At 37.6% G+C, this 72,089-nt stretch overlaps 4 protein-coding genes, 2 long non-coding RNA genes and 1 pseudogene across 11 annotated transcripts; 4 read left to right on the top strand and 3 right to left on the bottom strand.

The window, feature by feature from the left end:
• Window positions 1-4,208: 4,208 nt before the first annotated feature.
• Window positions 4,209-49,119, top strand: LOC145822682 (transcription factor bHLH35-like). 2 transcript variants are annotated; one of them, XM_082920418.1, is made up of 3 exons: window positions 4,209-4,397; window positions 4,743-4,973; window positions 48,816-49,119. In XM_082920418.1, exons 1-3 carry the CDS (start codon window positions 4,362-4,364, stop codon window positions 48,843-48,845), a joined length of 297 nt encoding a protein of 98 aa, XP_082776544.1. In that variant the 5' UTR covers window positions 4,209-4,361; the 3' UTR covers window positions 48,846-49,119. The 2 variants fall into 2 exon arrangements, with proteins under 2 accessions (XP_082776544.1, XP_082776543.1); XM_082920417.1 differs by lacking the exon at window positions 48,816-49,119 and adding an exon at window positions 6,754-8,317.
• On the top strand, window positions 8,481-11,668 carry LOC114318138 (U-box domain-containing protein 52-like). The gene is made up of 5 exons (XM_082920419.1): window positions 8,481-9,092; window positions 9,257-9,413; window positions 9,821-9,984; window positions 10,085-10,135; window positions 11,211-11,668. Exons 1-3 carry the CDS (start codon window positions 8,994-8,996, stop codon window positions 9,841-9,843), a joined length of 279 nt encoding a protein of 92 aa, XP_082776545.1. The 5' UTR covers window positions 8,481-8,993; the 3' UTR covers window positions 9,844-9,984; window positions 10,085-10,135; window positions 11,211-11,668.
• Window positions 33,051-35,774, top strand: LOC145822681 (chaperone protein dnaJ 8, chloroplastic-like). 5 transcript variants are annotated; one of them, XM_082920414.1, is made up of 6 exons: window positions 33,056-33,534; window positions 33,979-34,047; window positions 34,251-34,312; window positions 34,412-34,486; window positions 34,700-34,785; window positions 35,644-35,774. In XM_082920414.1, exons 3-6 carry the CDS (start codon window positions 34,289-34,291, stop codon window positions 35,741-35,743), a joined length of 285 nt encoding a protein of 94 aa, XP_082776540.1. In that variant the 5' UTR covers window positions 33,056-33,534; window positions 33,979-34,047; window positions 34,251-34,288; the 3' UTR covers window positions 35,744-35,774. The 5 variants fall into 5 exon arrangements, 4 of the variants coding, with proteins under 4 accessions (XP_082776542.1, XP_082776540.1, XP_082776541.1 ...); XM_082920415.1 differs by having other exon boundaries at window positions 33,057-33,534; window positions 33,999-34,047; XM_082920416.1 differs by having other exon boundaries at window positions 33,051-33,534; window positions 33,979-34,312.
• Window positions 35,877-37,124, top strand: LOC145822686 (uncharacterized). Its single transcript, XR_014364333.1, has 3 exons — window positions 35,877-35,970; window positions 36,407-36,441; window positions 36,820-37,124. It is a non-coding gene; the product is annotated as an uncharacterized LOC145822686 (long non-coding RNA).
• A 392-nt stretch (window positions 49,120-49,511) lies between the features above and the next one.
• Window positions 49,512-52,336, bottom strand: LOC145821703 (acid phosphatase 1-like). Its single transcript, XM_082918253.1, has 3 exons — window positions 52,309-52,336; window positions 51,983-52,217; window positions 49,512-49,785 (listed from the first exon to the last, which is right to left on the bottom strand). Exons 1-3 carry the CDS (start codon window positions 52,334-52,336, stop codon window positions 49,608-49,610), a joined length of 441 nt encoding a protein of 146 aa, XP_082774379.1. The 3' UTR covers window positions 49,512-49,607.
• A 4,398-nt stretch (window positions 52,337-56,734) lies between these two features.
• Window positions 56,735-59,373, bottom strand: LOC114287855 (uncharacterized). Its single transcript, XR_014364330.1, has 3 exons — window positions 59,076-59,373; window positions 58,086-58,295; window positions 56,735-57,977 (listed from the first exon to the last, which is right to left on the bottom strand). It is a non-coding gene; the product is annotated as an uncharacterized LOC114287855 (long non-coding RNA).
• Window positions 59,374-62,493: 3,120 nt separating this feature from the next.
• LOC114322751 (uncharacterized) lies at window positions 62,494-66,684 on the bottom strand (annotated as a pseudogene).
• Between the last annotated feature and the right edge of the window lie 5,405 nt (window positions 66,685-72,089).

Raw genomic sequence — 72,089 nt, forward strand, 5'->3', positions numbered from 1 at the left:
AATAAAGGTATCTGTCACCTTTGACAACCCACATTCTGCAAATTAATCTGCCAACTCTCTTCTTCAGCTAAGAAAAATTGTTCCCGGTGCACAAAGCTCATGTTGAGGGCTGGAACTAGGAGAGGTAGTATGTAAACAAGCTAACCCTATTTTTTGTGGATGTGACTCAAAGCTGTATTGTGGGGAGGATCATATGCACACAGTTTTACTCCTGCGCTGGGAGAGGTTGTTTACCTATTCTTCAAAAAGTATACAAAATAAGGGAAAGTCTATAGTACATTTTGTTTAAAAAATGTATGGTACATCGAAAATCAATGGCTCAGATTGAGTCACATCATTAAAAGTGACCTGGTAAGCAGGTCACTTTTTATAGTTATGAGCTAAAATCATATTTGTTCATAATTACAATCAAATTAATCATAACTTAGTTATAAGCTCTCATCACTTATCTCATAACCATATCTCATAACCAGCACCATTTTGTTGATAACCAATATCACATATTTCATAATTACAATCACATATCTCATAACTACATCTGATAACCAATATCCTTTAGCTCATAATCACACCACTCTGATCATAACCACTATCACATATCTCATAATTATTAATCACATATCTCATAACTACTACTCATATAGCTCATAACCACATCTTATAACCAATCCCTATAGCTCACAACCACATCTTATAACCAATCCCCCTTTGACTCATAACCAACATTACATATCACATAACCAACACCCTTTTGCTCATAACCACATCACTTTGATCATAACCAATATCACATATCTTATAACTAATAACCACATATCTCATAACCAAACACCCTTTTGACTCATAACTACATCACTTTGCTCATAACCAAAATCACATATCTCATAATCAATAATCATATATCTCATAACTATTACCCACATATCTCATAACTAACATCACATATATCATAACTACTAATCACATATCCCATAACACCCTTTGGCTCATAGTCACACCACTTTGATCATAATTAACATCACATATCTCATAACCATTAGTCATATATCTCATAATTAATACTCTTTGGCTCATAACCATACCACTTTACTCATAACCACTAATAACATATCTCATAACCGACATTCTTTGGCTCATAACCACACCACTTTACTCATAACCACTAATCACATATCTCATAACCAACATTCTTTGGCTCATAACCACACCACTTTACTCATAACCACTAATCACATATCTCATAACCAACATTCTTTGGCTCATAACCACACCACTTTACTCATAATCACTAATCACATATCTCATAACCAACATTCTTTGACTCATAACCACACCACTTTACTCATAATCACTAATCACATATCTCATAACCAACATTATTTGGCTCATAACCATACCACTTTACTCATAACCACTAATCACATATCTCATAACCAACATTCTTTGGCTCATAACCACACCACTTTACTCATAACCACTAATCACATATCTCATAACCAACATTCTTTGGCTCATAACCACACCACTTTACTCATAACTACTAATCACATATCTCATAACCAACATTCTTTGGCTCATAACCACACCACTTTACTCATAACCACTAATCACATATCTCATAACCAACATTCTTTGGCTCATAACCACACCACTTTACTCATAACCACTAATCACATATCTCATAACCACATCTCATAACCAATACCTTTTGGCTCGTAACCATACCAATTTGATCATAACCACCATCACATATTTCATAACCACATCTTATAACTAACATCATTTTCACCAATAACCCTTAACTTTGATCATAACCAACTCAAAACCACTAACCACATATCTCTATTTTAGATTTACTTACTAAATACAATAAAAAGGGTAATATACAAACAATATACATTTTAAAATATCTATATACACATAGACATACATATAAATAATTTGACTAAATTTTATTAAAAAATGTGTTGAAAATTTTTATCTACGATTCACTACAAGAAAAGTGGGCTTATGAGACGGAACTTTTTTGCGACGGCACAACTTGCCGTCTCAAGCAAAAAATGTGACTTTTTGAGACGACATAACTTGCTGTCGCCAAAAAATGTGACTTTTTGAGACGGCACAACTTGTCGTCGCAAAAAATATAGCATTTGTGACGACAGAAATTGCTGTCGTAAAAAAAAATAGAGTATTTGTGATGGCAGAGATTGCTGTCGCAAAAAAAAAATAAAGTTTTTGCGACGGTACTAGCTGCAGTCGCAAAAAAAAAAGAAGAGTTTTTTGCAATTGTAATACGTATCGTTGCAAAAAAAATAATATATATATATATATTGTGGCTTTGAGACAGCTTCATATATATATATATATAGTCATAAAATTGTTTAAATAAATGCAACGGTATTTTTCTGTTACAAAAAAAAATAAAAACGACGTCGTCTTACTCTTTTGAACATTTCTCTTTTCACCCACTTTTTCATCTTTCTATCTCTCTTCTCTCTCTCTCTCTCTCGCACTTATCACTCTTCTTTGTCTCTCTATGTCTCTGTCTCTCTTCTCTTTCTCTCTCTCACTCATCACTCTTCTCTGTCTGTCTGTCTGTCTCTCTTTCTCTCTGTGTCTTTCGTCCATCTTTCTTTTCTTTATCTCTCTCATCTCTCTTCTCTTTACCTCTCTCACTTATCTCTCTCTGTTTCTCTCTCGTTTATCTCTTTTCACTCTTTTCTCTCTCTCTCTCTCTCTCTTTGTCTATACCTTTTCATCCATTCTTTCATCTCCATCTCTCTTTTCTCTTTCTCTCTCTCTCTCTCTTACTCATCACTCTTCTCTCTCTATTTGTCTGTCTATTTGTCTCTCTCTCTCTCTCTATGTCTCTCACTCATCTATTTCTTCTCTTATTTCTTATCTTTCTGTCTCTTTCGTTCATCTCTTTTCTCTTTATCTCTCTTGCCCATCTCTCTTCTCTTAATCTCTCTCATCTTTCTCTGTCTTTCTCGCTCATCTCTCTATCTTTCTCTCTGTCTCTCTATCTTTCTCATTGTCTCTCTCGTTCATCTCTCTTCTCTCTATCTCTCTTTGTCTCTCTCGTCTATCTCTCTTCTCTCTGTCTCTTTTCTGTCTCTCACTCTCTATCTCTATCTCTATTTCTTTCTCTTTCTCTTTTTCTCCCTCTCTCTTCTCCCACTATGTTTGCGTTGCTCACTCTCTCCCTCCTGTCTTCTCTATTTACTGAGCTCCCTCTCGATTTATCGATCCACTACAAGAAAATGCACTTTTAGCGACCACTTTGTCTCTCTCTCGCTCATCACTCTGTCTCTCTTTCTCTCTCTCTCTCTCTCTCTCTCTCTCTCTCTCCTTTATCTGTCTCTCATTCATCTCTCTCTCACTACCCATCTCCTCTACTACCATCACCACTACTGCAAACGCCATTCCACCACCACCACTACTTCCACTGTCACCACTTCACCTCTACGACTACCATGACTACTACCATTGCCACCACTCCACTACCACCACCACTACTACTACTATTACCTCTCATCCACCGCCGCCACTCCATCTCCCATACCACTACCACAACTTCATCACTAATCTCCTTCGCCATCACCACCACCACCACCACCACCACCACCACCTCTTATCCATCACTTTCACCACTATTGTCGCTCCTTTTCTTCTACTACAAAAAATTTGTTTGGTTATGATTTTTTAATAGAGTGTTGAATTGAGTTTTGAATTGTATGTGGAATTGAGTTTTGAAAGTTTGATGTGACATGTGAAATAAAAAAATTTGTTTGGTGATGAGTTTTCAAAATAGTTTTTAAAACTTAATTCAACATATAATTGATAATCAAATACATAACTCATAACTCGATATCCGTATTTTTGATCAACAGTCATAACCAAACTATTTTTAAAATACTCAAATAAAAAAATATTTTTTTTTCAATTAATTGTTTTTAAGTAATTTTTTTGAATATTTTTTTTTTCAAATCATTTTTTTTTCAAATAACTTTTATGTCAATTATTTTTTGTCAATTAATTTTTTTGTCAATTAATTTTTTAAGCATGTATAAACATTAAAAATATTAAAAATATTTAAAGAATTAAAATATTAAAAATATTTAAAAAATTAAATATTAAGAATATTAAAAATATTCCGAAAATCTAAACATAACAAAACCTCAATTTCCCCCCTGTCTTTTCCCCGTCTTTCCCCCCTTTTTTTCATTTCCTTTTAGGTTTGTAGAGCCCAAGTTTCGGAGCCCTAACCTTCGAAACAACACTGTCTCTCTCTCTCTCTCTCACGGAGGCGACGACGATCGGCGATAGTGGTGGCTAGCGACGATCGGCGATCGGCGACAATGGCGGCTAGCAGCGATCGAATCATCGATTCGAAGGTATTCTTCTCTTCTCTTCTATTCTCTTCTTCTCTGCTCTTCTCTTCTCTTCTCTTCATTGCTCTATGAGATTTGGACCTCTCTCTCTCTGTTTTTGATTTGTACCTCTCTTCTCTTCTCTTCATTGCTCTATGACATTGGGAAGTGAAGGTGAAGAAGATGTGAGATGGCTTGACAGTGGTCAGCAGGAGGCTATGGATAATTTGATCAAGTGTTGTGAAAATTTGAAAACTAAAACAAGAGATGTTATGAAAATCACAGAATCTATTAAAATGTAAATCAAATTAGAAAAATTGATGTTAGTCAATTTAATTTTGATGAAGTGTTGTGGTGATGTTGAATTAGATGGACAAGGCATCCATAATCAAAGATGCAATTGACTACATCCAAGAATTGCATGAGCAAGAGAAGAGGATCCAAGCTGATTTAATACAGCTTGAATCTGGAAAATTGAAGAAAAATGCAGTTTTTGACTTGGATCAAGAGATTCCAACCTTGTCAAGACTCAAGAAAAAGGGAATTGATCATAGTTATGATTCAAGGAGATCAACCACTTCTTCCATTGAAGATCTTGAAGTAAGTCTTTGATTAAGATTTGATTAATAATTGTTTAGTTTGTGGATAATTTTGTTTTGGTTAGTTAATTTGTTCATAATTTATACTATTTTAAAAAAATGAATAGAGGGATAAATTGGAAATATACATATGTATCAGTGATGTGATGTGTAGTTGAAATTCAATATTAAAAATCTTAAAAGTGATTTTTTGTACCTGGCCATTAAATATTAGTTACACAACACACCACTTATTCTAAAATTACTTTAATAAAAAAAAAAATCACTCTAAAGGATCCATACTAAAATTTTATATCAGAACTTATCCAAAAAATTTAGAAATGGGATTGTCTCCAACCAATTAGAGCATCTAGTCTGTCCTACTGTCATCCCATTTTAGATACAATTTGACAATCCGATATCTAATCAAATTAATTTTTAGTATAAATGATATGTTCGAAAGGTTTGATCTCAATCTGAATTTGGATTTCATTAGTTATAGGACGTTTTGATCTGGGCAATTACATGAAGATATTTTGGAAAGGAAAAAAAAAATGTGACATCTACCTCAATTTTGGCCTTCCCTTTTAGATATAGATATGTATATAGAAAGGAAATCGAAATAGAGAAAGACTCAAACAATTGCAAGAGCCATGCACATGTTATTTTAGAATGGTCAGTTGAACCCTAGAAGGTGCAGAGGCTCTGGCACTATGTGCTACCCCATTTTGGTTGAATTTCTTTGATTTATCTGAAATTTGTGAATTGAACTTGACTCTTCTTCTTCTTCTTCTTCTTCTTTCTTTCTTTTTATTTATTTTTTATTTTTTATTATTGAATGAGGATGCATTAAAATTTTTATCAATTGGAAAGTAGTGTTCCTTAATTCAATTTTTATTGACTCAATCGCAATTTTTTTTTTTTAAATTTACACACGCATCGCGTGTGCCTTAACCGCTAGTATTTATTTATTTATTCTTGTGAACTTCTGTTAATTTTCAAGTTTTTCTTGTGAAAATTCTTTGACTGAAATATGAATTTCTTTGTAGTTCAAATTTTATTCTTTGGGTTTGGTTTTATTACAAATCTATGACATAAGAATGGGTTTCTATGAATAGATATGTTATGTTATTATTTGGCTTTATATATTTGGTAGTTTAGCATTATTAGTCCTATTTTGTTCTTAGTTAGTTAATTTTAAATTTTAAGTTGTTATGGGATAGTTTTTAAAATTTTCACTATGTGTACATACTTTTAGTCCTATTTTTCATCCTTTTTGGCCTAGCAATAAATAAGTAAATAAAACTTCAATTTACACCTGTCAAATGAATTTCAGTTTATTTATTAGTTGAGTTTTATAGGCATGGCAGCATGGGCTAGATTTACGCTAATTGGTAGGCTCCTGTTGATTGTGATACATGCTGCTGATTGTGATTTTGAGCAAGTCTTCATGAAGGGGGAATTTTTTTCTTACTTCTTATTTTAGCTCATTTTTAGTATTAATAACTGTTTGTTTACTTTTTAACAAACCATTAATAATTGCTTGTTTACTTTGGTTATGAAGTGTCAGTTTTCTCTTGCATAAACCACCTCCTACAAACAAACATGGGCAATTAAGTTATATATATTATACTCTTTTTGTTTTCATTTTCTATGTTTTATCCTCAATATTTGAAATTGCAGAGAAATTTTATGCACTTAATTAGTCTGCTTTTCTAACATCTTGTGCTTTAGTGTTTTCCAAAACTAGCATGGAAGACATTCATAATGTTTACTTGTCGTTTGCATTTTTGGAATGTCAGTATGGGCCACTGATTTTCTTGAAGGTTCTGGGGATCTTTGCTTAGTTGATCACAAGAATTGACGATGTGGCCTGCATACCCGAGGTATATTTTTTTATTTTTTAAAAAATTTGACCGGAAGGAAAAGGCACTGGACTAAATTTCTGAGTGATTTAAAAGAACAAGCTTGATTTTTGGAGTGGGGCTTGTAACCCCCTAGCATATGATGAATCTGCTAGTTCTTTCTGTTGCCAAATGTGATTTTGGGCAAGTCTCCATGACCGTAAGTGTTTTCTGTAGTAGCAACATAATACAGAACATTCTGTTGGATTCATTTGCTGTTGATTATGTTGTTGTCTTCTTTCTCTAGTTTTATTTTGTAGTTAATTCTTAGCTTTAATTAGTAGATTTATAAGCAGTATTTATGTTTCTTGATCACAAGCTTAATTGGAAGATATAGAAGCCCTGTTTTTGTAGGTTAGTCATATAAGTATGTTATGCTGTGTTTGGGACATTGTGTTGCTGAGAAAATATGCAATGAGGGAAAGAAAAGGAGACTGCAAGTCTATTTGGGTTCTTTTGTGTGTGTGTGTGTGTGTGTGTGTGTGTGTGTGTGTGATGTATTTGTGCTTGAAGAAGATAAATAACTGCTAATTGTTGCTTATTTCGTGTAAGTAGTAGATCTATAACCACGTACTATGCTTGGTTGCTGAGAAAATAAGTTCAATGAAAATAAGGAAGAAGGAAACTGAAATGCTAAAATCTTTCCTTAATTTTATTTTTGATTTCCCAAAATTGACAACTTACCATATGCCCTTATGGTTTTGGATAAACTATATTGACAAAGTAGTTTACGATTCTAGTTTTTAGAGGGCAGTTATAGTTGCGCTATGCAATTATGAATTCCTCATTTATTTGTCAACATTCTTGTACACTCACAATGTTGAGTAGAAACAGCCAAAATCCTCATTTGGGATCGTTTTTGTACACTCACAATTTTGAATTGCTTTTTTTTTTTTTTTACAAGAATTGTATTTGAGGGATAGAACAACAAAAAAAGTTTGGTCTATGGAGTTGTGAATTTGTTTTGGTCTTTTTATTTTGTTTAAATATGGGACAATGGTGTTTTAGCCAATCGCCGAAACATCCCCAACTATTCACACCCCCAAAACATCGCATTCAACTCTCTATCTCCCACTCGCTGCTCCTCACCTTGCCGATTACCTCCACCTCTATCACTGTTAGAGTTGCCAATCGCCGCTAGTGGTACCAATCATCACCGCCACCGCCACCGCTAGCCCTACCCTTCTCTTAGATTGCCTCACTGCTCAGCAATTTGGTAAGTTTCTTTTTCTTTCTCTTTGCTTTCTCTCTCTCTCTCTCTCTCTCTCTCTCTCTATGCTTTTTGTTATGCTATCTTTGCTGTTGGCTCTTTCCCTTTGGCTTGGGCTCTCTATCTCATCCTGTTTCTGGTAAGTTTTTTTTTTTTTACTGACATGATTCTATTATTGTGAAATTGTGAGAGGTTGAAAATTTCTTATATTTGATGAGCATTTGTGAAACAAATATAAATGTATTGATTTAACTTAAAATATTTGTAAGCTTTTTGGTTAAAATATAAATGTAGGTTGTTTGGTTAAAATTTTAATGTAGGGTGTTTGGTTGAAAGATTAATATATATATATATATATATATATATATATTTGTAAAAAATATGAAATACAGAAAAAAAAAAAAAAAAAAAAAAAAAGGAAGAAAAAAGTATTGATTTTGCTTAAAATATGAATGTAGGGTGTTTGGTTATATTTGATGAGCATTTGTGAAAAAAATATAAATGTACTAAAGTTTAGGAATGTTGCTTTAGTAGTTACTTTGCTATTTTTTTAGATTTTTCTCTCAAAATATCAAATAAAAAAAATGTTATATATGGTGTTGCTTCAGTAGTAACTTTGCTTTTGTTAGATTGTGGCTTCACAGCATTGGTTTTTAAATGATGGTTTGCAAATCCTTAGCCACTATATTTCATAGTTTTTGAAGCAGATTTAATGCCTTTGTCTTTGGCTTTTCATGATAGTGTTGAGTTCACTGGTTTTTGCTGTTCTAAATAAACAAATTCTTTTGGTAGCCCTTCCTACAGCTAGGAAGGAACCTCTTTAGGCAAGTAAATTCTTCTTTACTTAGTGAATTAAAGCTTGAATTATGGTTATTATAGTTATAACAATTCTTGTGTTTTTTAGATTCTTTGTTATCTTAATTAATTGATGTGTAGCGAAATTTGTAGGTACCAAAAGAGTATTGAGCTCCTGATCTTGAAGCTTCCATTCAAGAGGCTTGTTCATGAAATTGCTCGAGACTTCAAGGTAATTGAATGGTCGCAGTAGATAAACAGTGTCATATTTATCGTAATTGTTTAGGATATTTTTTTTTAAATGTTTTTGATTAGTAATGTTTTTGTTCTAAATAAACAAAATGTTTTTTTTTTCTTTTTCTTTTGATTATGACAATTGATCTATTTCATTTCCAGGATATCATGGAAGAGCCTTGTGTTGCTGCTGATGGGTACACTTACGATCGCAAAGCTATACAGACATGGCTTGAGGAGAATGATAAATCCCCAATGACAAATTTGCCATTGCCAACTAGGAATCTAATTCCAAATTATACACTTCTTTCTGCTATTAGTGAGTGGAAATCTAGAAAACAATGACATTGTTTTGTTTGTACCTTTTTTTTTTTTTTGGTGGGGTGGGGGTAGAATTTCTTAGAAGAATTATTCCTTTTATTTAGTTGGATTTTGTTCCAAATATGAAGGTTTTAAATTAGTAGAAATATGTATATAATCTATATAATAAGGGAAGAAGGTTTTTGAAAATGTATAAAATGTATGTGAGATACATTTTAATCCAATGACTGAGATTAATTCGAAATTTATATCAATGGTTGAGATCAGTTTTTTTCCCGCCCAAACACTCTCTCCTCTCTCTCTCTCCCACATCTGCCAAACACGTCTCTACAACTCCCTCTGTCTCTCTCTCTCGCAACCGTCCCTCTTATCCCTCTCTCACTCTTTGTTCTTCTGCTTTAACAGACCTTCTTCCTCCTCAACGATAGGCGAAAGAGAGAGAGAGCAGCAGCAACAGAGTCCTAGCAAGCAAGAAAGTTGAATCGGAAGCTAATTCGACGGTGAGAAAAGTTTGGTCCCAATCCCAGACGAGAAGCTCTCTCTCTCCAAAACCCTCGCCATACCCGAAAGTAAAACCTCTCCCTCTCTCTCTCTCTCTATTTTGTGGATTGGATTATCATATTATATAACTCTCTCTACAACCGATTAAGTTTTTTGGGTTTGTAACAGAAGATTCAAATCTTGCTACTGAAAAGAAATCAGGCGACCCAACTGGCAAAGGTAATCTCTCCCGCTTAAATTCAATCACTTTCTCCCTCTACTTCTGATTAAGGGCGTATGATGGGTTTCGTAGGTATTGAATCTATGCTTGGATTGTTTATTTATGTTAAGGGTTATGGTTATTGATCTGACGGGAAAAAAATGATTCTTTGTTTGTAATTTTGTTATGTGATCTGTTTTTTTGGAAGGTTGATGCTAGGTTTGTTGGGCATTCATTCTAAATGAGAAATGGTTTTTATTTGGTTTAATTATCATGTTTTATGAGTTCTGAGTTCGTTTATTAGATCCCTATTTTTCTACTATTTTCTGTCACTTTCTCGCGATTTCTTGGGCTGTTCTGCATTCCCTATTTTTCTACTATTTTCTGTCACTTTCTCGCAATTTCTTGGGCTGTTTTGCATTCTCTATATCAGGCTGTGAATAGGTTATTTTACGGTTGTGAACAGGTTATTCAAATGTTGGTTTCAGGTTATTCAAACAATCTGCTCTATTTTTATTTTGTCTCTATGGTTTAAATTGATGTTGGCTGCTATCATATACCTAATGGGTTCTTCCAGATTTGATTGTCCCAATATTGCATTAGTTTTGTTACTCATATTGAAATTTTGGAATCATATGTAATGTAACTCATTCTGATTTCTTTTTATTTCTTCCTTTGATGTATGCATATTCACTCTTTGGTTTATGAAGTTTTAAGGAATGAGGGCCAGCTACCCTATTTTTCTACTATTTTCTGTCACTTTCTCGCGATTTCTTGGGCTGTTCCACGTTCTCTCTATCGGGTTGTGAATAGGTTATTCAAATGTTGGTTTCAGGTTATTCAAACAATCTTTTCTATTTTAACTTCTAACAATTTTATACTCCTATAGTTCACTTGGTCACCAAATTTGTATTACTATTGTTTTAGAATATTATTGTATTTAAATTTGTTTTTTTTATTTTTAATATTTAACATGCCGAATCGTTAAATACTTAACAATCTTGAAGGTGATAGAAGAAAAAATGTCCATGTGAATCCTCCTCAGATAAAACCTACTATGTTTGAAATCATATTGTTAATTTCCTCAAATGTCAGGATGGGGACGAATATGGAAGGAGCGAGTATCTGCAGGAACAAGGGTGCAGAGGAGGGCCGATTTGCCAGTTATGCAGGAGGGGACCCCCATGGAATCTGAGTCTGTAGGACCCAAACCACGGCGCCCATCTAACCGCATGATTCTACCATCTATCAGTGCTCCTGAACATAACATCCTTCAACTGCTTGAAGAATGTAATGCATCTGGCATCTGAAGTCACATGTTGCCAGTTCATAATTGGAAGTTTTTGCTATCATAATTGTTGTATATAGTTGACAATCTTTTTTATTTTTTTACTTTCTTTTTTTTTTTTCAGTTTCTCTTTTCGTCTGCCTTCAATCAGTTGCTTGAGAATATGTATTTCCAAATGGAATTTTTTTGAAATCACACAATATGTATGTATACATTTGACAGATGATTGAAATATGAATTAGCTGGTACAGTGCAATGTTGTCAAGTTTGCTTTTGAAGTTAATAGATGTTACTGTTAGGAGAATTTTTCTAGTTCTCACTAAAGACTTAGACCATGTATAGCATTCTCCCTTTCCCATAGAGAAAGAAGAACATGACATATCTTTATTCGAACTAGCAGTGTTGCTTTCAAAGGCTATTTTAATCCATGGACAGTGGATGTCACCACTCTAAGGCTGTGTTTGGATCTTGGATTAATGTTATCAACGAACATGTCTCAGCTACTTAAGTTTTCCAATCGGAGGCTTTAGTTGTGCACAAAGCTTTTTTGATGGCTAACCAAGTGGCTAATGCTTCTTCTGGAGTTTTCCTTTGTCACTCCTAAGCTCAGGGGTTATTGGATTGGTTTTGTAGACAGGTCAACAAATTTTAAACTACAAGTCAACCTATCCGATCAGCTCAACTTGCTTGCGTCTTCTCAAGCTACTCAGATTGGTTTGAGTTGGCGCAGAATGATGAGAGGATGATTTTTATGCACACCCCTAAATGTAAGCAGGGTCAGGGTATGTTAATGAACCCTAAATGAACCATTTCGTATAACATCCTCTCTTAATTTTTATTTATTTGCACAAAACACAAGTTATAGCGACCCCGGTCTTTTCCCCCTAGATTATTGTATCCGGACTTAGGTTCCGTGGATCCTGTCATTATATATTGGTTGTTGTCGTCCTTTCATCTCTTTGTATTTGAGTTATAGGATGTGTTGGGCAGGTTTGTTACAGGTCGGTTGAGTTTAGATACCAAAACTAGTTGCCCAGATTTTGACTTGTCCGCTCGAGCGGGAGTTTGACGCTCGAGCGGGGATTCTTTTGTTGCTTGTCCGCTCGAGTGGGGGTTTTGGTGCTCGAGCGGGATTATCACCCATCCAGTAATTCCTGTGCAGTGTTGGAAGCTCGAGCATGGGATTGGACGCTCGAGCGGAAATGTGTGAGTGCCGCTCGAGCGGAGAGTTGGTCGCTCGAGCGGGGACCTGGTTCTGCAAAAGTACTGGGAGTGCATATTCGACGCTCGAGCGGGAGTTTGGACGCTCGAGCGGGGAGTCGACTACATGAATCCGAGATTTCACTTTTTGGATCACTTTTTGACCTACTTTTCTTTCTTAACTTTTAAAAAACTGCCTCTTAAGAGTCTCTCTCTCTTTCTCTCTCTCTAAACCTGTCTTCTCTCTAAGAATTGATCTACCTAGGGTGAGTATCTGTCACGCCCTCAAAATAAACCCATAATATATATATCATTGACATGCAAGATTAAAAGAAAGCAATTTATTATCTCAATCATCAGAGTACTACTAAATGAAAACATTACATGTAACATCAAATTAAATGCCCTACAGGCTTACATCTTTCCAAGACAACACTTGGACACAAAAGTATGAGTTCTAACTCATACTACAAATAAAGCCCTAGGCTTGAGTGTTTACATGTACAAACAAATAAAAACAAATAACTGAAAATAGTCTTCATAATCCGAGTCCTTCCAAGCTAAGTTCTTGGAGGTAGCTTATCACCTGAACCTGAAAATGATGATCCCATATAGGGTGAGCCACAGCCCAGTAGAAATATACTAAACCAAATATAAGCAATGAATAAAGCGATAGCATTCAATAGATGATTAACCTAGATAATCAATTATATCATTAAACTGTCTCATGACACTAATGTTTAAGACACGTTTTACTTTCCAACATTAACAATAGGGCTCAGAACCTGGCCAAACTTACAACAGTGAACTATATATATATCATATTCACATTCTTCCAATGTTTACCAACAAATGAGACTCAGGCTCAAATCAAAACACTTCATACTTCCAGTTTGATTCACATTTTAGTGTTGTATCAATAAAAACACTTCAATATAAATAAGCACACATAAAAGTGATGCTAATGGAGTCCATCCCCTATCTCCTCCCAAACAAAATCCGGTTTAGAGGTTCATCCCCTATCTTCCCCTAAACCGTGGAGTACATCCCATATCTCCTCCCACACAAAACAATGTATGTAAACACATAACATATACAACACACAATCAATACACATAATGTCTGTATTAATTCAACAGTCAAAATTGATGACTTAATCAATGATTAGTTTCAGTTATCCCTATTCCACATGCAGTGTCTACAACAATCACGACTATCCTCCACCGATAGCCCAAAACAGTTATTTCTAAACTTGGAAATAAATAACTCAACAATTAAATGGACGAGTGATTTAAATTAACCAACTACCCCATTTAATTAATAGATTGCTCAAACTCATGAATTTAACTAGTTTCCCCAATGTTCCTTAAATTAAATATACAATTCAATTTATTTAAAGAACTAGGGTTTTTCCCAAAATTACCAAAATACCCCCAACTTATTAAAATGCCAGAACTTAGAACAAAACTTATACATTGGAGTAGGAAATCCCTACCTCGAAGAAAATAACCCGAATGGAGAAGACAGAGATGAAGACCCAAATTCCAATGTGCTCCAAATCACCAAACGTTCAGATTAAATGGAAGCCCTCGACTCACTCTATCTTTTTAATAAAGGATCTAAGGTAGAAACTCACTCTAAGTAGATCAATCCTAAGAGAGATGGTGTGTAGAGGGAGAGAGAACTCGTACCTAGGGTTTTGGAATCTGAAAGTGGATCAAAAAACTGATCTGAAACACGCTGCTGCCTATTTAAACCTGACAGACTCGCTCGAGCGAAGACTTGGTCGCTCGAGCGACCAGACACACGAAAACCTCGCTCGAGCAAAGAAAAGCTCGCTCCAGCCAAAAATGCAATGCTTCAGGTCTGCAACCCAGCAGCACGCTCGAGCGACAGAAAGCTCGCTCGAGCGAGGAACTCGAAAACAAACACCTCGCTCGCTCGAGCGAAGAAAATCTCGCTCGAGCGAATAAGCACTGCCCTCAGGTCTATACTAGACGAAAACTCTCGCTCGAGCGAAGCAAAGCTGGATCGAGCCAGAAGACACAAAATACAACCCTCGCTCGAGCGAATAAGCACTGCCCTCAGGTCTATACTAGACGAAAACTCTCGCTCGAGCGAAGCAAAGCTGGATCGAGCCAGAAGACACAAAATACAACCCTCGCTCGAGCGACCAAGCCCTGGCTCGAGCGACCAACCCAAAAACTGGACAGCAACACTTGGTTTACAAACCCAACCAACCTGAAACAAACCTGCCCAACACATCCTATAACTCCAAATGAGAAAATAAAGGACGACGACAACAATTATACAATGACAGAATAAACGGAACCTAAGTCCGGATACAATAACCAAATGGGAAAAGACCGGGGCCGCTATAACCTCCCCCCCTTAAAAGAATTTCGTCCCCGAAATTAAGCATAATTTTTTTTTTAAAAAAAAATGACAATTCAATAGTACACAACTTGACCCAATACTGGTCATTCCATCTCTTTATCAAGAGGCATCTCACAATATATATATAAAACAACATATATTTCAACCTGCATCACTATTATGCATTATTCCTTTCAATGTTAGCAATTCCCATATCAAATTCAATTGCATGATATATACATCATATTCAACACTGTAATCAACATATGCAATGTTACACTAAGCTTCTATAATGAAGCAAGTTTCAAGATACACCCATTTACCAAAACATACTCAATGTTTTACAACTTAAGACATATGTAAAGCTCTTAAGTTCAACAATATTACAAAATCTAAATACAAGATTACAAATCGATAAACATGTCCGGGTATTTTTCGCGGACTTCCAACTCACGTTCCCAAGTGGCTTCCTCCACTTCGTGATGTTTCCACAAAACTTTGACCAAAGGGATGGTTTTGCCTCGCAAAACTTGATCCCGCCTATCCAAGACTCGAATCGGTCTCTCTTCATACGAGACATCCTCATCAACCATTAAATCGGTCCAATCCAACACATGTGATGGATCCGGCTCATACTTCCGAAGCATACTCACATGAAACACGTCATGTACTCCAGACAACTGCGGTGGCAAAGCTAAACGATAGGTAGCCTCGCCAATCCTCTCAAGGATCTCAAAAGGACCAATGAACCGAGGGGACAACTTCCCGCTCTTCCTAAACCTCATCAATCCCCATCTAGGTGATATCTTCAGAAAGACATGATCTCCCATGTCAAACACCAAAGGTCTCCTCCTATGGTCGGCATAAGATTTCTGACGACTCTGTGCTGTAACAAGCCTCTTACGGATCAGCTCAACTTTCTCCGTCGTTTCCCTCACCAACTCCGGGCCCAACAGAGGTGCATCACCCACCTCGGCCCAACAAACAGGAGATCTACACGGTCGGCCATACAAGGCCTCAAACGGTGCCATACCGATACTAGACTGGAAACTGTTATTGTAGGCAAACTCTACCAACGACAAATGCCTCTCCCACGACCCACTAAAGTCTAGAACACAACCCCGAAGCATATCCTCAAGGATCTGAATAGTACGCTCGGACTGCCCGTCAGTCTGAGGATGATAAGCCGTGCTAAAGGTCAACTTAGTGCCTAAGGCACTCTGCAAACTCTGCCACAACCTGGCAGTAAAACGAGGATCTCTATCTGAGACGATCGTCACTGGAACCCCATGTAACCTCACTATGTCCCGAATATATAAATCGGCCAGATGATCGACTGAATCTCTAACACGCATAGGAATAAAGTGCGCCGACTTAGTCAACCGGTCTACAACCACCCAAACAGCATCACTACCCCGCTGAGTCCTCGGAAGACCCACAACGAAGTCCATAGTGACGTGTTCCCACTTCCACTCGGCAATAGGCAAGGGTTGCAACAAACCCGCTGGCCTCTGATGTTCGGCCTTCACTTGCTGACAAATGAGGCACTTAGATACGAAAGCTGCCACATCTTTCTTCATACCCCGCCACCAGAACTGGCGACCCAAATCTCGATACATCTTAGTGCCTCCCGGATGCACCGCAAGGCGTGAATGATGAAACTCTCGGAGTACCTCCTCTCGGCAAGACTCCGGCACAAACAGACGGTCTCGGTATCTCACACTCAGGTCGGAATACACCGTCAAACCCTTCTCAACCTTCCCACCGGAAATCTTCTCACGGAGAGATTCTACCTCAAGGTCACCTCTCTGAGCCTCTAACACTCGAGTCACAAGTGTAGGCTGTGCAACAACAGAACACAAGGCCGCAGCCTCAACGGATTCACCCAAAAGTAAATCAAACTCCCCAAGTGCACCCAACATCTCCCATTCTCGGATGGCTACACTAGCTATGTCACCAACAGGTTTCCTGCTAAGGGCATCGGCCACCACATTGGCCTTTCCCGGATGATAATGCAACTCAAAGTCATAATCCTCTATGAACTCCATCCACCTCCTCTGCCTCAAGTTCAAGTCTTTCTGTGTAAACAAATATCTCAGACTCTTATGATCCGAGAATACCTCGAACCTCTCACCATAAAGATAATGCCTCCAAATCTTCAAGGCAAATATCACAGCTGCTAACTCTAAATCATGTGTAGGATAATTCTTCTCGTGAATTTTCAACTGACGTGAGCCATAGGCAACCACTTTCCCTTCTTGCATCAACACACAACCCAGACCCTCTCGTGAGGCATCACAATAGACTGCATAATCCAACCCTCTCTCCGGAATAATCAAGACTGGAGCAGTGGTCAGTCTAACTTTCAACTCCTGGAACGACTTTTCACAAGTCTCACTCCATACAAACTTAACTCCCTTCCGAGTCAAACTAGTCAAAGGTGAAGCTAACCTGGAGAAATCCTTCACAAACCGGCGATAATACCCAGCTAACCCCAGAAAACTGCGGATCTCAAACACACTCTTAGGCTGTGCCCAATCTTGCACTGCCTCAGTCTTGGATGTATCAACAGACACTCCTTCCCCAGAAACTACATGGCCTAAGAACTTGACCTCTTCTAGCCAGAATTCACACTTCCCAAACTTAGCATAAAGCTTATGGGCTCTAAGTAACTCAAGCACCACTCTCAAGTGTTCCTTGTGCTTCTCCACAGAAGGTGAATAGATAAGGATGTCGTCCACGAAGACGACTACAAAACGATCTAAAAATTCCCGGAATATCCGGTTCATCAAATCCATAAAAACTGCTGGTGCATTGGTGAGCCCAAATGGCATCACCAAAAACTCATAGTGACCATACCGCGTACGGAATGTCGTCTTCGGAATATCCTCCTCCCTGACTCTTAACTGATGATAACCCGATCTCAAGTCTATCTTCGAGAAACAACGGGAACCCTTCAACTGATCGAACAGATCATCTATACGAGGCATAGGGTACTTATTCTTAATCGTAGCCCGATTCAATTTCCGGTAATCTATACAAAGTCTCAAAGCACCACCTTTCTTTTTATCAAAAAGAGCCGGTGCTCCCCATGGCGAAACACTAGGACGTATAAAGCCCTTATCTAGCAACTCCTGGAGTTGGATCTTCAACTCAACTAACTTGGCTGGGGCAAAACGATAGGGTGCCATAGAAATCGGCGCCGTGCCGGGCATTACGTCAATAGAGAACTCAATCTCCCGATGCGGTGGCAAACCAACAAGATCCTCGGGAAAGACGTCCGGGTACTCACAAACCACCCGTGGCAACACAATCTGGGTTTCATCACACTCACTACTTAAAAAGCTAGCAAGTAGACCACTAAGCTCACTCCGCCCTCGCGGATCATACCCCGGTGGCAAAACACTACCAACCCGGTCCCCCAGAAAATGAAAACACTCCCCGCTCACGGTACAACAAGTGACCCTCTGGCGGTAGCAATCAATAACTGCCCGGTATGACGATAACCAGTCCATACCCAAAATAACATCAAAGCCCTTCATGGGCATAACTACAAAAGGAAACGGAAGTCTATGATAGTCGACCTCTATATCACAACCCCTAACACCTTGTTTCAAGATCAATTCACCCCCAAGAGGTGACACTACACAAATAGGAGATGCTAACTATGCTAACTCCAACTCCAAAATAGATGCAAATGCAGCAGACACAAAGGAATGAGATGCACCCGTATCAATCAAAACACTAGCAACCGAGTTGCAAAACAAGAAGGTACCTCTCACAACTGATGGTGCCGGCACAAGATCCTGCGCGGTAACAGCGTACACGCGCCCAGACGACCTCTGATCAACCTGCTCACCCCTAGGAGCATCAGATTGCTGCACCGACTGGGACGATGAAGCCCCCTGATTGGTCCTCGAGGCCTGACCCGACTGAGCTGGCTGCTGACCCTGAATCTGCCTCAAACCAGATGCACCAGGTGTGCCACCCAACTGCGGGCAATACCTCTTCATATGCCCTGGCTGACCACACTGATAACACGAGAGTGGCTGGCCTCTCCCCTGACTCTGGCTCTGAGATCGAGCCGAAGATGATGTTGCTCTCTGCACTCCTCCCCTCTGAGGACAAACTGGAGACTTGTGGCCCAGCTGGCCACACTTGAAACAGGTAACGTCTCCCTGACTGTCTTTCCCCGAACTAGCACTCGGCACAGGAAAAGTCGATCTAGAAAAGCTACCCTGAGACTGCTGAGGATTAAAACCCTTCTGTCTCCTACCATCACTCTGACCATCCTGACTTCTCTTGGAGCCCTTCTGCCCTTCCTCCTCCTCCTGCATCATGATTTCCATGTGGGCCGCAGCATCAACCATACGCCCATAATCCCGAATCATAGTTCCCCCAACTCTCAGCTTGAGGCCACGCCTCAACTTCTTCTCAAACTCGATACAACGGCGTTCCTCAGACGCCACCAACTCAGGTGCAAACCTGGACAAGCTAGTAAATGCAGCCTCAAACTCGGCCACTGAAGAACTTGACTGCTTAAGCTGGCAGAACTGGTCTCTCAGCTTCTCCCTAACTGCTGGAGATAAGAACCTCTCCTGGAAAGCATTCACAAAAGCCTCCCATGTACCTCCTATACGACCCTTAGTGAACTTCCACCACTGACCCGCATCCCCCTTCAGCTGGAAAGATGCCAAGGTCACTTTCAATCTCTCGTCTTCGATGCCAAGCATCTCAAACGTCTTCGTTGTCTGTTCGAGCCATTCATCTGCCTTAAGCGGCTCTTTAGGATCACCCACAAATTCATCCGGATTAGACCGGAAGAACTCCCTCTTCAGAAATGAAGGTCCTGCATCCGCAACAACAACCCGAGCTTGATTCTCAACTCTGAGAATGCCTACTGACTCCCTGAATGCCCCTGCTATCTCTCGGGCTAGAGCACCCATAGCCTGCTGGCCTACTGGCTCGGCCACATTGGCCTGGCCAATTCCCTCCTGAACTGTCGGAATCTCCTCTGGCACAGGCACCTCCTGCCTACCCGGCCTACCACGCCTACCGCGTCCTCGTCCTCGTCCTGACATCCTAATAAAGGAAAACAAAGACGTTAGCACATTAATAAATGTGCCGAAACTAAACACTCGCGTCCTAAAGCATTGGACAACAATAATTCAATCCACGTAAGCACATAATCACATAAACACCTACGAATTTCATTCCTGGATGATGATAGTCCCGAAGCGTTACTATAGTTCCGGTTGGAAGCAGTATTGATCAAGTGCCTTTCCAACAAGACTACTAGAAACTCAAGGGTCCAATCAACATTCTAGGAACTACATTTCATACCCACATAATCACATAAACAAGTTATCATGTAAGCATATAACAGCATATAACATTACACTAAGTCTCTATCAAACGAGACGAACCCATTGTGATGCTAATCACTTCCCACGTACCCAAAGTATTCAAACCCGGTACGCTCTGATACCAAGTTGTCACGCCCTCAAAATAAACCCATAATATATATATCATTGACATGCAAGATTAAAAGAAAGCAATTTATTATCTCAATCATCAGAGTACTACTAAATGAAAACATTACATGTAACATCAAATTAAATGCCCTACAGGCTTACATCTTTCCAAACCAACACTTGGACACAAAAGTATGAGTTCTAACTCATACTACAAATAAAGCCCTAGGCTTGAGTGTTTACATGTACAAACAAATAAAAACAAATAACTGAAAATAGTCTTCATAATCCGAGTCCTTCTAAGCTAAGTTCTTGGAGGTAGCTTATCACCTGAACCTGAAAATGATGATCCCATATAGGGTGAGCCACAGCCCAGTAGAAATATACTAAACCAAATATAAGCAATGAATAAAGCAATAGCATTCAATAGATGATTAACCTAGATAATCAATTATATCATTAAACTGTCTCATGACACTAATGTCTAACACACGTTTTACTTTCCAACATTAACAATAGGGCTCAGAACCTGGCCAAACTTACAACAGTGAACTATATATATATATATATATCATATTCACATTCTTCCAATGTCTACCAACAAATGAGACTCAGGCTCAAATTAAAACACTTCATACTTCCAGTTTGATACACATTTTAGTGTTGTATCAATAAAAACACTTCAATATAAATAAGCACACATAAAAGTGATGCTAATGGCGTCCATCCCCTATCTCCTCGCAAACAAAATCCGGTTTAGAGGTCCATCCCCTATCTTCCCCTAAACCGTGGAGTACATCCCCTATCTCCTCCCACACAAAACAATGTATGTAAACAAATAACATATACAACACACAATCAATACACATAATGTCTGTATTAATGCAACAGTCAAAATTGATGACTTAATCAATGATTAGTTTTAGTTATCCCTATTCCACATGCAGTGTCTACAACAATCACGACTATCCTCCACCGATAGCCCAAAACAGTTATTTCTAGACTTGGAAATAAATAACTCAACAATTAAATGGACGAGTGATTTAAATTAACCAACTACCCCATTTAATTAATAGATTGCTCAAACTCATGAATTTAACTAGTTTCCCCAATGTTCCTTAAATTAAATATACAATTCAATTTATTTAAAGAACTAGGGTTTTTCCCAAAATTACCAAAATACCCCCAACCTATTAAAATGCCAGAACTTAGAACAAAACATATACATTGGAGTAGGAAATCCCTACCTCGAAGAAAATAACCCGAATGGAGAAGACAGAGATGAAGACCCAAATTCCAATGTGCTCCAAATCACCAAACGTTCAGATTAAATAGAAGCCCTCGACTCACTCTATCTTTTTAATAAAGGATCTAAGGTAGAAACTCACTCTAAGTAGATCAATCCTAAGAGAGATGGTGTGTAGAGGGAGAGAGAACTCGTACCTAGGGTTTTGGAATATGAAAGTGGATCAAAAAACTGATCTGAAACACGCTGCTGCCTATTTAAACCTGACAGACTCGCTCGAGCGAAGACTTGGTCGCTCGAGCGACCAGACACACGAAAACCTCGCTCGAGCAAAGAAAAGCTCGCTCGAGCCAAAAATGCAATGCTTCAGGTCTGCAACCCAGTAGCACGCTCGAGCGACAGAAAGCTCGCTCGAGCGAGGAACTTGAAAACAAACACCTCGCTCGCTCGAGCGAAGAAAATCTCGCTCGAGTGAATAAGCACTGCCCTCAGGTCTATACTAGACGCAAACTCTCGCTCGAGCGAAGCAAAGCTGGATCGAGCCAGAAGACACAAAATACAACCCTGGCTCGAGCGACCAAGCCCTGGCTCGAGCGACCAACCCAAAAACTGGACAGCAACACTTGGTTTACAAACCCAACCAACCTGAAACAAACCTGCCCAACACATCCTATAACTCCAAATGAGAAAATAAAGGACGACGACAACAATTATACAATGACAGAATAAACGGAACCTAAGTCCGAATACAATAACCAAATGGGAAAAGACCGGGGTCGCTATAGTATCTAACCTTAGTGCTTTATTAAAAAGATAGAGCGAGTCAAGGGCTTTCATTCAATCTGAACGTTTGGTGGTTTGGAGCACTTTGGAATTTGGGTCTTCATCTTCGTCTTCTCCATTCGGGTTATTTTCTTCGAGGTAGGGATTTCCTACTCCATTTTATAAGTTTTGTTCTAAGTTTTGGTATTTTGATATGTTGGGAGTACTTTGGTAATTTTGGGAAAAACCCTAGTTGTATTAATAAATTAATTTGTTTAATTAATTTAAGGAAATCGGGGAATTTGGTTAAATTCATGAAATTGAGGAATTCATTGATTAAATGGCGTAGTTGGATAATTTAAATCACTCGCCTATTGAATTGTTGATATATTTATTTCCAGTCTAGAAATAACTGTTTTGGGCTATCGGTGGAGGATAGTCGTGTTTGTTGTAGACATTGCATGTGGATTAGGAAAAATTGAAACTAATCTATTTGTTTAAGTAATAAATTTAGACTATTGAATTAATACAGAAAATACATGTATTGATTGAGCATTGCATATGCATATTGTTTGGGAGGAGATAGGGGATGTACTCCACAGTTTAGGGGAAGATAGGGGATGGACCTCTAAACCGGATTTTGTTTGGGAGGAGATAGGGGATGGACTCCATTAGCATCACTATTATGTGTGCTTATTATATTGAAGTGTTTTTTTTTACATGTTATTGATACAACACTACAATGTGTATCAAACGGGAAGTATGAAGTGTTTTGATATGAGCCTGAGTCTCATCTGTGTTGTTGACATTGGAAGTAATGTGAATATGATATATAGTTCACTGTTGTAAGTTTGGCCAGGTTCTGAGCCATATTGATAATAATGGGAATTGAAACATGTCATTGACATTAGTGTCATGAGACTGTATTAAGTTATAATTGATTATCTTGGTTAACCATCTATTGAATGCTATTGCTTTATTCAATGCTTATATTTGGTTTAGTATATTTCTACTGGGCTGTGGCTCACCCTATATGGGAACATCATTTTCAGGTTCAGGTGATAAGCTACTTCCAAGGACTTAGCTTGGAAGGATTTGACTTTTGGATTTTGAAGACTATCTTCAGTTAGTTGTTTAGATTTGATAGTACATGTAAACATTCAAGCCTAGGGCTTTACTTGTATTTGAGTTAGAACTCATATTTTTGTGTCCAAGTGTTGGCTTGGAAAGATGTAAGCCTATAGGGCATTTAATTTGATGTTACATGTAATGCTTTTATTTAGAAATACTCTGATGAATGAGATAATGAATTGTTTTCTTTAAATATTACATGCCAGTGATAAATATGTAATGGGTTTATTTTGAGGGCGTTACAACTTGGTATCAGAGCGTACCGGGTTTGAATACTTTGGGTACGTGGGAAGTGATTAGTATCACAATGGGTTCGTCTCGTTTGATAGAGACTTAGTGAAATGATATATGCTTATATGATAACATGTTTATGTGGTTATGTGTGTATGGGACGTAGTTTCTAGGATGTTAATTGGACCCTTGAGTTTCTAGTAGTCTTGTTGGAAAGGCACTTGATCAATGCTGCTTCCAACCAGAACTATAGTAACGCTTCGGGACTATTATCATCCAGGAATGAAATTCGTAGGTGCTTATGTGATTATGTGCTTATGTGGAATGAATTATAGTTGTCCAATGCATTAAGACGCAAGTGTTTAGCTTCGGCACATTTATTAATGTGCTAACGTCTTTGTTTCCTTTATTAGGATGTCAGGGCGAGGACGTGGATGCGGTAGGCGTGGTAGGCCGGGTAGGCAGGAGGTGCCTGTGCCAGAGGGGATTCCGGCAGTTCAGGAGGGAATTGGCCAGGCCAATGTGGCCGAGCCAGTAGGCCAGCAGGCTATGGGCGCTCTAGCCCGAGAGATAGCAGGGGCATTCAGGGAGTCAGTAGGCATTCTCAGAGCTGAGAATCAAGCGCGGGTTGTTGTTGCGGATGCAGGACTGTAGACACCCCATTTTTGACCGTCCTCAAGACTTGGACGTCACTGTTTGAACACTCGGTGATTATCCTTGTTTGTGTTCGTTTGGAGTTCCCGGAGGCCTCGGCTCGCGCGCCTTGTCTCAGGATCTCCGAACTTGACCGTTTAGTGTCTGGTTTTGCACCAAACACTTGCATCTTGCCTTTGAGAGGCAGGGTGGGGCTTGTAGACCATCCCCACCCATCACCGGCAGTGGCTAGATGCCACCGGCTGGTTTTTGCTGCCACCGGCAATATAGTTTGCCGGTCGGCACTATTTGTTGCCGGTCAGCACTTTTTTGTGCCGGTCGGCACTTTGTTTGGCCAAGATGGCATTTTTTGCCGGCCGATTGCTGTTCATCTGCTTTTGCAGATATTTTTTGGACAGCGTTATAACTTTTGCTCCCCTCCATACACGTGTATGGAGGGATCTCCCTCTTGCAAAGCTTGTCTTGTAAGCTTTACAAGAGGCTTATAGAGAGGACTCTCTCTAAGGAAAAGAAAGAGGGCTTTAGACATTTTTGAGAGAGAAAAGACAGAGGAGAGCTCTGGTTTTCTAGGGTTAGGGTTAGATACACTCACCTATCTCTCTTTCTCTTCCATTTTGTTCACTAGGTGTTTTGTGCCTTACTATTGCACACAAACACCTAGTGTTTCACCTTCCTCTAGGAGCTGAGGTTCTAAAGAGTGTGTTTTGAAGTTTTGGTCTTGGATTCAAGCTCAAGGAGGCCATTGGAGCATCTTTGTTGAAGAAGGCTACAAGGGTGAGAAACTAGTCCCTTTTTCCCCCTTTTTTGCATTGATTTTTCATCTATCTTAGAGCTGTTTTTGTGATTATTGTATAACATAAAAAAGTTCTATTTTTAAGCCCTCTTTATTGTTTATTAAGAGTGTTTTGTTGTTTGAGGGTTGTTGACCACCCTTAGGCCTCAAAAGGCCTCATTTTGAGCCATTTTGTGCTAGCTCCGGGATTTTGGTGTTGAGGTCTCTTCACCACTGAAATCTTGAGGGATTTCAGTGGTGAAGATGATGCTTTGAAGTCCCAAGAAGGAGAGGGCCACCCCCTCTCCTTGTTGTCCTTGAAAAGGGCACATTTTGGCCTCTTAAAGAAGCCTATGCTTGAGTGTGTGTTGAGCATGTTTGGTATGTTTTTCATACTTATATATCCATGATATAACATGATTTCAAGTTGGTTTTGGAACCTCATGCATGCTTAGCATAGTTGCCTTGTAATGCCATATTTGTGCCTTAACATGTCTAGGTTGTTAGCCTTTGTTGGAGCATGTTTTAGGCTTGTATTTGTGAAGATTATATGCTTATTTTGCCATGTTTTAGATCTGTCCATAGTCGTTTGGGTCGATTTTAGCATGCATTTTATGGCTCCTTTGCATTTGGGCTTGTTGGCCTTGAGTATGTGCATGTGTAGCATGCCATCTTTGCATTGTTTTGGTGATTTGGGATCATTCTATATGTCATTTCAGTCCCATTTCCATGCTTGTTTGATTGCCTTGCATGCCTCTTTAATGCTTTGAAAGCATATGTTGCAATGCTCCATGTTTTGGTGCCTTTGCATGCCTTTGTCTTTGAGCCATCTAGACGCCATCTAAGTGGTCTTTTGGGCCTCATGTTATGAGCTAAAAACCTGTTTTAGGTTGTTCAATGCATGCCATGTTTGTTGTGATAAACATGCTTCAAAGCTTCATGACTTGCTTCAAGTGCTTAGACCATGCTTACATGCATTTGCTTGTCTTGCTTAATATGATTTGGCATCATTTTATGACATGATTTCAATGCTTAGGTTGCATGCTAGTTGCTCTCGTTTGTCCCTTTTAAGTGTGCTTGAGGGTTGTTTAAATTGTGCCCAAGTGTAGGCCTTCCATCATGTGTATGTGTGCATGTGTTTTGGCTTCTTGTTTTGGTCATTATGGCCACTGTTTTAGGCCTTATTAGAGCTGCCTAATTCATGTATAAGTCCATCTTGCAATCCATTTGCATTGCCCTATGTATGCTTGCATGATTGCATAAGTGCATTGCCATGTCATGTTGCATTCCTAGCTTGTATGCCTAGGTTGCATTGCATTTTGCATGCATGCCTTGTTCCTTGAATTGGTGATAGGAATTGGGCCTAATTTGTTTGATTGGTTTGCATGCATTTGAAACCAAAGTTGCATACTTGGTTCCTTGGGCCATCATGCATGGAAATGCGTGATTGGTGGTCCGAGAACCGAGGCACATGTCCCTTTGAGTCATCACAATGATAAGAGACATGGTTAGTGCATACATGTCTTGAAGTATGCTGTCATGCCTTGTTTTGCCCTCTGTTGCTGTGAGTTGCAGGTTCTGCAGGAATACTCTGCCGACCGGCAGTGTAATGTGCCGACCGGCACAATTTTCTCTGCCGACAGGCCCTATTTTGTGCCGATGGCCATACTACACTGCCGGTGGAAGTTTCATTCAGCCGGTGATGATCCCCTCTGTCCAAGGATGCAGTCCTGAAGCTTTGACAGCCTCCAGAGGAGGAAAGGAAGGAAAACAGAGGCAGCTTGCGCATGGTGGCACGCTTCCCGAGGCATTTTTCTACTTTAATTAATTAGTTAATTTGTTAATTAGTTAATTTGTAATATTAATTAGCTTGTGTAGTTAATTAATTTGTAATATTTATTTGGTCCCTCCGAGCGAGGGCAAATCTGTAATAAGTGTGCGTGAGTGTGTGTATGTCTTCCAACCTCACGTCTTTCTTCCCTTTTATTTACCTACTTTGATGGTTAGTAATAGGGCACGTCTAATTTAGCATACCTTATGCTGTGCATGTGTGCATCCATGCATTTGTATTGCATGCATTAGGCTCGGTACATCACGCTAATTGCATCAATACTTCAAATTCTCAAACCGAATATGTGATAACTGTGCATTTTCACATGACATGTTTAGGATAGCCGAGCTTATTCTAGTAACATTTTGTATGCGATGCATTAGGCACTTCACATGGACTTGGATCATGCATGTTTGCTAACAAGTTCTCTGTTTTGGCACGGAGTACTAGGTAAGCTTTTATGCTTTAGCATCTCGCATGCGTGTGAATGTTGCCATGACAGTATGCTTGCCATGTGGCTAGATGCTTATGTGTTAAACTGTTTTGAATGCCTGTGGGTGAAGGTTGGATTGTTTGAGTTGGAAGAACTCATTGAAATCCGTATTTTAGCCTACTTGCGAGTAGCAAATTCCAAAGCATTTTTCAAAACAAACGGATATGCAATGTTTATTTCCAAATTAGGCAATCTAGTCTATACTTGTTTGCTGCGCGCATAACATAGTAATTCTAGGCTAATAAATGGAATAAGAACACATAAAGTTTTCAAAAACGAATATCACGGTTAGTAGAGGCCGGTCTTCGGACCGGGCGAAAGGGGGTGCTCATAGCTGACCTTCCCCGATCGTACCCAAGCTCCCGAGCCGAGACAACTCCGGTGATGACGGACATGTGGCCTTCGGCACCGAGTCAGGGTTTCCTAAATTCCCCCATTTCAAAATATTTAGGTGGCGACTCTGTATCTGGCAAAGCAGTCCATGTTTGGCACTACTTTTTGAAAAATCTGTTTTCTCAAACGATTTGCCAGATTTGGACTCTTTGGTTCAGATTAAGAACCGTGACACAAATCGAGTCCGAACTGTAGCGCGAGGCCGACGCGGGCGCCGTCTACAAGGACCTTCCTTTCTGAAGAGGGAGTTCTTCCGGTCTAACCCGGATGAATTTGTGGGTGATCCTAAAGAGCCACTTAAGGCAGATGAATGGCTCGAACAGACAACGAAGACGTTTGAGATGCTTGGCATCGAAGACGAGGGGTTGAAAGTGACCTTGGCATCTTTCCAGCTGAAGGGGGATGCGGGTCAGTGGTGGAAGTTCACTAAGGGCTGTATAGGAGGTACATGGGAGGCTTTTGTGAATGCTTTCCAGGAGAGGTTCTTATCTCCAGCAGTTAGGGAGAAGCTGAGAGACCAGTTCTGCCAGCTTAAGCAGTCGGGTTCTTTAGTGGCCGAGTTTGAGGCTGCATTTACTAGCTTGTCCAGGTTTGCACCTGAGTTGGTGGCATCTGAGGAACGGCGTTGTATCGAGTTTGAGAAGAAGTTGAGGCGTGGCCTCAAGCTGCGAGTTGGGGGAACTATGATTCGGGATTATGGGCGTATGGTTGATGCTGCAGCCCACATGGAAATCATGATGCAGGAGGAGGAGGAAGGACAGAAGGGCTCCAAGAAGAGTCAGGATGGTTAGAGTGATGGTAGGAGACAAAAGGGTCACTACTACAAAAATGGTTAAAGATCACACTTTGACAAAAAAAAAGATCTCACTTTTATTGGAAGTGTGATAAAAAACATTAGATTGATATTTTAATCACACTTAATTTAATTGAGTGTGATAATATTTATTTTTTATGTCACTTTTCAATTAAGTGTGATTATATATATATTTTTTTAATCACACTTTCTAATTAAAGTGTGATTATATATACACTTCTACTTTTTAATCACACTTTTTAAACAAATGTGATTATATTTATATTTTTTAATCACACATTCTAATTAAAGTGTGATTATTTATATATATTTTTAATCACACCTTCTAATTAAAGTGTGATTATATATACACTTTTACTTTTTAATCACACTTTTTAAACAAGTGTGATTATATATATATATATATTTTTAATCACACATTCTAATTAAAGTGTGATTATATATATATTTTTTAATCACACCTTCTAATTAAAGTGTGATTATATATACACTACTACTTTTTAATCACACTTTTTAAATAAGTGTGATTATATATATATTTTTTAATCACACATTCTAATTAAAGTGTGATTATTTATATATTTTTTAATCACACTTTCTAATTAAAGTGTGATTATATATACACTACTACTTTTTAATCACACTTTTTAAATAAGTGTGATTATATATATATTTTTTAATCACACATTCTAATTAAAGTGTGATTATTTATATATTTTTTAATCACACTTTCTAATTAAAGTGTGATTGTATATACACTACTACTTTTTAATCACACTTTTTAAATAAGTGTGATTATATATATATTTTTTAATCACACATTCTAATTAAAGTGTGATTATTTATATACTTTTTAATCACACTTTCTAATTAAAGTGTGATTATATATACACTACTACTTTTTAATCACACTTTTTAAATAAGTGTGATTATATATATATATATATATATATATTTTAATCACACATTCTAATTAAAGTATGATTATTTATATATATATTTTTAATCACACATTCTAATTAAAGTGTGATTATATATACATTATTACTTTTTAATCACACTTTTAAATAAATGTGATTATTTATATATTTTTTAATCACACATTCTAATTAAAGCGTGATTATTTATATATTTTTTAATCACACAATGTAATTAAAATGTGATTATATATAAATTATTACTTTTTAATCTCACTTTTTAAATAAGTGTGATTATATATATATATATATATATTTAATTACACTTCCTAAATAGGTGTGGTTGTATAAAATATTTCAAATTGATTTTTACATAAAATATACAATTCTCAAATTTTTAATCACCCTTAATATGATTGAGTGGGATAATATTTATTTTTTATGTCACTTTCTAATTAAGTGTGATTATATATATATATATATATGGTAAATTACACTGACACCCCCTAAGGTTTATGTTTATTACAGTTCTCCCTTCACGTTTTGGAAATTACATCTCCCTCCCTGAGGTTTAAAGTTTCATTACAGATTCCCCCTTAGCAATTTAATTTTTTTAAATACTAATTTTTTCCTTACTGGGTAAATTACATTGACACCCCTTACATTTTAGAAATTACAATCCCCTCCCTAAGGTTTAAAGTAGCATTACCAATTGCCCCGTCGGTTAGTATTAGTTGGAAAAAAAATTCATTGAAAAAAAATTAATTGGAAAAAAAATTATTTGAAAAAAAATTAATTGAAAAAAAAATTGTTAGTAAAATTTTTAAATTTCCGTTTAAAAACCAACATAAACTTATTTTTTGAATTTACGTTTTTTCCTGAAATTTACAAACTGAGACAACTATTTATAAATCAAAAAAATTATCAAATAAGTTTTTATGACAATTTTTAAAATTTTTGTAAATATAATTGAAAACTGAAAACGAAATGGTTACCAAACAGGCTTCAGATGGTAAAAATGTCGTAAAATGAACAAATAATTAAATAAGTTACCAACATAAGAAACGACTTATCAAAAGATTCTTAGGCTATGTATGGTTTGAATTTTGGAAAAAAAAATTAAAAATTAAAAATTAATTTGGTTAAGAAATAAAAAATAAAAAATAATTATCATTTTTAAATAATTTTTATCTTTCGAGTGGTTAGAAATAATTTTTTACAAATTAAATTGAAACAGCTATACATATGTATATAACCTGCCCAAAAGTTAAAATGATAATTATTTTTTACCCTTAAATGATAATTATTTTTTAGTTTTTATTTCTTAACCAAATTAATTTTTAATTTTTAAATTTTTTTTCTAAAAATCAAACCATATATGGCCTAAGAATCTTTTGATAAGTCAATTCTTACGTTGGTAACTTATTTAATTATTTGTTAATTTTTACAACATTTTTACCATCTAAAGCCTGTTTGCTAAGGTGTCATTTGGTAACACTTACGTTTTCAGTTTTCTGTTTATATTTACAAAAATTTTAAAAACTCAAATAAAAACTTGTTTGGTAAATTTTTGATTTATAAATCAGTGGTCTCAGTTTATAAATTTGGCCAAAATATGTAAACTCAAAAACTGTGTTTTCGTTTTGAGTTTTGAGTTTTTTTTTTTTTTTTTACCACCCAACACTAGCCACCACCCGCCACCATTTTCCACCACCTTCTTCCGCCACCACCACCCATCCCCCTACCACCTGCCACCACCACTCGCCACCACCACCCACCTGCCAGCCACCACCACCCACCTGCCACCAACTCGCCACCACCACCCACCTACCATCTACCCGCCACCCGCCACAACCATCCACTGTCCGGCATCTACCGGTTACCATCACTCAGTACCCATCTACCACCACCATCCACCACCCGCCACCACCAGCCACCCACCACCACCACCCGACCAACCCTAAATAGGTGTGATTGTATAAAATATTTCAATTTGATTTTTATATAAAATATACAATTCCCAAATCCACGCCTCTATTCTACCCGTGAATAATAGAGACGACTCACTACTAGAAAAGGAGGCTTTAGACACGAAACATTTTCACCCATTTTTTCATCTTCCTATTTCTCTGTCTCCGTCTCTCTTCTCTCTCTCTCACTCATCACTCTTCTCTGTCTGTCTGTCTCTCTCTTTCTCTCTGTGTCTCTGTCTCTCTTACTTTTCTCTCTCTCACTCATCACTTTTCTCTGTCTGTCTGTCTCTCTCTTTCTCTCTGTGTCTGTCTCTCTTATTTTTCTCTCTCTCACTCGTCACTCTTCTCTGTCTGTCTGTCTGTCTGTCTGTCTGTCTCTCTTTCTCTCTGTCTCTCGTCCATCTCTCTTCTGTCTATCTCTCTCATCTCTCTTCTTTCTCTGTCTCTCTTCTCTATATCTCTTACTCATCTCTCTCTGTCTCTCTCTCGTTTATCTCTTTTCGTTCTTTTTTTCTCTCTTTCTCTCTTTGTCTATATCTTTTCACCTATTTTTTCATCTTCCTCTCTCTCTTCTCTTTCTCTCTCTCACTTATCACTCTTTTTTTCTGTTTATCTGTCTCTCCCTCTGTCTCTTTCTCTATCTCTCTATCTCTTTTCTCTATTCGTCTCTCACTCATCTCTCTCTCTCACCACCTATCTTCTCTACCACATTTACCACTATTGCAAATGCCATTCAACTACCACCACTCTTCTCTTTCTCTCTTTCACTCATCACTCTTCTTTCTCTATCTGTTTGTCTATCTGTCTGTTTGTCTGTCTGTCTGTCGTTCATCTTTCTTCCCTCTATCTCTCTCATTTGTCTTCTATCCCTGTCTCTCTCGCTCATCTCTCTTCTCTCTATCTTTCTCACCTCTTTTCTCTATGTTTCTCTCGCTCATCTCTTTTTTTCTCTCTCTCTGTCTCTCTCACTCATCTATCTTCTCTCTATCTCTCTATTTTTCTATTCTCTCTCGTTCATCTCTTTTCGATCTCTTTCTCTCTCTTTTTGTATCGCTCATGATCTCTTGTCTCTCTCTCTTTTTCTGTCTCTCTCTCTCTCTATCTGTCTCTCTCTTTGTTTGCCTGTCTCTCTCCGTCTCTCTCTCTCAGTCATCACTCTTAATAGAAAATAATTTTTATTAAAATATTATCCTTACTTCTACCAAATAAAAAATAATAATAATAATTTTTTATTCATTAAAATAAAAATGAAACAAATAAATTATCAACCTTAATAACAAAAAGAAAAAAAAATTATTATTTATTTATTTATTTTTAAATATTCATTTATGATAAAAATTATTATTATTATTATTTTTTTTTTCTCAATCCGGCTCGCTCGGTTTCTCCTCTTTTTTTTCCAATTCCCAGGCCCTCCAAAATCCCCACTCTCTTATAACCAAAATCCCTAATTTCTACCAAATATCTCTCTCTCTCTCTCTCGCGACTGTGGGCGACAACGGCGTCTACCCAAATCCCCCTCTTCTTTTTCTTTTTCGTTTTCCCGCCGTTTCTAATTCCCCCCTTTCTTTCCCCCCTTTTGTTTCCCCCCTTTTGTGATTTGTTGTGAGAGAATCGCGAATCAAGATCGTTGAGAATGGCCAGTGTTGCTGGGATGATTGGCCGAGGTTGTGGATCTTCTTCGTGGATCCAATTGAAGAATTCGAAGAAGAAGAAAGCGATGAGGAAAAATGACAGGGTTAGGGTTTGTACTGCTTCGTATCCTGCTTCTTCTGCTGTCACCGATCCCTATAGGACATTGAGGATTCAACCAGGTGCTTCTGAATCTGAGGTCAAGAAAGCTTTCAGACAACTTGCTCTCGATGTAATTTCTCTTTCCATTTTCTTTTCAAAATGTTGTTTTTTATATTTTCCTTTTTTGATTAATATCTTCTTCTATAAAATCTGGTTCTGATTGGTCTCCTTTCCTATTAATTTTTTATTTTTTATTTTTAAATTCATTTGAAAAATGTTAGAAACTCAGGATTTAGATCTTAAATTCACCTAATATGACAAGGTAGTAAAGTTGACACTTATTGCAAAAAAAAATTAGATTCTCAAACATTTTTGATTATGCTTAGAATGAGTGGTTTGAAAAAATATCGGATAAAAAATAAATAAAAATTTAATTGCAATTGCATTTGATGCATGTTTCATTTAATGTTATTTTTCATTTATTTGATTTGATTTAATTTTTTTTGATTAATTATTAATGTGGAACCCATTTTATTAATTAATAATTATGTTTGTAATATGATCGAATTTTCAGTATCATCCGGATGTTTGCAGAGGAAACAATTGTGGGGTTCAGTTTCACCACATTAATGAAGCTTATGATGTAAGTTCCCTACTCTTTTTGTCTATGGGCCTTTTATTTTATTTATTTTTAATTATGATAGAGAATTCTCATGGTTCATTCAAGTATTTTATTAATAATTTAAGAGTTTATCTTGTAAGATTTTGCCTTTAGTTGTCAAGAATAGTATGAAAACCTTTATTTGGAGTGGTTGCAACTTACATGGGTGTTGCTTTATTTAAAAGTTGTCAGTCTTGCTTCAGTAACATTAGCATTTGTGGAGATGAACACAACACTAAACAACCAGGTGCAACATTTGAAGTTTTGTCTATTGGTCTTTTATAGTTGTGCTTTTTTACTTCTGGGTTTCTAAGCGAAACCTTTTATATGGGCTGATTGCCTCTAGTCAGAGGATAGTTCACAAGGAACACTAGGACCTTCAAACAAGTTTGACCAAGAGGAAACCAAATCTACTGAGAAGGTAAAAGATATTGCATCATTGAGCATTGACTTATCCTTTCTTTTATATGTATATTTTTCCCATTCTGCTTCTCATTCCCTAATATGCCTTTTAGATTTTTTTTTTCCCAGCCTCAATTTAAATCAATGATTAACTGTCGTAGGATTTATATCTCTCTAGATTGGTTGTTAACATTTTTCTGAACTTAATGGATCTTCATACACTACTTTGCAGCTTGCAGTTTTTGCTCCAAGATTGCTTCTCAAGTGTGATTGCTTACGAATTGTAGATGACTGCCTATGTTCTTTCTTATACTTGGTGTCCGTCTTACACTTTGTTATCATTGTATTTGTCTTCTTCATATTTTTCTTCTGTTAAATAGTATTCTACTGTTTTGAACCAAAACATATTTAAATTCTCTTAATCCTATTCCCCAGATCCTCTTCCACCAATTGTGGTGGTGTAGAATTTTAAAAGATCTTGCATCAAGCAAATTTTGAAGCTTATGGGGCTATTAAGTTTATGCTACTCCGTAGAGTGCATAATGATATTATTTTATATATGGAGATCTATTTTTTAGCTATAAGTTATGATATAAGGTCAATGATCATTTCCATTTTTTGTCTTCTGCCCTCTGATTATGCCAGCCAACTTCTATTTGTCCAAACAGAGGGTTAAGACTGTTTTGCGTATCTTGAAATGGAAAGTTGAATTTTGAAAGAAAAAAAAGACTCTGGTTCCCCTGCTTGATGGCCAAACTTAACTTACGTTGAAAGTACATTAGTGATTCCCCCCCAGACCCTGGATAGTAGCGAATGCACTTGGACTTAATGTTTTAAGATTATATAATCATGCAGTTTTTCCTTGTAAAAAGTCTAGTTGGATTTGTTTTAGTCCTGATGTATTATACCGGGCAGTTTCCCTCCGTTGATGACTGGCATGTTGGAACTATTATTACTCCAATAGTTTATTTTCAATTTTGCTTGCTGACAATTTTTGTATGGGATATATGTTTCACGATGTACTATGTAATAACACAACTTATGGCAAATCTAGTTACTACTTACCATTTTTAGAGGCTCTTTTCTGTCATATAATTTCATCGAACAGAACTTTGTTTAGTCCCTGCCCCTGGTATGATTGATTATGATATGAACATATATTTCTTCTTCTTACAGGTACTTAGTGATCCCAAATGTCGAGGGTGATGGTAGAGACGAATGGGAGATCAGATCGTCCATTGGATATTCATTAGTAGCAAAAAGTCAAGAAACCTGATCTCAAGAAACCTGATATCAATTTCTGGTATCAATTTCTTGTTCTTTCTTGGGGTTTATATGATTAGAAACCTGATCTCGAGAACTCAAAGCTTGTTAGGGTTTTCGCTAATTTCTCTTAGAAATACAAGGATCTGATCTCAAAACTTGTATTTCGTGCTCTATTTGCGTTGAATCGATCTCGGTGTTCCCATGGTTGAAGAAGAAGAGGCCTCTTAGAACTAACAGGTTTGATCTCGAAACCTGTGTTCTGATGGTTCGAGAATGAGAGGTCTCTATCTCTCTCTCTCACTCTCTCATAGTTTGCATATTTGATTTGATATAATCGACCAAATTTTTCTGATAGTTCTTCTTCTAGCTGGAATTATTGCTTCTCAATATTTTTTTGATTTGCTATAGTAGCAGGGACTTTCCAGATTTTTTTATTTTTATTTTTTATTTATTTGCAATGAGATTGGTCCCTCCAGACCTGATCTGTTCTTCCAAAAAGAGTCAAATCCACTCAAGCACCACTTCCTCTTCTTCTTCTACTATTTATTTATTTATTATTATTATTTTTGTGATAGTTGTTTTATGCTATTATTTTTCTCTCACTCTGGTTTTCTCTTTTCTTCTTGGATATTCATTAGTGTAAACTGTTTTTTTTTTCTTTCTTCTTTTGCAGATCGATGTGGTACTTTAACTGGTTTTAGTAATGAGGTACTTATTTGGGTTGCAATTCCAAGTTGTTTCCTTATTCATTGTGTGGAAAACATTGAATGTGCTGGATGATTTCTAGTCTCTCTGATTCATTCTCTTCTCTATTCTTTATGATTTCAATGCAATATACAGTGCAGACATATTCACAACTATATATTAATGGGCTTTGAGGTTTTCTCATCTAATCATCTGATGGAGGGTTTGATTGATTCATATTCTCGTGGGAATTTCATAATTTTTATTGGATTTTGGGATTTGAGTTCCTTTCCATTTTGCTTTCCCTCTATCCAAACAGAGTCTTACTATCCAATAGGCCAATTTGAACACGCATTTATTTATTCTAACATAATTCTCTCATCACATTTCTTTCTTTTCTAGGCCTTTGTTTTTGATTTTCAACCTCAAGATCCTGAAAATATATATGTAGCACTTGCAGTTCTATCTGGCAGAAAAATACAAGGTATGCCCCTTGATGTTTTTAAATTTTTTGTTTCATTTTTCGTTTTGGTATTGATTTTTTATTTATTTATTTATATATATATTCATTTTAGTTGCTAACGTTTAATTATATATATTCAACACAAATAATACTAAAAAATTTAAGTGCAAATGGCATGCTTAACTTAGGAAGTTTATTAAAATAATCAATATTATTATTTATCATCTATCAGTATTATATTCACCCAAAAATCTTTTAGTATTATAAAGCCTTGTCTTTTATTGCCAAAAAAAGGTCAATCTTTGTTAGTGTTTTTAGAAAGATAAAGGTTTTGTTTAGTTTGAATTTAAAAAATTATTTTTTGAAACTTTAAAAAAAAAAAAATAAATTATCACCTCTTGATCCAGGTATGAATTGAAGATTATCTACTCTATTTCATATTTCGATGATTTCAAGTTGCTGCCCTTAATCTTTAGAATTTCCAAATATGCATTGTTGTATTACAATAAATAATATATTCATGGTGCTACTGTTGGTACCTAATAATTTATTAAGGATCGATTTAAATGTTGCATTTGAGATTGTTAATGTTAATTGTTTCTCTAATAATGTACTATGTGCTTATGGAAATTATCTTGGCAACATGTTTCACTTTTTTTTTATGGAAATTATCTTGATGATGATATTAGAAATTCTGTTTCTAACGTGGGTAATCATCAGGGATATAGAAATTACTAAAGTCACGAGAAGTTAATAGACGAAACCTATTATAGATTTCTCCCGAGTGGGAACTTACGTAACCCCCTCAAATATCATCTAATGTTGAAGGGTTCTCTACCGTTGATGTCCAATTTATAGGAGGGTAAACCATAGGAAGATTGAGTTTAATAGGAAGGAGACTTGAGTCAATTTAATGGATAATAACCCCTCTTCTTAGACTTAGAAATTGGTAATGTATCCGTATGCAACAGAACTGATGATTGAAGTGTAAAAACCAGTTTGCTTGAAAATAGGAGATGAATCAAATTTTACATGTGATGTGGTTTCATATAATGTTGAAGGGTTCTCTAGCGAATATCTTTTGATTCCATATGTAAGTGATCAAGTTGGATTATCTTCATTAACTTCACCTGATTGGGATTTGATCTAGCAGTAATGGTTCTAAATTTTTCATTTGTGGTGTGCCTTTCACCTGATTCAATGAGGCCTCTTGAATCTGATGAGTAGTTCATGGATAACGTCTTTATAAGTAGTTCCCCATGCTCATTTTTGTGATAAATTAAGAATTTTAGAGGGACATATTTACTCAGCAATTATGCTGGTATGACTTTGATGTTGAAGTGCAAAATCCTCAAGAGCTGTGTTCTTCAGATAGCAGAGGGGCTGCGGAGTGGGACCGGTAAGGTGTGGTAGGGGTTAACCTGAGACAGTGAACTCGGTTGTGGCGTTGACATCCTTCCCTTGTGATTATCCTCGTCGAGAGCGAGTTCAAGCATTACCTTCTCAAACAAATCATGGTTTTTATTGAATTTAGGTAGAGTAATAACAGTCTTGCAAATTTGCAGAGCACCATCAAATATATTTCAATCACTTTTAAGGGTATAAAAGTAATTCCAGCAATTGGATGGAGAAACTAACATTCACTTTAGTCTAGAGTAGGGGGGTTTGTAGTGTTTTAAAGTTGAGGGGGTTGGTATGCATTTTTGAGACAAAATACTGGGGGTAATCAAATTTTCTGGGGGTAATCATATTATGCACCATAATTTGTGCCAATTAAGCTGTGAATGCACCATTAAATATCGGGTGTTTATGTTGTGAATGCACCATACTTAAGCTGTTGTAATTTTTAATCCAAGCACTATTGCCTTGCTATAAAGCCCTTGCTCTCAGGATGGAAATGGGGTGATGGCTGCCTTCCAAATGATGGTAGGCATTTCTCTAGTTGATACTGGTTAGTTATTTTCGTCTATGATTTGTAGTGTTTCAACTTATAACTTTCGAAAACAGCTAAAAAATAATTGAGATTATGCTGATCATGCTAACCTTTTGCACGTATTTACTATAGAATATTCTTTAATATGTAAAATTTCTGAGTACAAAAGCCATATATAAGCTTCATGGACAGCATAACAATGGGATTTGGAATTGGCCTATCTGGTCGTGGTTGCTACCAGCTTATCACTGAGGTCTGGTTGCCTTTTCTAGCACATATATATATATATATATATATATATTTTTAGATAAAAACACTATTTAAGTTATTAATTTTTACTTGTTTGGGTTTCTTTCAGAGGTCTGTGCTTGCTATGCCAGAAAATGGGATTGGCTTGTTTCCAGATGTGGGCGTTTGCATATATAGCAGCACGAACTCCAGGAAGAGGATCAGTTGGTATGTTTTCTGTTATTTAAAAAGTTCAGTTGGGTTCTATGGAGGGAATTTTTTTTATGATGCTATGTTTTCTTTTGTTTGCACATTGAAGCTTTTTGGTATCACCTTTAAGTATATTGAATTTAATGTTTAAATTCATCAATGAGGGGCGTGATGCTCATTATTTTTTTAGCAAAAGTAAGGTGAAAATGTGATAAATCTGCAATGGGTCTTTTATCATCATCATCAAGGCAGTGACCAATCAGACTGATAAGATGGATTGAAGACTCATCAAAATCCAAATTAGATCAAAGACTCATCATCATGGGATATAATACCCTTGGCCTAATGTAAAAGTGGGATAAGCTGTCAATTCTATATGATATTAAATTATAAAATAGCAAAATAAGAACTTTGTTTGATAGTAGAAATAATAATTAACTGGACGGAGAATTAGTAACTTAAAGTTAAATTGTGATTTGTGTATATTACAGGACCGAAGTTCACAAGATAATGTCAGCATCGTCATTGCTGATTAGGGGAATGCACTTGTATGCATTAAGTTAATTTAATCTAATGTTTTCCATTCTAATCTAATGTGTTAATCTATTGTATTGATATTAACCTTTCTAATTTGGTTCTGGCTGTGACTTTTTGCAAGACAGATTGGCAAAGTTTGCCTCGTCAATTTTTTTTTTTTTTGTTTATAAACTACTATCGGTATTGTGTCATTAGGAATATGGATGTCTTCTCTGCTTTCTTTCTGCATGAGTTTTCAAGCCTGCTAACTTTGTAAATAAATCCTCACTGATTTCCAATATATTGTGTCTAGATATATTCTGTAATTGTACCTGTATCACATCTTATTGATATTAATAAGTGTCTCAGAAGAATCTGAAATGATTGTCATTTTTACATTCATTAAAGTACTGTATCAACTATGCTGCAAGGATATATTTACTTACAATTGCTTTTAGAAATCATTTTACTTTTAGAGTGATTTCTTGCTGATTGAAAAGCAATTAAGATTTGAGGATGCCTGCTAAATTTCAACTCTTTCATGTCCATGTTAGGACACTTTATAGAAATTCTAGTGCCAGTTAAATATTAGCGTGGTATATGCAGAAAAATCAGTTTGGAAACTAGGAAGCCAATTTTCTCTAATGTTCTATGAGATGCAGAGATGTGTGGTAAAACTTTTTGTCAATGAAAGGTGAACTGTGCTAGATGGGTACTCTGTTGACAAAGGTTATGGCGGCGTTTTTTAAATGTCACTATATCCCTACCCAATGGCTAGATTTGAAAATGTATAAATGTCTATGACGGCGTTTCTAAAACGTCGCTAAATGTCATAGTTACTTCCAAAAAGATTAAGATCAACCAGAAATGATTAATGTTCCTATTTTGGTTTGCTGAATTAACTTTTTAGTCTATTCATATGCATCAGTGGTTTCTGGATTAATTTGTGTTTTCTTTTTTCAGGTCAGAAATTGTTTGGAGAGATGCAAAATATGGTCCAAGAATTAAAGAACTTATTTTTTTTAAGTTTTTTCATTTTTTAATATATGTAAGCACAGTTAATTTTTTTTTATTTAATTCTTTTGTATATACTTTTGAATATTTAATTTCCATTTATGAAATATATGATGTTATTCTATTCAATACGTGGTTATGATTCAAAATATAGTATATAGTGTGTATTACGTTCTTCAAATGTGCATACAAAAATAATATTGATTATTTTTCAAATATGTCGAATCTTTTTTTTATCACAGATTTTATTAGTTATTAATCACACTTAAAAGATGTGATCTAAATGTTATTAATCACACTTAAAAGATGTGATGTAAATATTTTTAATCACACTTAAAAGGTGTGATCTAAATGTTATTAATCACACTTTTTAAGTGTGATTAAAAATGACATTTTTTAATCACACTTCCAAAGATCACACTTAAAAGGTGTGATCTAAATATTTTTAATCACACTTAAAAAGTGTGATTAAAAATGACTTTTTTTAAACACACTTCCAAAGATCACACTTAAAAGGTGTGATCAAAATATTTTTAATCACACTTAAAAGGTGTGATCTAAATATTTTTAATCACACTTAAAAGATGTGATCTAAATATTTTTAATCACACTTAAAAGGTGTGATCTAGATGTTATTAAGCACACTTAAAAAGTGTGATTAAAAATGACCCCTTTTAATCACACTCCCAAAGATCACACTTTAATAAAACTTAAAAGGTGTGATTAAATAACATACATCACACAAAAAAAGTGTGATCTTTATCTATTTTTGTAGTAGTGGGTTTTAATCCTCAGCAGTCTCAGGGTAGCTTTTCTAGATCGACTTTTCCTGTGCCGAGTGCAAGTTCGGGGAAAGGCAGTCAGGGAGACATTACCTGTTTCAAGTGTGGCCAGCTGGGCCACAAGTCTCCAGTTTGTCCTCAGAGGGGAGGAGTGCAGAGAGCAGCATCATCTTCGGCTCGATCTCAGAGCCAGAGTCAGGGTAGAGGCCAGCCACTCTCGTGTTATCAGTGTGGTCAGCCAGGGCATATGAAGAGGTATTGCCCGCAATTGGGTGGCACACCTGGTGTATCTGGTTTGAGGCAGATTCAGGGTCAGCAGCCAGCTCAGTCGGGTCAGGCCTCGAGGGCCAATCCGGGGGCTTCATCGTCCCAGTCGGTACAACAATCTTATGCACCCAGGGGTGAGCAAGTTGATCAGAGGTCTTCTGGGCGCGTGTACGCTGTTACCGCGCAGGATCTTGTGCCGGCACCATCAGTTGTGAGAGGTACCTTCTTGTTTTGTAACTCGGTTGCTAGTGTTTTGATTGATACGGGTGCATCTCATTCCTTTGTGTCTGCTGCACTTGCATCTGTTTTGGAGTTGGAGTTAGCGCAGTTAGCATCCCCTATTTGTGTAGTGTCACCTCTTGGGGGTGAATTAATCTTGAAACTAGGTGTCAGGGGTTGTGATATAGAGGTTGCCGATCATAGACTTTCGTTTCCTTTTGTAGTTATGCCCATGAAGGGCTTTGATGTTATCTTGGGTATGGACTGGTTATCGTCATACCGGGCAGTAATTGATTGCTACCGCCAGAGGGTCACTTGTTGTACCGTGAGCGGGGAGTGTTTTCATTTTCTGGGGGACCGGGTTGGTAGTGTTTTGCCACCGGGGTATGATTCGCGAGGGCGAAGTGAGCTTAGTGGTCTACTTGCTAGCTTTGAAAGAGGTGAGTGTAATGAGACTCAGACTGTGTTGCCAAGTGTGGTTTGTGAGTACTCGGACGTCTTTCCCGAGGACCTTGTTGGTTTGCCACCTCACAGAGAGATTGAGTTCTCTATTGACTTAGTACCCGGCACGACGCCGATTTCTATGGCACTTTATCGTTTTGCCCCAGCTGAGTTAGTTGAGTTGAAGATCCAACTCCAGGAGTTGCTAGATAAGGGCTTTATACGTCCTAGTGTTTCGCCATGGGGAGCACCGGTCCTCTTTGTTAAAAAGAAAGGTGGTGCTTTGAGACTTTGTATAGATTACCGGAAATTGAATCGGGCTACGGTTAAGAATAAGTACCCTATGCCTCGTATAGATGATCTGTTCGATCAGTTGAAGGGTTCCTATTGTTTCTCGAAGATAGACTTGAGATCGGGTTATCATCAGTTGAGAGTCAGGGAAGAGGATATTCCGAGGACGGCATTCCGTACGAGGTATGGCCACTATGAGTTTTTGGTGATGCCATTTGGGCTCACCAATACACCGGCAGTATTTATGGATTTGATGAACCGGATATTCTGGGAATTTTTAGATCGTTTTGTAGTCGTCTTCGTGGACGACATCCTTATCTATTCACCTTTTGAGGAGAAGCACAAGGAACACTTGAGAGTGGTGCTTGAGTTACTTAGAGCCCATAAGCTTTATGCTAAGTTTGGGAAGTGTGAGTTCTGGCTAGAAGAGGTCAAGTTCTTAGGCCATGTAGTTTCTGGGGAAGGAGTGTCTGTTGATACATCCAAGACTGAGGCAGTGCAAGATTGGGCACAGCCTAAGAGTGTGTTTGAGATTCGCAGTTTTCTGGGGTTAGCTGGGTATTATCGCCGGTTTGTGAAGGATTTCTCCAGGTTAGCTTCACCTTTGACTAGTTTGACTCGGAAGGGAGTCAAGTTTGTATGGAGTGAGACTTGTGAAAAGTCGTTCCAGGAGTTGAAAGTTAGACTGACCACCGCTCCAGTCTTGATTATTCCGGAGAGGGGGTTGGGTTATGCAGTCTATTGTGACGCCTCACGAGAGGGTCTGGGTTGTGTGTTGATGCAAGAAGGGAAAGTCGTTGCCTATGGCTCACGTCAGTTGAAAATTCACGAGAAGAATTACCCTACGCATGATTTAGAGTTAGCAGCTGTGATATTTGCCTTGAAGATTTGGAGGCATTATCTTTATGATGAGAGGTTCGAGGTATTCTTGGATCATAAAAGTCTGAAATATCTGTTTACACAGAAAGACTTGAACTTAAGGCAAAGGAGGTGGATGGAGTTTATTGAGGATTATGACTTCGAGTTGCATTATCATCCAGGGAAGGCCAATGTGGTGGCCGATGCCCTTAGCAGGAAATCTGTTGGTGACATAGCTTGTATAGCCATCCGGGAATGGGAGATGTTGGGTGCACTTGGGGAGTTCGATTTACTTCTGTGCGAATCCGTTGAGGCTGCAGCCTTGTTTTCTGTTGTTGCACAGCCTACACTTGTGACTCGAGTGTTAGAGGCTCAGGGGGGTGACCTTGAGGTAGAATCCCTCCGTGAGAAGATTTCCGGTGGGAAGGTTGAGAAGGGTTTGACGGTGTATCCCGACCTGAGAGTGAGATACCGAGATCGTCTGTTTGTGCCGGAATCTTGTCGAGAGGAGGTACTCCGAGAGTTTCATCATTCACGCCTTGCGGTGCATCCGGGAGGCACTAAGATGTATCGGGATTTGGGTCGCCAGTTTTGGTGGCGGAGTATGAAGAGAGATGTGGCTGCTTTCGTGTCTAAGAGCCTTACTTGTCAGCAAGTGAAGGCCGAGCATCAGAGGCCAGTGGGTTTGTTACAACCCTTGCCTATTGCCGAGTGGAAGTGGGAGCATGTCACTATGGACTTCGTTGTAGGCCTTCCGAGGACTCAGCGGGGTAGTGACGCCATTTGGGTGGTTGTGGACCGGTTGACTAAGTCAGCGCACTTCATTCCTATGCGCATGAGAGATTCGGTAGACCATCTTGCCGACTTGTATATTCGGGACATAGTGAGATTGCACGGGATCCCAGTGACGATCGTCTCGGATAGAGATCCTCGTTTTACTGCTAGGTTGTGGCAGAGTTTGCAGAGTGCCTTGGGCACTAAGTTGACCTTTAGTACGGCTTATCATCCGCAGACTGACGGGCAGTCCGAGTGTACTATTCAGATCCTTGAGGATATGCTTCAGGGTTGTGTTCTTGACTTTAGTGGGTCGTGGGAGAGGCACTTGCCTTTGGTGGAGTTTGCCTACAATAATAGTTTCCAGTCTAGTATCGGTATGGCACCGTTTGAGGCCTTGTACGGCCGACCGTGTAGGTCTCCAGTTTGTTGGGCCGAGGTGGGGATGCACCTTTGTTGGGTCCAGAGTTGGTGAGGGAAACGACGGAGAAAGTTGAACTTATCCGTAGGAGGCTTGTTACAGCCCAGAGTCATCAGAAATCTTATGCTGACCGTAGGAGGAGACCTTTGGTGTTTGAAGTGGGTGATCATGTCTTTCTGAAAATGTCACCTAGGCGGGGGTTGATGAGGTTTGGGAAGAGTGGGAAGTTATCCCCTCGGTTTATTGGTCCTTTTGAGATCCTTGAGAGGATTGGCGAGGTTGCTTATCGGTTGGCTTTACCGCCGTAGCTGTCCGGAGTTCATGATGTGTTTCATGTGAGTATGCTTCGGAAGTATGAGCCAGATCCATCACATGTATTGGATTGGACTGATTTAGAGGTAGATGAGGATGCCTCGTATGAGGAGAGACCGGTCCGGGTCTTGGATAGGCGGGATCAAGTCTTGCGAGGCAAGACCATTCCTTTGGTAAAAGTTTTGTGGAAATATCAAGGGGTGGAGGAAGCCACTTGGGAACGTGAGTTGGAAGTCCGCGAGAAATATCCGGACATGTTTATCGAGTTGTAATCTTGCATTTAGATTTTGTAATATTATTGAACTTTTGAGTTTTATATATGTCTTAAGTTGTAAAACATTGAGAATGTTTTGGTTAATGGAAATATTTTGGAACTTGTCTCGAAATGGAAGTTTAATGGAACATTGCATATGTTGAATATATTGAAAATTGTTGAAATTGAAAGAGAATTGCATAGTGTTAATGCAGGTGGAAATATATGTTATTTTACATATTGTGAAATGCCTCTTGATAAGAGATGAAATGGTCGGTGTTGGGTCAAGTTGTTTATTTTGAGTTATCATATCGTTGGAATTTGAGAAAAACTTGTTTTCAAAACCTTATGCTTAATTTCGGGGACGAAATTCTTTTAAGGAGGGGAGGTTATAGCGACCCTGGTCTTTTCCCCCTAGATTATTGTATCCGGACTTAGGTTCCGTGGATCCTGTCATTATATATTGGTTGTTGTCGTCCTTTCATCTCTTTGTATTTGAGTTATAGGATGTGTTGGGCAGGTTTGTTACAAGTCGGTTGAGTTTAGATACCAAAACTAGTTGCCCAGATTTTGACCTGTCTGCTCGAGCGGGAGTTTGACGCTCGAGCGGGGATTCTTTTGTTGCTTGTCCGCTCGAGCGGGGGTTTTGGTGCTCGAGCGGGATTATCACCCATCCAGTAATTCCTGTGCAGTGTTGGACGCTCGAGCGTAGGATTGGACGCTCGAGCGGAAATGTGTGAGTGCCGCTCGAGCGGGGAGTTGGTCACTCGAGCGGGGACCTGGTTCTGCAAAAGTACTAGGAGTGCGTATTCGACGCTCGAGCGGGAGTGTGGACGCTCGAGCGGGGAGTCGACTGCATCAGTCCGAGATTTCACTTTTTGGATCACTTTTTGACCTACTTTTCTTTCTTAACTTTTAAAAAACCGCCTCTTGAGAGTCTCTCTCTCTTTCTCTCTCTCTAAACCTGTCTTCTCTCTAAGAATTGATCTACCTAGGGTGAGTATCTAACCTTAGTCCTTTATTAAAAAGATAGAGCGAGTCAAGGGCTTTCATTCAATCTGAACGTTTGGTGGTTTGGAGCACTTTGGAATTTGGGTCTTCATCTTCGTCTTCTCCATTCGGGTTATTTTCTTCGAGGTAGGGATTTCCTACTCCATTTTATAAGTTTTGTTCTAAGTTTTGGTATTTTGATATGTTGGGAGTACTTTGGTAATTTTGGGAAAAACCCTAGTTGTATTAATAAATTAATTTGTTTAATTAACTTAAGGAAATTGGGGAATTTGGTTAAATTCATGAAATTGAGAAATTCATTAATTAAATGGCGTAGTTGGATAATTTAAATCACTCGCCTATTGAATTGTTGATATATTTATTTCCAGTCTAGAAATAACTGTTTTGGGCTATCGGTGGAGGATAGTCGTGTTTGTTGTAGACAATGCATGTGGATTAGGAAAAATTGAAACTAATCTATTTGTTTAAGTCATAAATTTAGACTATTGAATTAATACAGAAAATACATGTATTGATTGAGAATTGCATATGCATATTGTTTGGGAGGAGATAGGGAATGTACTCCACGGTTTAGGGGAAGATAGGGGATGGACCTCTAAACCGGATTTTGTTTGGGAGGAGATAGGGGATGGACTCCATTAGCATCACTATTATGTGTGCTTATTATATTGAAGTGTTTTTTTTTTACATGTTATTGATACAGCACTACAATGTGTATCAAACGAGAAGTATGAAGTGTTTTGATATGAGCCTGAGTCTCATCTGTGTTGTTGACATTGGAAGTAATGTGAATATGATATATAGTTCACTGTTGTAAGTTTGGCCAGGTTCTGAGCCATATTGATAATAATGGGAATTGAAACATGTCATTGACATTAGTGTCATGAGACTGTATTAAGTTATAATTGATGATCTTGGTTAACCATCTATTGAATGCTATTGCTTTATTCAATGCTTATATTTGGTTTAGTATATTTCTACTGGGCTGTGGCTCACCCTATATGGGAACATCATTTTCAGGTTCATGTGATAAGCTACCTCCAAGGACTTAGCTTGGAAGGATTTGACTTTTGGATTTTGAAGACTATCTTCAGTTAGTTGTTTTGATTTGATAGTACATGTAAACATTCAAGCCTAGGGCTTTACTTGTATTTGAGTTAGAACTCATATTTTTGTGTCCAAGTGTTGGCTTGGAAATATGTAAGCCCGTAGGGCATTTAATTTGATGTTACATGTAATGCTTTTATTTAGAAATACTCTGATGAATGAGATAATGAATTGTTTTCTTTAAATATTACATGCCAGTGATAAATATGTAATGGGTTTATTTTGAGGGCGTTACACAAGTTCAACTTACCTGTACACACACATATGTATATTTTGTGTTCTGATAGGAAGTGTTTCAATTTGGGAGAAGTGCAATTTATCTTGGGAAGATTTTTTTTTTATTAAAAATATCAAAAATGTTACATATTCTTAAAAAAAATACAACTTTATAACTCTGACTCACCTGTGATTGGTCTAGAAAGGAAAGAAAAAAAATAAAAATATATGATTGGTTTACATCATTTTGAGAGTCATGGATGTTCCTAATTTTGGGGGTTCCTGAAATTTATTTGGGTTTCTAATAATTTGGTGTTTCATTTAAGTTTCATGTCTTCATTTAGGGATTTTTCTTCTTCCCGTGAATTCATTACCTACTCTTTGAAAAGAGAAAAAAACAAAACAAAACAAAACAAAACAAAAAATTTGAATACATCACTCTCTAATTTTGATTTATATTTTAATGTCATCATTAATTGCACCGTGCCTTCAGGCACGGGCATACGCTAGTAATTTGAAATGATAGGATTGTGATAGAACAATATGTACAGGTTGCTGATGAACAATAAAAATGTTTCGTGTGTTGCAAGTAGAGAGAGTGATAGCTATAAGGTGCTTGAATGAGAATACTTGGTGCTTACATGATGCCTGTTGTCAATACATGGGTTGGTGGATGATCATCATGATGATAGTTGCTTCTATTCTTTTCTTTTTCTTTTCTTTTCTTTTTTTTTTCCCTTTTTTTGTGAATTAGAAAGGAAATTACATTGAAGTAAAAAAAAAAAAAAGGTTCATACAAGGAACTATTTTACTAAGAAGGGAACCTAATCTCTCAGATAATAAAAGAAGATACAAACTTGACAATAAAATTAGCTTCTCTACGGGCAAATATGCCCCGGAAATTACTGTTAGTTGTAGGCACTTGTTCAAACAAAATTTGGTTTGTTTAGTTATTGGCTTTTCGCTTGCAAAGATGTGTAGTGTTCTCCATGAATTAGATTCAATAATTAACCATTGGGTGTTAGCTTGAATAGTCCAAATTTCAGCTGTATTGTTACTTGTACCAATGGGATATTCGAAAGCTTAAATGCAGTGACCAGTATTATCTCTGAAGATGCCAACAATGCTTGCTCGACCAGGGTTACCTTGACAAGCACCATCCGTGTTGAGTTTGTTAACCGAGAGTGTGTACTTTAAAAGTGTTCATCAGAATAGAGAGTGCAAACTTAGCAGCATATGATATCTTGTGAAGGTGTAAAGGTTGATTTTCAAGAAGCATTTTATTCCTAGTTGTCCACATTTGCCAAGAGTAAGAAAAGTTTAAGTGAAGCATGATTGGTAAAGTTTAGATTTAGCCGAAATGATAGTGCCATTAGGGAAATAATTGGATTTAAACATCAAAGCCCATAAAGATTCAGAATGTCTCAATAAGTGCCATCCCAACTTCATCATGTAGGGCTGGTTAAGCATTGTTAGGTTTTAATGCCTAATCCTCCATAATTAATAGGGTGACAAACCGTGGACCAAGCTGATGTACTTCGTCGATAATATCCCAAAATGTTGATTTAGAAACTAGTGACCAGTTTCTAGCAATTGATAAATTGAATACATGTATCTACCTAGTTGAAGACAACAATCTAATTCTGCAGAATATGATATAGTTATTTACAGTTAATCTCATGAGCCACTGCCAGAGAGAGAGACAGAGAGAGAGAGAGAGAGATTATGCACAATTTATATATTAATTAAAAACTTAAATCAAGTATAGTTATGCACAATTTATATATTAATTGCAAACTTCAGTCAATGAATCGAATGTACAAATATTTGTTTGACTAGAAGGGATTAGAAAAGCTTAATAGGAACCTGTCCAATTAGGGAATATAATACATGGGATTTGGGAGCTTGAACGAGTGGATGGAAACTGATGAACCCAAAAGATCGCTCCATTGGTCTCTAGAGTTGCCCAAAATCCAGTATCCCTCTTCCACCATCTCATTCCTCTTCTTCGACTTGTATATTGTCGCTAGCTTCCCATGGTCCTCAGTTACTCTGCACGGTTTAAGACACTTGAAATTTAGTAAAAATATGCAACAAAGGAGACCATCTCTAATTTAATATTAAAAATAAAAACCATATTTATATTGGAGGTTTAATTCCCCATCAAAGAAGGCCCATAAAATTTTATTTATTTTATTGATTTTTTTTTTGTTGATAAATCAGAAGGCTCATCATGTTCACCCTTCCATCATTGAAAATTAATCTGTGGCCCAAAAAACACATTAGACAAGATCATAAGGAAATTGAATTCATCCTATGAGAGGGACAAGTTAGTCACTCTTTAAAAAAATTGGCAAAAGTTGCCTTTTAGCATTGAGTAAAATTGAAATAACTTTCTTTATAAAACTAATGCTATTAAAGCAGATGAATATATTCTATAGACCATCACATCAGTGTAACATTTGAGGTACAAATTTCATAATATGAGTAGTGACAATTAACTAGCTCCTAATATCAAATTTTCTAGGAAAAAATTATTACTGTTTGATCACACAAGGTAGGACTGTAAAGGAATTGGCTATGGGCTAGCTTTAGTTGAGCTGAATTCAATTGAAGAAGAAACAAATCAGATTGGAATTTAATTTACATCATTAATTTGCCCGTTAATTCAACAATTGCTGCCACATTCGTGAGTCTAGATTTGGTTTGCAATATATTTTCAATAGGACTTGACAAAATTATCAAGTCACAAGAACCAAAGAACGAAAACAAGGATGTTTGTGTGTAAAAAAAAAAAAAAAATCAAGTATGCATTTTCCCATTTGTACAGTGCATGCATGCACAAGCAGCGATAGATGCATAACTAGATTGAGGTTTTATTCACTGAATTAAAAAAATATCCAATTTAATTCTTTTGTCAATGGACATATTACATCACATATGCCACTAGAAGGAAATATTTCCTGATGTATAATCGTGCAATTATTTATAAGCATTTTAAATAGTAGTAGTTGCACACATGAAAAAAAAAAAAAAAGAAGAAGAAGAAGAATATAGCAAACCATATTTACCGGAAACCTTTTCTTATGATGGAATTTTGTATTCTGTAAACCCTATATATGAGAAAATTCTAATAAAACCTAAGGAACCATTTTCATGTTTATTTCCCAAATTTCTATGTTCCAAACTTACTATTGATTTCTAGTAGCAGACATTAATACCACACATCAGAAAGAAAAAACCCTAAAGCCTATGACTAGTCAAACATCATCATTCCTCATGTGTCAATAAGGCCCTGCATAAATGAGAGGCCAACTCTAAAATTCAATTATGATCTCATTAAAAGCAGTCTATAAAATATGGGCTCTAACCTAAAATAATGACATATAGAAAAAGAAATTACTAGATCATTGTTTTATATACAATCGTTTCAATATGATTCAAAGACCCACATCAGAAAGGCATTGTTAACTAGAACTTCATACCCTAATGTAGTGATGAGGAAAAATTGGAAAGTTTGATTTTGAATCTAAGATTTGAAAATTGGAACACTTCCAATCTAGGTCTAGAAAGTATAGGAACATCGTCTCTGTGATATATTCTTATAAATGTGACATGAAATTTGGGATGCTTTGCAAATTTTCTAAGCTTCTGAGCTATGTAACAATTTTTCATTTTTGTAATTCCCCTGATGTATACTAAAATCCTAGCCAACAAAGACTGATAACAAGTTTGTTCATTTGAATAATTCTACAAGAAGATAAATTCAACTTTGAAAATCAAAGAAGATGTACAGCATCTTAAACAATAAAAATAGAGTTTGCAGTAAAAAATTTAGATATTAATATCTGTAAAATAGAATTGACTAGAACAATAAAATTGCAATGAAACAAAAGTCATTCAAGACAATACTTCTATGATATGTGAGTTTGTTCATTCAAACTAAGATTTCATGAATGTAATGCTGATATTAAACATATGTTGCTTAACAAGAAAAGTTTGTACCAAGTGCACACGTTTTTCTTAATAAAACAAAAATTACATTTTTTTTTTCTTTTTTTCTGGAGAACCCAAAATGTTAGCCACTAGCAATAGTTGATAGTTGAAAGATGTGCAAAGCTAATAAGAAAATTATAATGATCTATCAAGCAAAATAAAAGGCATTACATCAAACAAGTTTATCCTATTAAATCATAAACATAACAAAACCTATCAGCAATCTATGACAAAGAACAGTTTGAAAACTAACCTCAATATGAGCTTGTCCCAATCCTGAAAGCCCGAATTGATCAAATTTGCAACAGCAACACCACTTTGCTGTTCACTGCGCCCGGTAAGCAAGAAAACCTTGAATCCCAACTTCAGAACCTCTTCATAAAGCTTCAGACTGGACTCTATTGGAGGTGCCATAGCCTTGTCAACCCACTTATCAAACTCCACACCATCAAAAACCTCTAACCTACAAAATTCCACCAAGAACCCATCTCAGAATTCATATCCTCAATTTCTAGTATTTTTTTCTATAGATAAGTTGTAGTAAGTTAATAAGTTAGATTATATCGAAATAACAATCACAAAAATTAGCTCTATGAACCGCTGCCATGTTCCTCAATTTCTAGTTATTTATCAGAATATCTAATAAGTATCATAAAATACATATCAAAAGTGTATATGATATACACTATTTGAAATGTATATGTCATAACATGAAAATAAATATGTGTATTATAGCATAACCCTTCCCTTTGTTTTGTGTTATCATTAGAAACACTACAAGAAATTTGAGTTTTAGTGGTGTTTTTTAAAATGTCGCTAAAAGCCTGAAAAATGCTGTAAAATATTACAACAATGTTTAAAATTTTCGTCGTTGATATGATCGCCGCAATAACTTTACAACGTTTGAAAACCGTCATTAAAATTATTAGACGGTGTTTTTTAAAATGCCGCAAAATCTTTTACATCCGCTTCTATTTCCATCACAAACTAACGCATGACGTCATTTAGTGGCGTTCTAAATGACGTTTTTTGAAAAAACGCCACTTTTTTTTTTCTCCTTGATTCTGAAATATGAGAAAAATTACAATCAATATTTTGTCCAAAGCGTAGCATTTCAGAAGATATGCACTGAAAGATTCAACACAATTATGAGGCCCCGTTTGCCAAGATTCTAAAATATAGTACAAGCCAAAGAATTTAACTAAAGAAGGCAGCTTGATGTAATAACAAACAAATCTAAGCCAAATAAGTGCAAAAAAATATTTAAACTAAATAAGTCCAAAAAAACAACAAAAATTTAATGCCTTTTTCACAATTTTAGTAAAGGATTATAAGCAAATGTCTTTCTTTTCCTCAAAGAACTCGCCTTCTCCTTTCTTTTTCTTCTTCTCGACTTGCTTTGCAAAATACTTGTCATCAAACTTTTCAACATTGTCCAGTTCCAAAAAAAAAAAAAAAAGAAACTTTTCAACATTGACGCCAGAGATGTCCACCTTGGTCGAAGTATCAATCAAATAAGGTTGATTTACATGTCTAAGAGGAACACCATTAAGCTTGAAAGGTCCCGTAGAAGCAATGGAGAAAATGAGACAGTAATTCAAAAGCTACTCAACAATATCTTACCAAACCAAGTGAAAAAAACACGCCTAATGGAAAATCGTAGGGCTGCCCTTGGGAGTGCACAATTCCACAATGGTATTCTTTACCAAACGAGCTCGTACTACCAACAAAATCAAGCAATGGTAATGCTATCTATCAAGACCAGATCAAGAATTGCAATCCTTCCAAATCATATATTGCATAAGTCATGAACAAGTAAATTTTCCAAGGACCAACCACGGATCTCATGAGAATATGGCAATCAATACAGCCAAGTCATGTCAAACTAATATTTATGCAACAAAGCAACAGTAATCATACTCTATGATTCCACATACACAATTTTATGTGACTAAGCAACACCATTCATAAGATATCCAACATCAAACTATGCAGCATCACATAAACTAACAGGTATTTGCCATCATCAAACCCAAGAACATAAGAGAGAATAAAAATAAAATAAAAACCCACCTTGCAAAAATTAAAAATTAAAAGATACAAATTTAGTACCTTAGGTAGTGATGACGCAGCTCTTGCTTGGAGAAGACATTTTTTAATCTAAAAGTACTATGTATTTACCAACTTGCCAAGTTTAGAACAAAAGAAAAAAGATGCAAGCCCTCAAATATTCAATTCCCTATAGGTCTTAAAAAAATTCAGAATTCAAACATAAGAACCCAAAACAAACATTTGATCAAGTGGAATCAGCTATGGCAAAATCAAAAGATGGTAGGCACACTACAATATATAAAAGTTTTAGAGACCAAATGTTTTGGTCTCTAAAAGTGAAAATTTTGTTGTAAAAGACATTTAAAGACCAATTTCCATCTTCATGAGGATAGTTGCTAAAAGGTCGTCCGGAAAAGTAAAAAATAAGGCATTTAGCGACAAAATTTTGAAAATGTCACTAATAAATAGACTTTTAGGGACAAAATAATTTGGTCTCAAAATGATTTATTTTTTGAGACAAAAAATTTGATCCCAAAAGGATAATAATTCATCACTAATGTCCAATTTTTGTTGCTAAAATTATAATGACGACACTTTTCCAACAAAATTATTTGGTCTCTAAAAAATAATTTTGTCCCTAAATTTTGGTTTCTAAAACCTTAATTTTTTGTAGTGACAATAACTTGAGAGAAGAAATCAACAGAAGTATCACAAATTTAAAACTAATGAGAAGGTGCATTATGTTCTTGTATACAGCTTGTTATTGAGGTGGTTGTTTGTAAGCAGCATGTCACCTATTTCTTAGTGCGATGGTTGCATGTAGGACACATGTTAATAGGTGGCTACATGCAAAACCATGTCACTTGCCATTGAATGTTTGCATGAACATCATGTGTCGCTAGCTTGTTATGGAGTGGTTGCATTGTATGTCTACCACTAGTCCACTTCTTGTTATTTTGTAGTTTTTCTATTCCAAAGTACTTCATAAGGAAGTAACTTCCTTGGCTACTTATATATAGGGTTGTAATTACTCTTTTTAAGGATGTCTTTGAAGAACTGAAACTTAAGATTTTGAGATTTTATTTTAGCCTTACTTTGTTATTTCTTGTGGCTTGGTTTTGAGACCCACAGCTCGTGGAATTTGACCCTTACTTGCTAGATTTTGCATAAATCAATCCTAAAATTTGATTTTACAAAGTTTGAGAAAACTGCCCCCCACCCCCCAAAAGAGGAGTTTTTTCCAAGTTTGACCCTAGTCAAAGAAGTCAAAACACGCAGCACCAAAAGGGCCATACTTTTGGAGATCATAACTCAGAAATGTGGTTCTAAAAAAGCCTTTTTCATCCCCAACTTAGTTTCTTGGTAACTATGATTGAGACCACCACCATTTATATAAACATGTTTATTGTAATAACTCAACTAACCAATTGTCAAATAAGCCTAGAAATAAAATAGTCTACATAGATATTTTATATTTATTATATACATACCCCATGTATTCTAAGGATCTTTTTTTTTGTCAAAAAACTACAAAAATAACATCTTTCTCCAAGAAAGACAATCCTGATATTGCATCCTTTGCCAGCAGTGGTAACCATAATGATCACATCTTATCCTCAAGAGTTCAAGAATGCCTCCAGCAAAAAACAAAAACAAAAACAAAAAAATTTGGAGGCATTGGATCAAATATACATTCACAATCCACATTACAAACTTCAACACTTTGAATGATACTGCAGTTCAAGAAAAAAGCAAATATCACAATCACAAAGTTAAAAAGCTACATAAAAATATTGTTGTACTAAATGCCCATTATTAGCAAATATGGTGCTATTAACTTTATTTTATTGGCTGCAAATACGGTGCCATTGTTAACAGGCAACAATCTTGTCAGATTTGCTTTTCCTATTTCTAATTAGATAACCAATCAATGTTTCAAATTAGATTTCAAATATAATTCTAAAAAGCTCATCTTTGAGAAAAAAACTAACGTCGATCATTTTTTATTTTTTACTTTTTTAAAAAGGTAAGGAAACAACAATTGCCATGCCATTTGAACTGCTCGTAGGTAGTAATTCAAAGCTGGGACAATGGAGTACATACACTAGTATGATTCCTAAAACAATGGAGTACCTACTACACTACAATGCAGTCAAAAGAAGTCATGACAATAACCAATTAGTGATCCCCAAGACAAAGGTAGCCTTTCTATAGTCACTGCAAAGTCCTTTTCTCTAGTAATAACATGCATTGCAGTAATCAGCTACTTGGTCATATCATGGCAAACAATATGCTGCCAAGACCAGCCATGATATTGCTCCCATTATTTGCACAACTACCGCGCACCTAAATAGTAAATACAGAGTCTCTAACAAGGTAGCCCACTTAAAAGAGTATTTTCTGAACTGATTACAACCATGTCAATTAAAATTCTAAACTAATTCTCTGCAGATTATTGCTCCTATCAAATAAATTAATTGTTACAAACAACTCTGCACTCAGTTCTGATACAAATTAAAGAAGACATACATTCAATATAAAAATTTCAAGTTCTAAACTTTACTTTAACAACGAGATTCTTATTTTATTTTTTATTTTTAGTCTCTGCATTCAAAGAAAAAACAAGAATTAATTTAAAATAGTATAGATTATCATATATGAATGATAAACCTGCATTTGATATTTTAGAACTTAGTTACAACTGGGATCTACCATTTACGTGGAATTTTCCCAAAAAGAACTTCAATGTAGGTAAAGTTTTTAAAAGAATTGATATTCTACATGATTTATCTCTACTAATTACTTCATGCTATAATTTCTTTTAATAATTTATATACATGGTTATAGATGAAGAAAACTAGGTTTGCTCTGAGTTCTAACTGGATCAGAAAAACATTGTGCCAAAGTTTCAACTTGAATCAATCCATGTTTTCTTTTTTCTTCCTCCCCCTTACTCTTCATCTTCCAATCTAATTCAAATAAGAAATGGAAAAGCTCTATCAAAAAAGGTAACCCCCACCCACACATCTTCCCAAAACCGAATATGAAGCCCATTACCCACTTTCATAGACAAGAAAGGAGACACTATAGGATATAAATGAGAGATGGACTTCCAAAGGAGACCGACAATTGCCTCTCCTAACCACATTTGAATCTCTACCATTGTCCTAAACACCATACTTGTTTTTAATGATGGAGCACCATAATGACTCGCTTTCACTAGGGAACCTCCACAACCATTTGCTCAAGAGTCTAATATTCCTCGCAACAATATTCCCGATAGCAAGACCCCCTTTCTCCCTAGGGAGAGAAACCACCTCCCACTTAACTAAGTGATCCTTCTTATCTTCATCACACCCTTCCCAAAGAAAGTCTCGCACCAACTTCCCAACTTTCTTTGCAATCCTTACTAGAATCGTAAACAAAGACGAGTAGATAGGGATGCAACTCAGCAGTGATTGCACCAAAATGTATATCCCCCCTTAGACAACAATGCTCTCTTCCAGCCATCTATTCTTTTCCCAATCTCGACAAGTACAGATTCCAAAAAGAATCCGCTCGAGGATCCCCTCCTAAAGGCAAACTCAGATATTTAAGAGGGAACTCCTCAATGGGGCAACCTAAAAAATGAAATATTGCTCAGTTGACTTTGTTGATCGATTATATATCAATCATTCACCTTGACCAGTAGAAGTTTGGAGTTTTTAACTTCCTCCAATTTCTTTAATTAAAATTCTTACTCAATATATAGATAACACATACACAAAGATGAAAAGTTATTTATTATTATTATTTCAAATATTAAAGATCTCTAATATTCGCAAACTAGTCAGATTGCTTTGAGAAATTTCAATTGAGAATCTTAAAGTTTTGGTAACTATATATACGTTTCACTTTTATTTCTCAGAAAGTTCAAAATGCTCTGTAATTTCAGTGGAAGTACGAACCCATTGGATGGAATGTTGTTGCTCCTGGATGTCATTGCAGTACTCAAGAAGCTTAAAAAATCTTATTCTCAACACTATTTTTTTTCAAAATTTTGTTTGTTGATAAGAAAATAACGGCATGAACAGCACAAATTATCTAATAATTGAAGAAAGTAACAAGTAATATACAAAGAAACTTACGGAGCTATAATCCAAATGCTTAATGGCACAGATAAAATCATCTGGAAGAACATTTTCAGGTAACAATTCCTGTGTTAGAAAAGCATAAGAAATCCAATTAAAACAGAAAGTTGACAATGTCATAGCAAAACCTGAATACGCTTCTACAAGTCAAATAATAGTGGTAGGGAATATTACCATAAAAGTTTTGTAAGGGGTTGCATTTGACAAAACAACTGAAGAATGCACCTTCGTCCCATCAGCCAATATAACCTAAATGATTCCACCCAGGTTCCTAATATCTAAATTACTTTTTCGAAGCTCGAAAATCCATTTCATTGAAGAAATCCAGATAATGAAACTAACCCCATTTACAGCTCCAGAGTCCTCAATCATCAATCTTGAAACCTAAATAACAAAAAACATCCTCATAGGTAGCAAGATAATAGATTAGACACGACCAAACTAGCAAAAAGGTAAATAATTTATTATTTCTTGAAAAAAGAAGAGGAAAAGGTATGATAAGAACTAAGGATGTACGTTTCCTAGCTTATTAATTTCATTGCGAACTACGAAAATGGTTAATCAGATGAACCATATTTCTCTCAAATTTGGCATTTGAACTATTTTTCTGTTTCAATTATAAAATGAAGAGCATTTGAAACAAATACTTCACTCGAGAAATTTCAAAAAACAGAACAAATACAAAAAACAAGTACCAATCTAAATACTAAAGTTTTGTGGAGTTGCATGTGGATCAGAAGCTTAGTGACCATGGATACTACAGAAAACTGTCGCCAAAAGGCAGATGAGCTTTCTCTATGAATCTCATCCAATATAATAGTGCAATCAATCACCAATCTAACAATTGCAAAGCAATCAGACAATAAAATTACTTACAAAAACTCTCTGTATAACATATCAAATCCAACTGTTGATCAGATCAAGAGGACAACAATTCAAATATAACTTTCGATTACAGCACCACAGGAAAATGTACACTTAAGGAGCTTCAAAATCTGAATATAAACTAGTTTACAACTCAAATGAAATCTAACAAATTTGTTTTTTTACAACCACCATATATATATATATATATATATTTTTTCATTTATTAGCAAATGAAATCTAAGAAAAAAATATATGAAAGACAATACATGAATTTTTTTAATTTTCTGAAAAATGTACCTGTGATAAAGAGCAAGATAGATCTGATCTGATTCAAACTCGATTTCGGATTTGCGATTTGCAAACTCAAGATGGGACCTAATAGCGAGAGAGATTGAGTTCGAGTTCGATTAGCCTCGAGATCGATGAAGAACGGAGATCGTTGCGATTGATGAAGAACAACTAGAACAAACCCATGGTGGAGACGTCCAGAGAGTGAGAGCTTGCGAAGAAGATGTCGACATGGCTGAAGCCCGGATCGCCGACGAGGCTGGTGGTCCTTGGAAGCTTCAGCTATGGCGGCAGATAAGAGGGAGGAGAAGAGCCAACAACATGGCCAAACACGACTGATTGAATTTTGTTTCCCCTTCTAACCGGTGTAGCCGGTTGCCTATTTGAGAGTTAAATTATTTAAGTAATTTGGTTATGACCTGGTTATGAGATAATATGGTATAAATAAGTAACTGAATATAACTAAGTTATGACTCAATATGATAGTGATTATGGCTAATATGATGTTGGTTATGACATAAAATCATATAAGTTCATAACTAAATGTATGGTACATCTAAATGTACCATAGCATCACCCTACAAAATAAAATAGTATGAAAAATGGAATGGAACTTGCATGAAAGACACCGCAGCATAGAAAATTTATCTGACTCACACAACATCCAGCACATTAGCAAGCTAAGAATATTTTCACATCAAATAAATCTTTACAGCAACTTAGTTAACTGTCTCCTCGTCAGTAGAACTAATCATTCCGCCATAACAAAAAATTAATTTTCTCTGGTTAGCCCAAAATATGCTACCAACAACATAGAAATTCTTTTAAGGAAACTTAATCTTTAAGCATCATCTATCAAACAACTAGTACTTATCTTGCAAAACATATATAGCATCGCTGTAACGCCCTCAAAAATAATAACATTCATTAACATATGAAATAACCACATTCTTCTATTCATCAGAGTTTGATTTCAAAAGTATTACATGTTAACAACAAAAGCAAAATGCCCTACGGGCTTACAGCTTTCCAAGTTAACACTTGGTTACAACAAAAGAGTACTAACTCATTTACACCTTGAGCCCTTGGCTTGAATTTACATGTAATACATCAAAAGTAAAACGACAAAAGTATGTCCGCCTCTAGCCTCCCAAGCTATGTCCTTGGAGGTGGCATGCTACCTGTACCTGAAAATGATGTTCCCATATAGAGTGAGCCACAGCCCAATAGAAATACACTAAACCAAATATGAACAATGACTAAAAGATTAGCAGTTGATAGTTGGTCCACACTGATTCTTTCCTTTATCACACTTTACATTTTCATGACATACAAGTCCATGGTACAACTCATTTTCCAATTTCTTTAAATTCTCAAATTTCAACCATGGCTCAGAACCTGGCCAAACAACTCACATGAGACAATAACTCATATCAAACACTTCCCATATCATATTAGATAAGCATACGAGCTATATCACACAACAACAGATAAGCATACAAGCTATATCATCACTTCCACAGATATGCATATGAGCACTATCACACTTCCAATGACAAGCATATGAGCTCTGTCAACACAATAATAGATAAGCATATGAGCTCTATCTATGGAGTCCATCCCCTATCTCCTCCCAACACATCCGGTTTAGAGGTCCATCCCCTATCTTCCCCTAAACCGTGGAGTACATCCCCTATCTCCTCCAACACAACACAATGCATATAAACAACAATTATACACATCATCACACAATACATAAATTTAATGTATTCTTTCAATCGTCAATCTCAATGACACATTCGAGTGATTAGTTTCAGTTTGCCTAATCATCATGCATTGTCTACAACAATCACGACTATCCTCCACCGATAGCCCAGAGCAATTATTTCTAAACAGAAAATAAATGCACAAATGGATATTTAATCAACATTTCATTTCGGTGAGTGATAAATGACTCAACTACACCCTTCAACCCCATACTTTCCCAATCTCTACATTTTCACTTCATTTCCTCATTTCTCACAATTAATTATCCCAATTAATCAAACGGTGTAATTAGGTCATTTTCCATAATTACCATTTCAACCCTTAGGTCCCATTTTTATCAATGATTCAACATTTATTTCACTTCTCTACAACAAACATGCATTTAGGTTTATTATAAATAAAACCCCAACTTTTGTAAAAATAACACAAGAGCCCCAAACTTTCACAAAATTACCAAACCAACCCCAACATCTCAAAATACCAAAATTTAAAGACAAAATCCATAGAGAGGAGTAGGATATCCCTACCTCAAATTCGGAGCCTCAAAGGAGAAGATGACAAAACCCAACGTGCTCCAAAACTCGAAATTTTCAGATTAAAATGTAGCCCTCGACGATCAACAACCTTTTTGTAAAGGTCAAAGATGAGCAAATCACTCCTACTAGATCAAAACCTAGAGAGAAGGTAGTATCTAGAGAGAGAGGCTCACCAAAGGTGTTTTTGGAAAAGTAGGAGAGAGAAGAGAAAGTGAAAAAGTGATTTGAAAAGTCAAACCACGGAACTTAAACCCAGTCGCCCCGCTCGAGCGTAAAACACCCCGCTCGAGCGTCACTCACAGACTCCCGCTCGAGTGCCAACAATCCCGCTCGAGCGGCGAATACACACTCCCAGAACTTCTACAGAACCAGGCCATCGCTCGAGCTTCCAACTCCCCGCTCGAGTGGAACTCACACAACCCCGCTCGAGCGGCCAATACCACGCTCGAGCGTCCAACACTGCGCAGAAAAAATACTGGATGGGTGCAATTCCCGCTCGAGCGCCAAAACCCCCGCTCGAGTGGACAGGTCAAAAATCTGGGCAACTAGTTTTGATTTCTAAACTCAACCAACCTGTAACAAACCTGCCCAACACATCCCATAACTCATATACTAAGTAAGAAAGTATGTAAACAAGATAATAAACAACTACCAACATCCACGGACACATGCCCGGATCACTGTATAACAAGGGTAAAACCGGGATCGCTATAATCGCCTCACAGCAGCTGTTGCATGAACAGACAAGAATTACCACAGGCAAAATTTGTAAAAACCTTTCAGCATTGTTTTTTCTCCAGATATTCACTCTTAGCCCTCAGGCGTGAGTATGCTCTATAAAATGTTCAAAATTTAAACATCTTTAAAGTACAGTGTAGACACATACACTCCTACAACGCATAAAAATAAAAGAAGCTTGTAGAACCATACAATGAAGCATGTGCATAGCCGATGTAAGGCTTTTATGAAACTCTTTCAAGTTTTCCATGTCTACTTTCAGAATTTTCCAATGGTTTGAGATCTGGGCAGAAGATTTCCAATGGTGTTTCCAGATGAAAACACTTCTGGAACATCTCTTTCAGCCACAGGTAGAATTATTGGCAAACAAACGTGATCACAGACCATTACTTTCCATATGTGCTGTCATCAGGGGTAATGCCTTTGCTAACCATTTCTTTGAGGAGCTCTTCTTCATGATCTCCCTCCTGGTTTTTGCATAAGCCTTGTATTAGTGCATTGTAAGTGAGAAGGGTTGGATTGAATCCTATACTTAACATCTCATCTCGAACTCTAAAGGCATCCTTTATATCACCTCTCCTACTGTACCCACTAATGAGGGTGTTGTAACTAATGTGATCTAGTTTAATCCCCCTTCTCTTCATCTCATCAAGAAGCTCACGAGCTTCTTCAACTTTACCCTTTCTGCAATGACCCTGCATTAAAGTGTTGTATGTCACTTCATCTGGAGGAACCTTCATCCTATCCATCTCCTTCAAAAGGCAAAGTGCACGGTCCACATTCTCATTGGCACAGTGCCCATCAATCAGTGCATTGAACATTATAACATCTGGCAAAACACCTTTGTCCATTATCTACACAAATAAGTTATCTGCTTCCTTCATTCTATTCCGCTTGCTCAAAACGTATATAAGAGATGTGTAAGTAACCCGTGTAGGCTGAATCCCTCTACTAAGCATCTCATCATGCAGGCTGAAAGCTTTCTTTGCATTGCAGACCTACAATACCCATTGATCAATATGCTATACGTGATGGCATCCGGAGCCATTCCTTTTCCTTCCATCTCGTTTATCATATCATTGGCTTCAACGACCCTACCTTCCATAAATAGTGCATGAATAAACAAATTATACGTGGACACAGTTGGCATTACGACTTTCTTTACCATCTCATCCCTATAACTAAAAGCCCTTTTCCAAGTTCCCTTTGTTGCAGTATCCATCAATCAAAGCGTTATATGTCACAACAGTTGGAAACAATCCATTTTTCTCCATTTTCTCAAGAAACACAGATGCCTCCTCAACCCTTCCCTCCATACACATACCACTAATAAGCGAGCCATATGTATACGAATCTGGCATGATCCCTTTAGCTTTCATTACCTCAAAAAGCCGACGAGCCCCTTCAAGGTTCCCCCTCCAACAATACCCATGAATGATGGTATTGTAAGTAACAACATTTGCTTTAAACCCTAAACCCGCCATGTACCCAATAAATTCCTTAGCCTTCTTTAATTTCCCTTCTTTACACAATACATTGATCATTATATTAGAAGTGTACACAATTGGATTAATCTTCAACCTAAACATCTCGGCATACAAAACCTACACTGTGTCTGTCCGGTTCCATTTCAGAAACAAACTCAACATATCATTACAAGTTTCAATCTTGGGCAATATACCCTTTTCTTTCATCATACAAAAGCACTTAAACGCCTCATCAGCTCTTTTCAATTCACAAAATGCCCTAATTAACAAATCAAACACAATTGAGCTTGATATCTAATCACTCTTGGGCACCCACTAACTCATCGAAAATCTCCCTATTCATCAAAACCCGGAAGTTAATTACGTTCTTTATGAGTTGCCGGGCTTGTTTGGGCGATGGAAGGCAGGAGATTATGGCAATGGCGATGCTATGGTATTGAATGTTGAGGCGGTGAGGTTCGATTTGGCCGATGAATTTGAGAATGAGGTCTGTGTTTGCACGCAGATTATAAAGGACTGTTGAGACTAAGGTGGGGGTGAGAATGAGTAAAACGTGTTTGATGAAATGCCACTGAGAAGACAAGATTGATTCTTGCAAGGAGTGTGGGGTTATGGGTGGGGTAAAGGAACGGAGCGCTCTACTATTTCTATTCTACTATGTTTATTAAGTTAAGCAACAAAAACAAAACAAGGAAAGGAGATGTTTCCGCAATAAAGATGGAGAGAATTTACATTGTTTATTATGTTTGCATGAAAGCCAATTTATAGAATACAACTCCATGAAAAAACAAAACCAAAAAGTATAGTCCAAATTTAATACCTACCTAATTGGTTGAACTATCAAATACATACATCCAAATTTGCAAAGCTTTCCAAAAGTCTATACTACAAAAGTGCACTAGCCTAGTCTTAGGCTTTGACAATTATACATGACTTCTAGTGTAACGCCCTCAAAATTAACCCATTATATATATCATTGACATGCATTAATTAAAGAAGACAATTAATTAATTCATTCATCACAGTATTACTAAACAAAGCATTACATGTAACATCGAATCAAATGCCTTACAGGCTTACATCTTTCCAAGCCAACACTTGGATTCAAAAATATAAGTTCTAATCTCAATACAAGAAAAGCCCTAGGCTTGAAAGTTTACATGTACCAATAAATAACAACTATTAACTAAAGGTAGTCTTCTTCAATCCAGAAGCCAAACCCTCCCAAGCTAAGTCTTTGGAGGTAGTCTATCGCCTGAACCTGAAAATGATGTTCCCATAAAGGGTGAGCCACAGCCCAGTAGAAATATACTAAACCACATATAAGCAATGAATAAAGCAATAGCATTCAACAGATGGTCAACCAAAATAATCAATTACTTCATTTTACAGTCTTATGACACTATTGCCAAAGAGATGTTTTACTTTCCAATTTTATCAACATGGCTCAGAACCTGGCCAAACTTACAACAGTGAATCACATATATAATATTCACATCCTTCCAATATCAACAAACAAATGAGACTCAAGCTCAAATCAAACACTTCATACTTCCAGATTGATACACATTTTAGTGCTGTATCAATAAAACACTTCTATATAAATAAGCACACATAAAAGTGATGCTAATGGAGTCCATCCCCTATCTCCTCCCAAACAAAATCCGGTTTAGAGGTCCATCCCCTATCTTCCCCTAAACCGTGGAGTACATCCCCTATCTCCTCCCACACACAAAACAATGTATGCAAATGCAATGCTCAATCAATACACGTATTTTCTGTATCAATGCCATAGTCAAAATTAATGACTTAACCAATGTGATTAGTTTCAGTTATTCCTAATTCACATGCAATGTCTACAACAATCACGACTATCCTCCACCGATAGCCCAAAACAGTTATTTCTAAACTGAAATTAACTATGTCAACAATTCAATAGACAAATGATACCAATTACCCAATTACGCCATTTAATCAATGAATTCCATGAGTTTAACCCTCTTTTCCCAATTCCATGAATTACTTATACAAATTAATTCAATAATACAACTAGGGTTTTTCCCAAAATTTACCAAAGTATCCCAACATATCAAAATACCAAAACTTAGGACAAAACCTATAAAATGGAGTAGGAAATCCCTACCTCAAAGAAAACAACCCAAATGATGAAGACAGAGATGAGTGCCCAAATTCCAATGTGCTCCAAATCACCAAATGTTCAGATTAGAATGAAGCCCAAGCCGCCCTCTATCTTTCTTACAAAGAACTTAAGATGGATTCACACTAGAAGTAGATGAACACCTAAAGAGAAGATGAGTTTTGAGGGAGAGAAGTCGGACCTAGGGTTTAGAACCAAAAAGAATAAGAAAAGACTGATCAAAACCCGCTGCTGGGTATATAAACTGGACAGGCTCGCTCGAGCGAAGACTTGGTCGCTCGAGCGACCAGACACAGAGAAACTACGCTCGAGCCAAGGAAGCCTTGCTCGAGCCAACAACTCAAAAGCTCGCTCGAGCGAAAGAAAGCTCGATCGAGCGAAGAACTCAAACCCTCAGGTCTGCAACAAGACACACGCTCGAGCGAAGGAACTATTGCTCGAGCGAAGGACGAACTCACTCGCTCGAGCGAAGAAAATCTCGCTCGAGCCAAGAATGAACAGCTACAGGTCCAAATCAAACGCAACCATTCGCTCGAGCGAACAACTCCTCGCTCGAGCGAAGAACCAAAAACCTGGACAGCAACACTTGGTTTCTAAAGCCAACCAACCTGAAACAAACCTTACCAACAGATCCTATAATTCCAAATGAGAAAATAAAGGACAACAACAACCATTATACAATGACAGAATCTACGGAACCTAAGTCCGGATACAATAATCAAGTGGGAAAAGACCGGGGTCGCCATAACCTCCCCCCCTTCAAAGAATTTCGTCCCCGAAATTAAGCATAAGTTTTTGAAAACAAATTTTTGTTTGCAATGCATTAGTAAACATCTTGACCCAAAACTGGTCATTTCATCCCTTTATCAAGAGGCATCTCATATTAAATATATAACACAACATAAATCTCAACCTGTGTCATTATTATGCATTATTCCTTAACAATTCCATATCATATTCAATCACATGATATATACAACCAATTCAACAATGTACTCAATAGATGCAATATTACACTAAACTTCTATATTGAAGCAAGTTTCAAGATACACCCATGTACCAATACAAACTCAATATTTCACAACTTAAGACATATGTAAAGCTCTTAGGTTCTACAATATTACAAAATCTAAATACAAGATTACAAATTAATAAACAGGTCCGGGTATTTGTCGCGGACTTCCAATTCACGTTCCCAAGTGGCTCCCTCCACTCCGTGATGTTTCCACAAAACTTTTACCAAAGGGATGGTCTTGCCTCGCAAAACTTGATCCCGCCTATCCAATACCTGAACCGGTCTCTCCTCATACGAGACATCCTTATCAACCACTAAATCGGTCCAATCCAACACATGTGATGGATCCGGCTCATACTTCCGAGCATACTCACATGAAACACGTCATGTACTCCGGACAACTGCGGCGGCAAAGCTAAACGATAAGCAGCCTCGCCAATCCTCTCAAGGATCTCAAACGGACCAATGAACCGAGGGGACAACTTCCCACTCTTCCCAAACCTCATCAAACCCCGTCTAGGTGATATCTTCAGAAAGACATGATCACCTGCCTCAAACACCAAAGGTCTCCTCCTACGGTCGGCATACTATTTCTGACGACTCTGTGCTGTAACAAGCCTCTTACGGATAAGCTCAACTTTCTCTGTCGTTTCCCTCACCAACTCCGGACCCAACAGAGGTGCATCACCCACCTCAGCCCAACAAACAGGAGATCTACACGGTCGGCCATACAAGGCCTCAAAAGGTGCCATACCGATACTAGACTGGAAACTGTTGTTGTAGGCAAACTCCACCAACGGCAAGTGCCTCTCCCACGACCCACTAAAGTCTAGAACCCAACCCCGAAGCATATCCTCAAGGATTTGAATAGTACGCTCGGACTGTCCGTCAGTCTGAGGATGATAAGCCGTGCTAAAGGTCAACTTAGTGCCTAAAGCACTCTGCAAACTCTGCCACAACCTGGCAGTAAAACGAGGATCTCTATCTGAGACGATCGTCACTGGAACCCCGTGTAACCTCACTATGTCCCGAATATACAAATCGGCAAGATGATCGATTGAATCTCTAACACGCATAGGAATAAAATGTGCCGACTTAGTCAACCGGTCTACAACCACCCAAATAGCATCACTACCCCGCTGAGTCCTCGGAAGACCTACAACAAAGTCCATAGTGACATGCTCCCACTTCCACTCGGCAATAGGCAAGGGTTGCAACAAACCCGCTGGCCTCTGATGCTCGGCCTTCACTTGCTGGCAAGTAAGGCACTTAGATACGAAAGCTGCCACATCTCTCTTCATACCCCGCCACCAGAACTGACGACCCAAATCCCGGTACATCTTAGTGCCTCCCGGATGCACCGCAAGGCGTGAATGATGAAACTCTCAGAGTACCTCCTCTCGGCAAGACTCCGGCACAAACAGACGGTCTCGGTATTTCACACTCAGGTCGGAATACACCGTCAAACCCTTCTCAACCTTCCCACCGGAAATCTTCTCACCGAGAGATTCTACCTCAAAGTCACCTCTCTGAGCCTCTAACACTCGAGTCACAAGTGAAGGCTGTGCAATAACAGAAAACAAGGCCGCAGCCTCAACGGATTCGCCCAGAAGTAAATCAAACTCCCCAAGTGCACTCAACATTTTCCATTCTCGGATGGCTACACTAGCTATGTCACCAACAGGTTTCCTGCTAAGGGCATCGGCCACCACATTGGCCTTTCCCGGATGATAATGCAACTCAAAATAATAATCCTCTATAAATTCCATCCACCTCCTCTGCCTCAAGTTCAAGTCTTTCTGTGTAAACAAATACTTCAAACTCTTATGATCCGAGAATACCTCAAATTTCTCACCATAAAGATAATGCCTCCAAATCTTCAAGGCAAATATCACAGCTGCTAACTCTAGATCATGTGTAGGGTAATTCTGCTCGTGAATTTTCAACTGACGTGAACCATAGGCAACTACTTTCCCTTCTTGCATTAACACACAACCCAGACCCTCTCGTGAGGCGTCACAATAGACTGCATAACCCAACCCTCTCTCTGGAATAATCAATACTGGAGCGGTAGTCAGTCTAACTTTCAACTCCTAGAATGACTTTTCACAAGTCTCACTCCATACAAATTTGACTCCCTTCCGAGTCAGTCCAGTCAACGGTGATGCTAACCTGGAGAAATCTTTCACAAACCGACGGTAATACCCAGCTAATCCCAGAAAACAGCGGATCTCAAATACACTCTTAGGCTGTGCCCAATCCTGCACTGCCTCTATCTTGGATGTATCAACAGACACTCCTTCACCAGACACTACATGGCCTAAGAACTTGACCTCTTCCAGCCAGAACTCACACTTCCCAAACTTAGCATAAAGCTTATGGACTCTAAGTAACTCAAGCACCACCCTCAAGTGTGCCTCGTGCTCCTCCTCAGAAGGCGAATAGATAAGGATGTCGTCCACAAAAACGACTACAAACTGATCCAAGAATTCCCGGAAGATCCGGTTCATCAAGTCCATAAAGACTGCCGGTGCATTGGTGAGCCCAAATGGCATCACCAGAAACTCATAATGGCCATACCGCGTACGGAATGCCGTCTTCGGAATATCCTCTTCCCTGACCCTCAACTGGTGGTAACCCGATCTCAAGTCTATCTTAGAGAAACAACGGGAACCCTTCAACTGGTCAAACAGGTCATCTATACGGGGCATAGGGTACTTATTCTTGACCGTAGCCCGATTCAACTTCCGGTAATCTATACAGAGTCTCAAAGCACCACCTTTCTTTTTAACAAAGAGGGCCGGTGCTCCCCACGGCGAAACACTAGGACGAATAAAACCCTTGTCTAGCAACTCCTGGAGCTGAATCTTCAACTCAACTAACTCGGCTGGGGCAAAACGATAAGGTGCCATGGAAATCGGCGCCGTGCCGGGCACTAGGTCAATAGAGAACTCAATCTCCCGATGCGGTGGCAAACCTACAAGATCCTCGGGAAAAACATCCGAGTACTCACAAACCACCCTTGGCAACACAATCTGAGTCTCATCATCCTCACTAATCAAAAGGTCAGCTAGTAGCCCACTAAGCTCACTCCTTCCTCGCCGAACATACCCCGGTGGCAACACATCACCAACCCGGTCCCCCAGAAAATGAAAATACTCTCCGCTCACGGTACAACAAGTGACCCTCTGGCGGTAGCAATCAATAACTGCCCGGTATGACGATAACCAGTCCATACCCAAAATAACATCGAAACCCCTCATAGGCATAACTACAAAGGAAAATGGGATTCTATGATAATCAACCTATATATCACAACCCCTAACACCTTGTTTCAAAATCAATTCACTCCCAAGAGGTGATACTACACATATAGGAGATGCTAACTGTGCTAACTCCAACTCCAAAACAGATGCAAATGCAGCAGACACAAAGGAATGAGATGCACCCGTATCAATCAAAACATTAGCAACCGAGTTGCAAAACAAAAAGGTACCTCTCACAACTGATGGTGCTGGCACAAGATCCTGCGCGGTAACAGCATACACACGCCCAGACGACCTCTGATCAACTTGCTTAACCCTAGGAGCATAAGATTGCTGCACCGACTGAGACGATGAAGCCCCCCCTGATTGGCCCTCGAGGCCTGACCCGACTGAGCTGGCTGCTGACCCTGAATCGGCCTCAAACCAGATGCACCAGATGTGCCACCCAACTGCGGGCAATACCTCTTCATATGCCCTGGCTGACCACACTGAAAACACGAGAGTGGCTGACCTCTACCCTGACTCTGGCTCTGAGATCGAGCCGAAGAAGGTGCTGCTCTCTGAACTCCTCCCCTCTGAGGACAAACTGGAGACTTGTGGCCCAGCTGGCCACACTTGAAACAGGTAATGTCCCCCTGACTGCCTTTCCCCGAACTAACACTCGGTACAGGAAAAGTCGATCTCGAAAAGCTACCCTGAGACAGCTGGGAATTAAAACCCTTATGTCTCCTACCATCATTCTGACTATCCTGACTCCTCTTGGAGCCCTTCTGCCCTTCCTCCTACTCCTGCATCATGATCTCCATATGGGCTGCAGCATCAACCATACGTCCATAATCCCGAATCATAGTTCCCCCAACTCTCAGCTTGAGGCCACGCCTCAACTTCTTCTCAAATTCAATACAACGGCGTTCCTCAGACGCCACCAACTCAGGTGCAAACCTGGACAAACTAGTAAATGCAGCCTCAAACTCGGCCACTGAAGAACTCGCCTGCTTAAGCTGACAAAACTGGTCTCGCAGCTTCTCCCTGACTGCCGGAGATAAAAATTTTTCCTGGAAAGCATTCACAAACGCCTCCCACGTACCTCCTATACGCCCCTTAGTAAACTTCCACCACTGACCCGCATCCCCCTTCAACTGGAAAGATGCCAAGGTCACTTTCTACCCCTCGTCTTCGATGCCAAGCATCTCAAACGTCTTCGTTGTCTGTTCGAGCCACTCATCTGCCTTAAGCGGCTCTTTAGGATCACCCACAAATTCATCCGGATTAAATCGAAAGAACTCCCTCTTCAGAAAGGAAGATCCTGCATCCGCAATACCAGCCTGAGCTTGATTCTCAACTCTGAGAATGCCTACTGACTCCCTGAATGCCCCTGCTATCTCTCGGGCTAGAGCGCCCATAGCTTGCTGGCCTACTGGCTCGGCCACATTGGCCTGGCCAATTCCCTCTTGAACTGCCGGAATCTCTTCTGGCATAGGCACCTCCTGCCTACCCGGCCTACCCCGCCTACCGCGACCTCGTCCTCGTCCTGACATCCTAATAAAGGAAACAAAGACATTAGCACATTAATAAATGTGCCGAAGCTAAACACTCGCGTCCTAATGCAATGGACAACAATAATTCATTCCACGTAAGCACATAATCACATAAGCACCTACGAATTTCATTCCCGGATAATGATAGTCCCAATGCGTTACTATAGTTCCGGTTGGAAGCAGCAGTGATCAAGTGCCTTTCCAACAAGACTACTAGAAACTCAAGGGTCCAATCAACATCCTAGAAACTACATTCCATACCCACATAATCACATAAACATGTTATCACATAAGCATATAACATTACACTAAGTCTCTATCAAACGAGACGAACCCAATGTGATACTAATCACTTCCCACGTACCCAAAGTATTCAAACCCGGTACGCTCTGATACAAAGTTGTAACGCCTTCAAAATTAACCCATTATATATATCATTGACATGCATTAATTAAAGAAGACAATTAATTAATTCATTCATCACAGTATTACTAAACAAAGCATTACATGTAACATCG

The sequence above is a fragment of the Camellia sinensis genome, chromosome 3, assembly GCF_055761805.1.
Source record: "Camellia sinensis isolate YWXY chromosome 3, ASM5576180v1, whole genome shotgun sequence".
Taxonomy (NCBI): Eukaryota; Viridiplantae; Streptophyta; class Magnoliopsida; order Ericales; family Theaceae; genus Camellia; species Camellia sinensis.

Bases quoted from the DNA above. Each gene is read 5' to 3' on its own strand.
- LOC114318138 (XM_082920419.1), top strand. From the start codon at position 8,994: ATGTGTAGCGAAATTTGTAGGTACCAAAAGAGTATTGAGCTCCTGATC. The intron at 9,093-9,256 runs GTAATTGAATGG...TTTCATTTCCAG, and splicing joins AAATTGCTCGAGACTTCAAG to GATATCATGGAAGAGCCTTG. The intron at 9,414-9,820 runs GTGAGTGGAAAT...CTGCTTTAACAG, and splicing joins TACACTTCTTTCTGCTATTA to ACCTTCTTCCTCCTCAACGA.
- LOC145821703 (XM_082918253.1), bottom strand. From the start codon at position 52,336: ATGGCAGCGGTTCATAGAGCTAATTTTT. The intron at 52,218-52,308 runs GTGATTGTTATT...ATGAATTCTGAG, and splicing joins GGTTCATAGAGCTAATTTTT to ATGGGTTCTTGGTGGAATTT. The intron at 49,786-51,982 runs GTTAGTTTTCAA...TAAACCGTGCAG, and splicing joins TGGGACAAGCTCATATTGAG to AGTAACTGAGGACCATGGGA.
- LOC145822681 (XM_082920413.1), top strand. From the start codon at position 33,307: ATGGCCAGTGTTGCTGGGATGATTGGCCGAGGTTGTGGATCTTCTTCG. The intron at 33,535-33,978 runs GTAATTTCTCTT...TCGAATTTTCAG, and splicing joins TCAGACAACTTGCTCTCGAT to TATCATCCGGATGTTTGCAG. The intron at 34,048-35,643 runs GTAAGTTCCCTA...TTCTTCTTACAG, and splicing joins ACATTAATGAAGCTTATGAT to GTACTTAGTGATCCCAAATG.
- LOC145822682 (XM_082920417.1), top strand. From the start codon at position 4,362: ATGGCGGCTAGCAGCGATCGAATCATCGATTCGAAG. The intron at 4,398-4,742 runs GTATTCTTCTCT...ATGTTGAATTAG, and splicing joins ATCGAATCATCGATTCGAAG to ATGGACAAGGCATCCATAAT. The intron at 4,974-6,753 runs GTAAGTCTTTGA...TTGGAATGTCAG, and splicing joins CTTCCATTGAAGATCTTGAA to TATGGGCCACTGATTTTCTT.